Source organism: Seriola dumerili, unplaced genomic scaffold, assembly GCF_002260705.1.
Source record: "Seriola dumerili isolate Sdu_G_001 unplaced genomic scaffold, Sdu_1.0 BDQW01001299.1, whole genome shotgun sequence".
In the NCBI taxonomy this organism is placed as follows: Eukaryota; Metazoa; Chordata; class Actinopteri; order Carangiformes; family Carangidae; genus Seriola; species Seriola dumerili.
Window position 1 is genome coordinate 2,193,001 of NW_019175554.1, and position 51,342 is coordinate 2,244,342.

Below are 51,342 nucleotides of genomic sequence, written 5' to 3' on the forward strand. Positions count from 1 at the left end.
TGAGTTACCTTAAGACTACAGTTAAATCAACTTTATTCCATCCATTTGACCACGCGCCTGCCTCAGTTATTCAGAGAACGTGTAAATTACAATAACAAGTTGCAGGCATTTTCATATAACCTTTATTGTTATACAGTGTTTGTCCCAGAGGAATTTGGATGACATTTTATAAAAATCTAAAAGGAAAACATCTCTGCAGACAAACATATCTGCTCTCTAAGCAGGTTGAATTCAAGATCCAGTGCCAACCCAAATAATGAACACCCACCACATATAGCCACCTCAAATCCTCTGGTGGAGACATCTCTCTCTCTCTCTCTCTCTCTCTCTCTCTCTCTCTCTCTCTAAGGCCATGATGAGAGGCTCATATAAGCAGCTCATCAGCAGCCTGTTTGCCCATATGTGCCTCACACCCCAGGGTCCCCAGTGGGTCCTGGCTCTGTGCAGTGATACCATCTCATCTGCCAACACGGACCACTTGGAAAAAACCCCAGTCCCTCCTCTGGTTGGCCTATTCTGCCCTCGCTGGCTAGTGTTATGATCTGCACAGATAGTGTAGCCAGCCTGTCCACAGAGTCAAATGCCCAATCAAGTGCTGCCCAGTAAAAAAAATAAATAAAGGTGCATACTGAATAAAAGAGGTTAACCAATGAATGAGATGCAGAGTCATGACAACAACTGAAAATCAGCAGAGGACAAATAAGGCCAAACACGTCCTGTCCAACAGTAAACACACACTGAGTGCATTAACATGAATAAATGCAGAAAAAATGAAAATAACACAAATAATCCAAAATCTTTACAAATTCACTTTGTCTGATAATCAAATCTATAACACAGATGGACATCCTCAGCTCGGAGCAGGAGTGGTATTTTGTCAAATCACTAAGGTGTGAATCCTCGGGGCCAGTATTGATGATGACATATGCTGTGGGAAACAGACAGACAGGAAAGCAGGGTCCAGTGTCATATCTGCAGTGTGTGTCTGCAGGTCCCGCGCGGCGACGGTTCGCTTATCCCCCTGCCACTGCACATATGTTTGGGACATGGAACAGTTGGACGTGGCCGAGGGCTAAAATGGGTCAGACCGACACAGATGGAGGAAAAAACTCCCACTGGGTCACTGTCAGATGCCTAACACCCACAGAAAAAAGTGATAGAATTTGTGCATGTGTGTGTTTACGTGTGTAAGGGAGAGATGTAGTTGAATTTTGACAGATTTTAACAGTTTGCCAACTACATTTCTCTTGAAACGATTCCAAAAAAAAAGAACTACCACAACAAGTTTTGAATCCAAAATTGGGTCGTGCAGTTCTCAAGTAGCCGAGAGCAAACCATGAAGAAAGCCGGTGGATGTCAAGAATTCCTCACATTAAATTTGGCTTCCTGCTTTTCTAACCTTCTAACTCTTTTTTCTACTACTTCCCTTGACTGTACCTCACATAGAAACTCAATCAAAAAAATATAATCAATTACTTGAGCAACTGCCCATATTGTCATTTAACACTATGATTCTGATCACAATAAACACACTGTTTGCTTGTTTTTTCAAATGCTGCTGTCTAACCTGGATAGCTAACAGCTGACATTTGGGAGGGAGTGGCTTTGGGTTTTGGGTTTTTGCCCCAGGTATGTTCCATGTGAAGGCTTCTCTACAAGAAAAATCAACTGAGAGCGCAGGAGAAACCCAAACATATTTCTGTACTGATGCAGAGGGGCCAGCATTAAATGCACCTCAGTGATGAAATTGAATCATCCAGACCAGTAGATGGTATATTCCATGACAAAAGGTAAAAGAAAAAGATAGTGCCACTGAAATAATCAAGCATTAAACAAAGCAACATTACTTTATACTGTGTATCATCTTAGACTCTCCAAAACAAGAAGTGACAAATTAAATCTTGTTAAATTAAAAGATGTCATTGGAAATTCTCCTTCAGGAGGTGAGGTAAAATTCAGACAAAGCTGTCCCACTGTTTTTCAGCATTCCATGGTGTCACAGCTGAAATGTATTCAGTGCGCTTCAGGCAAATGTCCTTGGTTGTCAAAACCTCTATTAGAAACGGAATGTGAGGCAATAATTGTAGAGTTGAAAGGTCACCCATCCATTTGTTCATTATATATGAATGGGAGGGAAATTCTTTTCAGTGTAATCCTTGGCTGCCTTTTGAGTTGATCTTTCAACACCATTTCCCAACACAAAGAGATGGACCGATTCTGCCTGATGAAGAGCACTGAGCGTAGTGTGCATTGCCTTTCTGAATGTTGTGTTACTGCCACTTATTAACGTCTTTTGCTCACCGTGCTTTTGTTGATATAAGTTTTTTTTAATAAAAGAAAATCACTTTTGCAAGCCAAGAGCTTCCAGTTGTCCATGGGTTGTTTTTTCGCTGGGCCTCTTTGAAAGTACTTGCGTTTAACAGAGATACAACATGTAGATGGTCATCATAGAGCGTCCTTCATCGTTCCCCTCAAATGAACCACGCCATCACATGAGGACACACAAGTCCCTTTGCGCAGAATGAAAGCCGTGTTGTCAACCATGCATTAGTATGTGGGTGGCATGTGCCCTGTGAGGCAGTCATATGTTTACAGTGAATCTCTTGGATGAAAGTCAAGTTTGCAGCTGCAGCCTCGGAATAATTCATTGCTCCCCTTTTTACCCAGGAGGAGCCACAGGTAGTTGATGAAGTGGCAGTGCCAAGACTCCCAACTGGCGAAGACGAAGCGCAGCTGCCAGGAGTCAGCGCGGCCAGATGCCGCTGCTGATGTACCATGTGTTCCAAGCAGGGCAACAGTGTGTTTGTGTGTGAGCTGGGGTGGGAGGGGAGAGAGCAGAGTGCTTGCCAAGACATTCTCACATTGATGCCAACCTGACACATGCTTGGGCACTCCCCACGGTTTGTGTTACCATCTCAGCCTCTCTAACAGATCTGTGGGGGGTCCCCTCTTTCCCTCTTTCTCTTTTCCTCCGATGCAGTCCTTTGCCAAGATGGGAGTTGGCGCCTGCTTGCGGCCGTCCTGCCCATCAGTGGTGAGATCCTTTAAGGTGGTCTTTGCTGAATGGTGTGTTGGCAGCAGGCCATTGAAGCAGAATGCCAGCTTCTGCTTACTAGATACTCTGTCTAATCATGTTTTCGCCATAACCATAATTATTACTCCTTATGTTAGCCATGTCTTGTCCTCTCCTCTCTGACAAACAGACATATACGTGATGCTCTTCATTATCCTCCACTCTCCATCCCTGCATGTCTCTAGAAGCTGTAGATAAGTCTCTCAATTGCTTGAATTCCAGTCCCCATACATCGCATATCAAAAATATGGCCAACTTCCAGGAAACAAATCCAAAAACATGGGTCGTCTGTGCCGTATTTCGTTTCATCAGGGATGACATTCGGTCATTTTTAGGTTGAATCCTCAGAAAATGCGGCAGTGACATCTGCATCAAAAAAGACCAAAGGCTGTGCAAATGCCCTACAAATAAAGAATTCTCTGAAAATGACATATCTGCTGGAGTAGCATAGCATCCCCCTGAATAGCATTTTCCCCCACGAATGGGAACGAGTGGTCTTTGACGATACTATTCCTGAGAGTGGAGGGGAGTTCTCTGAAACAAAGGCTCCAATTTCGTTAGGAACATGCCATCCTCATTTGCAGTGTAGGGGGTTTGGGAAGGGAAGTGAAAACTTTTTGAACGTGTGCCATGTCTGTACCATTCTCTTATCTGAGGCCCGCGACTGCCAGCTGGCGGCTGAATGTGCCCACTTGCACTGTGATGATGAAGCCAGCCAAGCTAGTTGGCACACTGAGTGGTAGGACTGGCATGTGATCTAAAGCCAAACACAGCTCTGTGTGGGGTATCTGCATATATGCTGTACTCTCTCTCCCCATGTCCACGTCTCAGGTGAGTCACCTCTCCACTGGATCTGCAGTCCTTAGAGCCTCTTGATTCTGTGCATCATGGTGCACTGTTCTTTACCACAGGTGATGAATTCCTCACTCACTATTTGCGTCTTTTATGAAAACATGGGAAGGTCCTCCTTCACTGACAGAAGGGAAGTGCATTGTAGGCTATCCACAAAGCCCCACTACAAACACTGCCTCATTACCTCTGCTCTCTGGTCTTATCTAAACACAGTACATACAATCAAGTCACAGAATATTTAAACATTAGCTGTATAGCTGTATCACATGTACAAACTTGAGCTTGGAAGAACAGGTTCCAGGTACTGTGCTTTTTGCAAATGACATGCAAAAAACATGTAAATAAACTAATCTTTGGATTCACTTGATGATTTTAAAATACTGTACTTCAGTATTTGCAATTACTCCTGTAATTGCTTTTCATAATGTGAAACTGTCTATCCATATGTTTATTCTTGTACACAGGATTATATTTGTAAAAAAAAATAAGTAGATTCATCTCATTTTATTTAGTGAAATATGTTAAAGAATTAAGAACAATTTCATTAAAGTATCAGTATTTTTAAAGTCTCATTTGCCACACACGCTATATTGTTTGCGTGTAGACAGGAACCTTGTACGTGATCGTTGTTGTTTCATGTCGGAATATTCATGTCGTTGCACCGTCCGTCACTACAAGAGGTACCGGTTTTTGATTTAGGTAAGGCATTTATGAATTAATGGCAGTGTGTGTGTGTTTAACGGAATGAGGGCATTACTTGAGAAAATATAGAAATATTATTCGCTGTAGAAAGAACATTCTTGTTGTATTTTGGCTGACGTCCGCACAGTGTCGGAGTACATCAGTCTGTCACTGTCAGTTACATAAACAATGTCAAATGTCCCGGTAACCGTCGACCTGAACCGAGCTGACCCAGTCAGTGGAAATAACAAAAAGAGCAGTTCCTCAGTTATTTTTGGCGGTAACGTACATGTCAGTTCTTGTGTTGTTGTGCTTCAGACGGTTGTGGCAGTAACACAGCTACATACACTCTGCTCTATTTCTGAGGTAAACTTACTTTTATTATCAAATTTACACCTTCAAATTGCTTGTTCTGTACAACCAACAGTCCAAACACTCAACACTGCGAAGACACTTCAGTCACAGAGAGCACCGCTCTGCCTGTCTGAACACTAGCATACTGCTTCTGTGGCTCTGGAGGGAGCTTTACAAAGTCTGACAAAGTTAATCATGGTGATATAATTTCAGTTTCGGCTTGAGCCTTCGAATATTTTAACAGAAAACCTGCATTGCAAACTAAATCGTTGGACTGCTCTTCTAATTTTTCTGTTAATGAATAAAAGTGAAAGAAAAAGTCATTGCCAGTCAGCCATATTGAATATTCCAGAGGACAGTGATTATTTGTATAATTTGTATTTTACATACGGTATTTCAAACTAAGTTTGTGTGCCCCTTTCCTGGTCAACTAACAGATATTGTCTGGTATTTGCAGATGCAAGAGAGTGAGGATGAAGCCATCTTGAGGTCCAGGAGTGTATGAACAGCTGATTTTCAAACATGCTGTCAAGACTTGTTGCTGCTGCCTGCCACTCTCTAAAGTGGGCTTTGCCTCACTGGAAAGCCACTTTTCATAGAACATATTTCCCATCAGAGCCAGGGCAATGGCTACTGGGATCTGTGGTTCACAGAAGGGCTCACAGATGGACTGCAGCCCAATCATCAAGGATAAACCAGAAGCCAGTGTTTGTCAGAGCTCCAGCATTTGGAGATAAGCCTGCTATCATAGACAGCAGTGGCAGCCACAGCTACAAGCAGCTGTATTGCAGCAGCTTAGGTCTTGCAGGTAGAATCAGTACCGCTCTCAACTTGGACTTCGGGGGTCTGGAAGGAAAACGAATCTCCTTCCTGTGTGCTAATGATGCTTCCTATACGGTGGCACAGTGGGCAGCTTGGATGAGCGGTGGGACGGCAGTGCCACTCTTCCGAAAACACCCACAATCGGAATTAGAGTACATAATCTCTGACTCCCAGAGTTCACTGCTTGTGGCGGGGCATCCCTATGCCGGGACACTCGAGCCACTGGCACTGAAGCTGGGCCTGCCCTGCCTGACACTGCCTCCTACATCTAACCTGGGCACTTTAGATGGGACAGACACCCAAGAGAAGGAGGCAGCCATCACAGACTGGGCCGATCGACCAGCTATGATCATCTACACGAGTGGCACCACAGGGAGACCCAAGGGAGTTCTACATATGCACAGCAACATCCAAGCCATGGTAAGTGTTATCTTTTAAACCATAATTACATTGTAAACAAAACAAATTACTTTAAAACTCCTGGATGTCATACTCATCGGCTTCTAGTTTGATGGCGGTGGATGTTTATCTGCACCGACAAAGGTCACAACTTTGACATAGCGGAGGACGGCACAGCTGGTGCTAATGGACAAAAAGCTAATGGCTAATTAAAATAACAAGCAGTGTGGGTTGTCTGATTTTGTTTTTGTTCACCATAGTCTTCATATAATCCTGTTTTAAACCATTCACCTAATCTATAACAGCCCTGTAATATTTAATATTTATAATTTATGAAGTGTCTTCATTAGTTAATATTAATGCAAGGGGAATTTTATCCCTTTTTTCAGACTAAATATTACAAATATAAATCCATACTTTGCATTGTACTCAACAATGAGTTTATGATATTGATGTAAGAGGTAGACTGATTAATCAATTTGGCTGATATTGGTGTTGTATTGGTATATATGTCGACTGATAAGTAATGAGAAATTGCAATATAGAAATACCAAACAAGTTTTGAAGTCATTCAGAAACAGTGTCTCCAGTACATAATTTGCCCACAAGAGAGCACTGACAAGTTGATTTTTGCCCGCTCAGTATCTTCGTTACATTAAGAAAAGAATTCTAAGTGTTCCACATCAAGTTTATTTGTGTATGTTATTGTTGATGTACAAAGATGAATATTGGCTGATAAATCATTATCAGATATTTTAAACTCAAATATCCATATCAGTAGGTCTCAAAATTACTATATTGGTTGAGCTATAATAACTGATATAATATTTGTGTTGGACCTTGTAATCTACTCTCCTGCCTTTAGTTTCATTTCCTTACCTCTCCTCAGTCTGTGTCTTTACCAGCTGTTCTCTAAATAGAGGAGAAGAGAGTTGTTTGCTACTTGGATGTGACTGTGATTGGCCAAAACACATTAATCAAAATTGCACATTGTCATCGGAATATTTGGGAAGTGGGTGCTTTAAGCGCCTCCTTGTTGGTGTGTTCAGGTGCTTATAAGAAACTCAGATATCAGTGACTTCATCCATCTGCTTTTTTCATGCTAGAAGTTGCAAAGTTTAAATACTCTTTTTCATGGTGCCCATGCCTGTCTTTGTGATTTACTTGATTTACTTAAAACATGGCCTTTGAATGCAATGCTTTTTGGCAGATGATGCTTAATTATCAAATCTTGAGGTTTTCATAAATCCACCTACAAGGAAGAATTTCCAAAACTGAGACTGGTTATTAGTACAGGTCTTGAAATAAATGGAAACCAGTGTAACTGAGGTACAATGGTTAGACAGTTTATATCAGAACTTATCTGGTAAATGGCCGTTTGGTTTCACTCAATTTACCCCTTGAAATACACAGAATTATTACATAGTAAATTATTAATACACCGTATTTCATGGACTAAAATGTGCGAAACCACCAGTAAAGTATTTAACTACCTTCCAACATCTTTCTCAAACAACGGACAGCTATCTTAAATATCCAGGTCAAGGTTATTTATACTGAGAAAAATCACAAGTTTCAATGTCTGAAAGTGGCTTTTGAACTCAAGAGTCAGGCCTTTCTTGACCTTTAAGTCTTTCTACAGGATATTCCCCAATGCAGGCAGAGATTATGAAGTGACTGTCCAGAGATCCACAAAACTATCAAATAGACACATGGATTTGTTTGCATGTTTTAGAAGTGTTCATACACCCAGCCCACATCCATATCTGACTCCTTGATCAACTCATTCCTCTTTTGTTCCCGTCGAGGTTTCTAAATAATCACTCATTTATGCCATTAAAGATCTCCTCAAGATTCTCCTGTATATTTTAAGGGAAATTGACCTACATGTCCAATAGTGTGGAAAATTAAATCACTCTGAAAGACGGCAGAGCTTCATTTGTCTCTGGTTGGCCCAGGGAGGTAAGTGAGTGATTAAGTGAGTCTGTCTGTTTTCCTGGATGGCAACAACATCAGGTTGTCAGATTTCCTGGAAAGCTCCACTGCCAGGTTAACGTGAATGAATCTGTGGGACAAACCTGAAGAGAAAATAAATTTGCCAAATTTAAGCTTGGATTTAAGATGAGCTTCTGTTGCCCATCTTCCCTGTTCACTAGTTTTGATGTCTATCACAGTGTCAATATGTTTACTGGGTATTGTTTGTATCCTTTTGGGTATTGATTATTGATTATATGCTTGATAGTGCCAGACAGCAATGTAGCATTTTCTGAATATAAAAATGAAAAGCTTACATACAAGCTCCCTAACCTAATTAATGAGATACACTGTAGGCTGCGGTGAGTTTCGTGCAATATATTAGTTAAAAATGCTTGTGGTTGAAACCTTGCTGGAGAGCTGAAGAAAAAGACGATCGCCAGGAATTCAGATGACTCAGGCAGAAATATTTCACTCATCCTTGACTAGAACTGTGTTTGAACAGTATTCTCTAAAATTATGCTTTTCTCTACATCCTTATCCATAAGACCTTTGCTACCCTAGCTGCGGAGGATGAAGGTGGCTCCTTCTATACATTAATAGACATAATGGAAGCTAAACAGAAAACCACTGTATAACACAGTGAATGCCCCTATGACCTGAACCCTGGGAAAATGACTGAGGCATAGAAAAATAAGATAAACACTAGAGGTGAGAAAAACTCCTTCACTAGCTAACATCATGAACTATTTCAGAGGAGTGCTGAATGCCGTGATCACAAACTGCAGTAACATCTGTAACAAAAGACGATCCCACACTGAACTTGAGATCTGCTCTCTGCAAGTGTCTCAGAAATTCATAGCTGTCAGTTACTTTCCATTTACATTGAGAAGCACACAGTGGAAGTTTCACAGCCACAAATTATATATTTATACTACATTATCTGCATACACATGCAGTGAACAGGACACAATAACCAGCACATGTGTACAATGTAATGCAATTCAATACAGCTCTGAGGTACAAATCACCTTTTAGTCGAACTTTTCTCACACAGCCTGAACTGATGTTGACCAGTATATGCTACACAAAGACAGTGTTTACACTGTTGCATTTAAATATAATGTTTACACATTATATTTCACATGGCTTCTTCTATAACTTCAAAAACATAAAATTGGTTTAAACAGACACAATTCCCCAGTTTACTGCTTAACTATCACAACATAAGTTCACAGGGTGAGAGGATGATGACAGTACTTTCCATGACCTCCATAATCACCATATATAATTTTGACAACTAAATTAAGCTAAATGGAAAGTTAGTGAGGTTTAGGAATAAAATTAATAAAACTCAATTTACTGTCCTTGCTTGAAGAACAGAGACTTTCATATCCTTCATTCCTGTAATAACTACAGGCTTAATGAAAAATAGGCAAGCAATCCACTACTTAAAATTCAGGACTTGTAAAAAAAGACTGTATGTTGATGTGACATCATGCTGAGATACACTATTTCAGAGCATCTACAATCACAGCAGCAATCTATTATTCAAAACATAGAGATAAAGAGCAGGTTTTAGTTCTTTCTGTGCTAAATATTATCTATACTCAGTTTACATATCATGCAGGGAGACATTAATTGTTGAACAGACATACAGCTTTCAGGAGCGGTCATAGACCATAATGACTGTAATAATTTTGAGTTATTATTTTGCTGTCCAACTAAAGCCATATTTGTTACTCATAGGGATAGAGGTCTCTGGGCAAAAACAGGAAATTACTAATTGATATGTGAATACAGCAGGCTAGGAGGAAACTGCATGACGAGACCACAAAATCAAACATGACCTGAGGAGTAAGTTCGCTCCTATTCACTCCTCCACAAGACAAGGTTCAAGATCAAAGTTTATTTTATTCATCCATAAAAAATGGAAATTACAGTGGTCCCATTAGAAAGATTAAGATACATACTACCAGAACATTATAGTACAATGGTGAAGAATTCAAATGAGCCACAAGATTCGATTCTGTACTATAGATCATCACGAGATCATCATGTCTGCAACATTAGGAGCTGGTTGAGATGATTTATTTTGAAGACGATATGACACGCTGACCCCCTCCTCTCTTTCCTCCCTGCTCCTTCCACCTCTCTCCATGTCAGGTCCAGGGTCTGGTTTCAGAGTGGGCGTGGACCAGAGATGATGTCATCCTCCACACCTTGCCGCTACACCACGTGCATGGCATCGTTAACAAGCTGCTGTGCCCACTCTGGGTGGGCGCCACCTGCGTCATGCTGCCTGAGTTCCAGCCTCAGAAGGTCAGGACTGCACTTTATCTCTTGTCTTTTTCTTGTTCTCCAACTCTTTCTCTTGGTGCAGTTTCATGAACACCTATGAACAAAAGAAGCAGTTGTTCAACTGTAATCTAAGGAGGCGACTGTATGACAGTGAGGCTGAGAAGTACTTCAGATTTAGAAGTCCTGTATGGACAAAATGCTGCTGGGTTGAAAAAGACCTTCAGCTCTTTCCACATAAATCCCTCTTTCTCTATGAGTGTTTCCCTTTCCACTTTTCTTCTTCCCTCTTTTCTCTCCGCTTCGTCTCCTCTCCCTCTCTCCTTCTATCGTCTCTCCTCCTCCTCCTCCTCCTCTCTGCCTGTCAAACTAAGTGTTTGGGGCTCAGTGATGAATTGCCCTGTGTGGCTTTGTATCTGACCAATGCCGACTCACGGCAGGGGCTTAAGCAGCAGATCAATCGATGAGCTGACATTGAAGGATGATAGTGCTTGTTTGGCCCTGGGGAGGGAGGGGAAGATGGGGTGCTAAGTGTGTGTATAGAAGTGTGAATGCACGTTTTTCAATGTATGTGTGGTTTTTTTTTTGTATGTCAGGACCTCTACAGCTTAATGGCAGTGAAGGTAGATGGAAAGGAAAGGTCTTTAAAGGACATATGTATCTGTCAACACGAGCATTGCAACACTATTATAGCTATCAGTATTCAACTGTTATCCTTGACCTTGCGTACCAAACCACAAAACCCCTTCTTTCACCCTCAGAAAAAAGCCTTTATTCTCCTCCTCCTGAAGTTACAGTACATTGATGAAGTGATCGATAGTCTGTCTCTTCTTTCCCCTAAGATCTCTGAAGGGTAGCCTAGGCAGCAGAGACCGGCATTGATTTTTACTGATTTTGCCTAGAGATAGTGGAAGAAATTTTCACTGCAGTAATTGTGATCCAGTAAATCGCAGATAAGTCTATTTCAAGCGTACTGTTTCAGGCTGACAGGGGCAGATACTCCTCCTGGGGTTCATACAGCACCAGTCTGATTTTGTTTATTTAAATCCCCATTGACTATTGCGTCACAGCAAGTTATATTTAGATTAAGCATAAATAAGTAAATTATTCATTCAACAGATTAAGAAAAGTTATACTCAAATGTAATATCATAGTGCATCAGTTCATTGCGTTCTAACAGGTAAAGGCATTTTATTAAGTAGCCTGGTTGATGAAGGAGTTACTTTAAAAGTATCCTTACACACTTACATCTGCCTGTTGTATAATCCAGAGTCAAAATTGATATCTTTAAAGTGATATTTCATACACCAATGGTTTAGGTTGGACAAGACATGGGGGGGGGGGTGAAGCATTTGGCTGTGTTTTGGCTTTATGGGAGGCAATTTAAGTCTATAGTACTAGGCTGTCGGGCATCCATCACTTTTGTCCAGACAAAAATATCTCTGCAAATGTTGGATGAATTCCCATGGGATTTTGTACAGACATTCATGTTCTCCAGTGCAGGAGGCTTACTGGTTTTGGCAATTCCCCCACTTTTACTTTATTGCTACCAGCAGATCCGACTTTTCATTTATCCTGTGAAATATTTTAACATCTACTCGATTTATTGGCACAAAATTTGGTACAGACATTCAGTCTGTTCCCCAGAGGATAAATCCCACTGACTTTGGTGGACCCCTGACTTTTCCTCAACATGCAGTGAACATTTGTGGTTTTGAATGAAATACCTCAACAATTATCACTGAATTATTGAAAGGATTGCCATGAAATTTTCTTTCAGACATTCATGTTCCCCTCACAAATAATGTAATTGTAATCACCCCTGACTTTTCAAATTTCAGTTTGCTCAATACTCTGGTACGTGCCTGAATTCCTGAAAAACCAGACGCTCCCATCATTTGCCGCTATACTATGTGTTTAGCACTCATTGCGAAATGTTAAAGTTTGACCTAAAACTAAGAGGGTGAACCTCCTAAACATCATATGCATCAGCATGTTAGCTTTGTCATTGTAAGCTTGTTGGCATGCAGAGATTCACATTCAGCTCAAAGCACAGCTGTGCCAAAGTACAGCGTCACACAGCCACAGCATGGCTGTAGACTCTTATTTTGACAGTGTCACCAGTACGATACCAGACTTTCTGTACCATTACCAAAACCATTTTTTATTACCTAACCTTCAGATATATAAAAATATTCTTCTTGAACATAGTTTTTTTTTTAAACCAAAAATAAGCCAAATGCATCACCATTTAAATGTGTTTTAATACAAGCCACTGTACAAAAACTTTCTAAATAAATCTGAAATTAGCAGCATTATTATAGCTTATCGAGGGTAAACAGCTGATCAATTATGTAAAGGTCTGACCAAGCTTCAGTGCCAACTTTTGATACCTGACAGTTTTCTATACTCAGCACTACGGACCTGTGACGTTCAACATCTAATCCTTCTCAAGAAGAATTGGCAGTTGTATTGGAGTCTCATGTTGAGTGCAGGGCTGAGCAGCTCATAGAGTTGTTTAGGATGCAGGCCGTGGCTTTGGGTTCTCACCACATCCTGTCCCCTAGGTGCAGGCCAACTCTTTGACAGACATAAATTGCCTTCCTCTCCCCTCCAGACTGGACTTGATGGAAGCGCTCCACTGCACTTGATAGACACCACCCAGAATGGTCAGGGCACACTCAGTTAATAATCTTTCTCTCTGCATGGAGTTTTATTCTGTATGTGTGCAGGTGAACTGTGAACGCCTGCAATTTTTACATCAACTTGAAATGGTATTGTGAGGAATGGCATATGGATTCGATTAGACTGTTGACAAATCTTAATCATCTCAGTTTTATTTGTCTATACATTTCAGGTATGCTTGTTTGCTAGAAGCAGAGGAGGTGAGCGGAAGGGAAGTTAATAGGTAATAGATTAGAGGAGTCTACGACGAGGTGACTCAAAGGAGAAGTGGAAGGATGAGTTTAGAAATTTCTGGCACATTAAGAGAGATGTGGTGTTACTGTAGGTAAGACCGATGATGGGAGAGACTACATCTTTCTGTGTGTGTGTGTGTGTGTGTGTGTGTGTGTGTGTGTGTGTGTGTGTGTGTGTGTGTGTGTGTGTGTGTGTGTGAGAGAGAGGGTAAGAAAGAGGGCGACTGCAGAGGCAGCGAAGCAGGAAATTACGAAATGGAGAGAGAAGGTAAGTGAATGTGAGATAGGGAATGAAGGGAAGAGGTGAGAAAGAAAGATGAAGGGAGGATGCTGGGTCAGAGATGAAAGTAGAGAATGAAAAAGAAGCACTTGGGAAATGGAGGTAGAATGAAAGGAGAAGAAGTGAGGATAAGTAGACTGAGAGGGGAGGGGAGACAGCTGGGGAGGAGCGTTTGTCTCCCAGGGGGAGACGGGAGTTAGAGAAGCTGTCGTTCACCTTCACTTAATTCATGCTGTCATCCCATCCTCCCATCATCTACTGTGATGTACCCAGACTACGTGTGTGTGTGGGATGAGGTGGAGTGGGTGGGGCGGCATGTGTAAAATCGCTTTGTCCTTGAACGAGTGGGTTTATATGATATTTGAACAGTATCTTTATATGTGAATGTGGTTCACGGTGTATGTTTATGCCCATCAAGCCTGCATGTGAGTTTAAAGCAGCATGCTTGATGCAGTGGAGGACATGAGTGGCTCCTTCTGTAACAGTCAAAAAGCACATTTGTCAGAAGTAGCCTTTTAACTGGCCCACAGCAGTCTGCTATTTTCCTCCCTCTGACCTTTACAAATCCTGACTTTTTTTTTCTTGTCTTTTTGGCATTGTGTTGACAGGTTTAATATAAGGTCGCTGTCTGGACTTTACTCTGCCATTTACATCAAATACAGAAAAAAAAAAGTAACTTTTTTTCTATCACATGCTGTAATGGAATGAATCTGGATGTAATAATTTAGTTTGCATGGCCCCATCCATTAGATACACTGCTTTCCTTTTCACCTTTCCTTATCTCTGTCCTCCCTCCTCCCTCTTGTGTTATGCTTATCTCTCTCTCTCTCTCTCTCTCTCTCTCTCTCTCTCTCTCTGCTGTGTCGCAGGTGTGGGAGATGCTGTTGAGCTCCAAGGCTCCCATGGTTAATGTGTTCATGGCTGTGCCAACTATCTACTCTAAGCTGATCCAGTACTATGATCAGCACTTCACACAGCCTCATGTCAAGGACTTTGTCAGAGCGGTCTGCAAAGAAAGGATCAGGTACGGGCTGCGGGATCAATGACAGACAGCTTACTCATGGGTAGATGTATTTGTGGATGCATGTATATGTGTGTATATACAGACTATACACTATGGCCATGTGAACCTGACTGAACACGTGTCAGACAGAGCTCTTCACCACTATCAGTGAGACTGAATGAGGGACTGTCTTTTGGAAGAATGGTGTTCATCCCTCCAGCAGAGTTTCAGAGACGTAGCATCTATGTCATGGAGGACAGAAGCTGATCCACAGATTCGTGTTTACTAGGACACTTTACGTCAGAATAGCGATAAGGGGTATTTTATTGCCCCTTGATATATTTTGGGTTTCTTTTCAAACATTTTTTTATGTTGTTAGTATCATGCAATTTTCGACGCGGACCAGTGGACAAATTCCCCTACTCAATGACTGATCAATATCTGACAAAATGTGCACCATGGATGCACAAAAACGATCTTCCTAATTCTCTTTGACATGTTTTACCCCTTTTTTTTTTTTTTTTAAATTTCCAGCTATTTCATAAACTTTAAAGCCCATCATTACGGTGAACCCCTATTAATTTCCAGTCCTAACAGACTTAAAATTGACATGTTTGAAAAAGTTATTATGGCATAGTAAAAACTAGAAATGTGTTATTTGGAGCCTGGAGTGTTTCCCTCATGTCTGGTCCTCTCTCTCTCTCTCTCTCTCTCTCTCTCTCTCTCTCTCTCTCCAGGTTAATGGTTTCGGGCTCGGCTGCTCTCCCTCTTCCCACTCTGCAGCGCTGGGAGGAGATTACAGGACACACACTGCTGGAACGCTACGGCATGACCGAGATCGGCATGGCACTGTCCAACCCTCTCAAGGGCCCACGCATCCCAGGTACACAAGTTTGACTGGATGCTTATATACTTCCATACAAACAAGCATGGTTAAAGGTCATACACAGACCATCTATGTTTCAGAGTTATTTACTCTGCCTCCCTCTGGTTGAGAGCAATAATATCAATCGACCCCGGGTGTAAAAACAATAACAGCACTAACAAAGCTGAAAATACAGGCCTTGGTCTTCTTCCAAGCAAAATGTGGTGAGGTTACAAGTCAACTGTCGGATCAGCGGCAGGAAATGAAGCCAGAACAAAACGTTTTTTAAAGACAGGTTTGATAATCAGCAGTTACTCAAGCTTGAAAACTCTGTCATGACTAAACAAACCAAGAGCAGCATTTCCTCATGTGCTTTTGACTGGCGTGAACACCATCACTGTAAGACAGGTTAGAAAACTGCAGTCTATAAACAACTTTGCTGATCTGTTGGTGAAATCTTTAGGCATCTGTTAAAATGGCATCAGAGTTGGTTAAAGTCCTCTAGACATCATAGATTCGACATAATTCAGATGGCTACTTTATATTTCAAGCATCCTCTAAGACCTTATGGACATATTTCTTGATAGAAAGTGGACAAACATGGTGAAAAAATGCAATCTTTTACTTGCACTACAGCCATATTATAAATATAATGCCACTGCTGTAACAACAGCGTGTAAAATTAAACTCTCTGGGATTATTTTGCACTTTTCATCGAAGAAAGGAAACCGTTTGTATAACAATGCAGTCAGTAACTGTTATTGTTCCACTACCCTCACCAGTTTGATTCAGTGCTTCGGCTTCATGTGTTGTGTTTTGATCGTAGGCAGTTTTCTCTGGTGTGATGTCAGGTAAAACCCCACGATCCCAACTACACCTCCCTCACACATGCAGAAACAAAGGCACGGTGGGGAAATGAGGTCAGACTAGCGGTGGTTGCTTTCTTCTCCTGTCTTTTCCTGTCCTCCCTCCTTCCTCTCTTTCCCCACCTTCTCCTTCCCTTCCTGTTCCCCAGCCAACTCTTCCTCTTACAGGTAAAGCTAATTAGCTTGCAAGTGGATCGGGTAATCCTCTGTCTGCTGTTTTGCTGGGGCATTGTTTTGTTTGTTTGTCAGCTAATGTTTGGTATAAACTGAACAGGCTTTGTTTGATTCCTCTCAGGTGATTATTAAGAATGGCTTCAAGAGGTCTGTGGTTGTATTGATGTTTCCATTGCAGCGCAGAGACTTGTGGAAGATGTGTGTACGTTTGTGTGTATGCGTGTTTGTATCTAGGTGTAAGTGTATGCAGGCATGAGCTTGTGGCTGTTTGAGTCAGTGTGTTCCTGTCTTGTCTTTAAGTAGGTTAAAATGGATCAATAGCAACCGCAGGAAACACTCTCAGAGGCATAGTGGAGTGGAGTCACCCTCTCTCTCCCTCCCTCACACACACTCACTGTCGTTTCTTTCTGTCCCCCGCCAACTAGGTTGCAGAAAACTCATCGTTTTTATACACCTTATTGATGGCAATTTTATTAATAATCTAACAGGCCTGATTTTGTTGTATATCTAACAGTTGTGGGGCATTCCAGATTAACAACAGTGTGGCTTTCTAAGTCATGTTGCCGTTGTTGAGATGTAAATATATGAGATTGGTTCATCCTACTTCTTTCCATCTCATTATCACACTCTTGAAAACAGACAGTGTCACATCTTCCAGGCCTGAATCCGTCTTCATCCAGATGTCATCCTTCCAAAGCTTTATGTCATTTGAAGCTCAGAAAACATGAAATCTTTCAATAACTTCTTAGAGTAGCTATAGAGCAATCCTATCTGGACCTTTGTCATTCTGGCTCCACTCCACTCCCATCTAGCATGTAGCATTTATAACCTGCCTGCTCTCTTCAAAATGACACTCATTGTTGCTGAATCATTGATACCAGAATACTACAAGACTCCAAAGTTTCTCGAGCCCCTGATGCGAGAGAGGAAAAAAAAAGATGATAGAGGAGCCCATAGAGGAACACACAGATTCCCTGAGTTGAACCATGAATGGATTTTGCATTTGAGGGATGGGAGTCATGTCATTGATTTTGTCATTTTGTAGATGGCGGGTTTTTTTTTTTGTTGGACTTGGTGAAGAACTCAAGGAAAATTACTCAGTCTGCACTTCTTCACCACGATTAGAGGAAAAGAGGACGAGAGGCTGAGATTTACCTTTTCTGGTTTTAATTCTGGTTTTTATCACCAGCTGTGTTGTAAAGGACAATTCAGTTTTTTCATTCCAGTTGCTAATTATGTTATACGCACCGTGTTGATTTCTAAGATCTGGTGTAACAAATGGAACAAAGATGGTTAGAGAGAGAAGTTCAAAGACTCGTTTCTCAGCTCTACACAACTGGCCAATAATGGCATGAAAGTAATAGAAATGATTGGACACTGACCCCCTCCAGTCTGAATCGCAAAGGTATGGGGTTTCCGAAGCTATGCGACTGTCCGACAAGCAGTTCTGATGAAGCATCCTGGCAGCTTAACCCCGCTTAGCAAGACACTGAATGTCCTCCAGCTGTAGCTGTAGCTGATCCTCACAGACACTCTGACTCTAATGAAAGTAAGATACCAGAGCAAACCTTGCGCTTCAGGTCTCAATTAACCTTGTTTACAGTGTCAGCAGCAGTTCAGGATATCATTGTAACTTGGCAACCTTTTGTGCAACCTTATGACTCAAGCTTCTTTGTTATCCTTCTTGTCCACTGAGTAACAGTGTGACAGTGTAGTTACTTTTATGGTCAGTTGGTTTTCCCTGCTGCACTGAGTGCAAGTGATGGAGGGCGTGTGATAGACGTTGCCAATCAGGACTGAAGTGGATTAGATCAATATGAAGTGAGAGAATCGCTCTTTAATTGGGACCTGACCTGCTCTTCATTGAGAGAGCAGTGGTCTGTGAAACGGTATAATAGACTTCAGGCAGATACACACACACACACACACACACACACACACACACACACACACACACACACAGCATGTATCACCTTTGCACACTTGCTATAATTACTAACTCAGGGGGTCACACTTGCACACACACAAAGATCGGAGACTGAAGGTGTGTGTCAGTACATTTTCAATTTGTAGCACATTTCTTTAACACATTTCTTATTAATAGTTTCACTTAAACATTAGCGCAGCTCACAGTTATGAACAGCATTTTTGACACACAGCTCTTATTGTATTTCATAATTGGTCAGCTCAGTTATAACATTTTTATGTAGCTGTGCTTCAATAAAAAGCCTTGTCAAGCACTTAGCAGTAGTTAGGAGTAACAGACTGAAGCAGTTTGCTTTTATTTTCAGATTCAGCATAAAAGTGGTGCTAAAGTAGAGACAGAGAAGGATGATACTGTGAATTTTGGATTGACTTAAAGCCACGGATGCTGTAGTTCAGTGTCATTTTGAGAAATCAATACACTTGGTAGATTGTATTCTAGCCCTGGTATCTGTTTTTTAAAGTCTAAGACAAATGTTCAGAAATAGTTATCTTAATCACAGTTCACTTGATGTTGGTGGAAACAGCTGCATCAGGCATTTCCCAAGAAATCCTCATCACTGCCAAAGTAAGCTGACTTGTGGTGACTGAGACGAATGGCTTTTGGTTTACAATGTTTTACAAGCTCAGCAAACCATTTAGTGACCAGTTATGCCCTGCAGACGGAGGTTAATGCCATCTCGGAAGAGAGCACTCCCACTGTGGTTGAAATCCTGCACTAGATGTTGGTGGTGATCACTCTGTTGGTTACTGTCAATGTAAGTGTCCACCTTCTTTAAAAGGGACAAAAACCATACCATCTTTCTCTGAATAGACTGTCGTCAGTTTATACTCATGTGTTTTTCTTGTGTATTTCTGCTTGATTTGACAGGGGCTGTGGGGTCACCACTTCCCCGTGTGGAAGTTCGGATTGTCATGAATAACACAACCAACACCACAATTGTGCTGGGCGATCACAGAAACACTCGGGTAATCAACTAATGGATAGGTTATAAGCTGATGTATCTGTAGACAGCGGATGAAAAAAAGGAATATGTCAAGTTTTGTAATTGATTTTGATTTCAAAACCCTGAAATCTACTGTACAAGCCAGGATACAGATAGTGGCTACTTATTTACACATGGAAATGCAGCATTTTGCCTTCATAACTCTGCATACAGATTAGATTCAGTGTAACATTTGTTTTCTTGCAGCTGTTGGCTAGTATATCACCCAGCAATCAACTAGATGCTCATTTAAGTGTTGTTCTGGCTAATTTAAACTCTTAAACTGTATTTTAAACCGTTCACTCTGTGAATATACCACAGGTATGTCCAGGTCTGGAGGGGAAAGAGGGCGAGCTCCTGGTTCGAGGTCCGTCTGTCTTTAAGGAGTACTGGAACAAACCTCAGGAGACCAGAGAGTCTTTCATTGATGGTGGCTGGTTCAAAACAGGTACGAAAAAACCCTGCTCTCCTCCTCCCCCCATTTCTCTTAACTCACACTTCAGCACCGTACATGCACATGCACATGCACACGCACATTCACACACATTCCCTTGGAGGAAGTAAATTCTGCCACTAATTGCATCTACATGAGTGGTGCTGTCAGAGGGATTCACAGGAGGAGGAAAGATGTTGAAAGATTTTTGCGTCTGTGCCGCAGACTGCACTTTCAGGCCTTGATTTTAAACACTTAAAAAAAAAAGTCCAGTCAAGGAAGCACACACACACACATACACACATTGAGTATATGTGTACTATATGTGTGTGTGTGTGTGTGTGTGTGTGCACATTTTGGGGCAGTATGAGGGAGTGATAAATGGACTTTGTGTGTTTTTTGTGCTGCAGGGCATTTTTCCTCCTAAGTGGTTATGACTGCTCTGGGTCTTGAGGAACCAAGTATTGCTGTCCCGCTCTTCCTCTCCCTCTCTCCCTGTATTTAGTGTGTTTGTGTGTGTGTGTGTGTGTGTGTGTGTGTGTGTGTGTGTGTGTGTGTGTGTGTGTGTGTGTGTGTGTGTGTGTGTGTGTGTGTGTGTGTGTGGGGTAGCACAGAGGGAAGCTGTCATCAGAGGCTTTCTCCCCCTGCAGCCTAGCACTTCTCTCTCTGCCCACCCCCCTTCCCCCCCACCCCTTGCAAAGGAGCCCTGCTTTACTGCAAAGCCACTGGTAGACAGGTGTTAGGTTGGCGTGGGGGAGGCTCAGGGGTACATGAGGGAGGGCAGAAGCAATTGGAGCTTTGAATTGTTATGTAGACGACAGGAAATAAGAGCCAGAAGCAAAAGAGCTGCAAGTATTGAGCTTGGAGATGTGGTGGTGGAGGAGTTAGAAAGAGTCAGCTACAAAGGGTGGCATATAAGGCCCCAGAGAGAGTGGGCACCGACAAGGAAGGGCTGGGGAGCTGATGGTGGCGGTGGTAGTGGTGGAGGGGGAAGGGGGTGGGGGTGGAAAGCAGGAAGGAAGGAGGGAGTGATGGAGAGCGAAGCAGGACGAGGCAGTGGGAGAGCAGGGCAGAGTGTGTTTAATTGGCTTTGCAGGCTGGAAGGACAGAGATCCAGAGCACAGCACGCTGCTGTCACACTCCATTACAGCCACTGGCCACATAATGAGAGCCCGCGCAATCAGCTCCCCACAGACCAGTCCCTCAAGCCACATACACATACACACACACACACACACACACACAGGACTACGCTATAGGAAGCTATCAAACATGTTCCTTGCCCACCCACCTGCCTGTATTCCCTGATGCCAGGTTAAACTCACACACTCAGTTGTCAGTTTATTAGGTACACCTAGCTAAAACTAATCCAGTCTAATACAACAGTCCTGCTGTAAATCCTTCCTTGATGAAAATTATAATTTAGAGTTTTTGTTGAAACTGTTAAAGACTTGTGGATTCGACTGTGCGGTCATTTTGGAGTCTTCAAGTCGTGATGCTGATTAACTGTATTGCATTACACAAAGAGGTGTGTCTGTTGTTTAGTTTACCCTCAGTGATTTGAATGGGATGGACAAAATAATAGAAATACCTGTCAGTATGACGCAATGCAGTTCAACAGCACCACAAACTACACCCTCCAAAACAGTCACACAATCAACACCTCTTTAACACAGTTTCAACAAAAACTGAACATTGAAACCTTCATGAAGGGAGGATTTGTTCCACAACATTTTGGTTTTTGTATGGGTTAAACAAACAAGATAAAAATGTGTTGGACATGCTTTTGAGCTTTTGACAGAGCCAGGCTAGGTGTTTCCCTCTCCTTTAAATCTTTATGCTAAGCTAAGATAAGTGGCTTCTGGCTCTAGCTTCATAGGTAGCTTGGAACCAATCTTCTCATTTCAGCAAGAAAGGAAATAAACATATTTCCAAAAATGTTGAACTCTTCCTCGAAATCAATTTACTTTTATATTCCTGTCCAGTGTTGGCTTAATTTGGCAACTTCATTTGGTGAAGTGTTCTTATCCCAGTTACAACGAGAAAACGTTTGCCACAGCTTGAAGTCATGTATCCGACTGGCTTCTTCTCCATAGCAATGGTGCACGAGGTTCATGAGATCTGAGATATTTAGAGCCGTCTACCATAGAGTACCAAAGTCACAGAAAAAACTCCATGTCTCAAAAACAAAGTTGTAGTAATTTAATCTAATGGCGATAAGGTATTTTTAAATTATCCTGCGGTTTGTTGTGGAACATTTAGAACCTTTCAAACATTTCAAATGTGAATTTATAGTGACGAAAAAATACAAGTGGAACCAGCAGCTAATCCCACTTCACGAGTCTATACGCACAGTGAGACACATACAGTTCATTTCCAGATAGGCACATGCTCATGTGGACAGTAAACTCCCACACCAGTTACTCTTGTCCACACACACACAGGCCTGCCATGTACACACAAACCCTCTCAGTGTGGATGTCGAGTGGGGGGTGTTAGATGGTGACAAGTTTTTTGCACTTAACCCTCTCCTCAGCTTCCTACCTCCCCTCTCACACTCTTACCCTTTTTACCCTCACACCTGCTCCCTTTTTCACACCCCACCTTTCTCTCTAACACTGTCTCATCCTCACACTCCATCTCTCTGACTTGCTAACTCCTGGCTGATCTCTTGTCACCTTCCCACAGAGATTTTTGTGCGTCAGTCTTTCTTCATCCTCCAGGAGTTGACCTTCAGGTCAGGGAGGGAAAATGAAAGGCGCTTTTCAGGGATTTGACTAAGATGTACTTTATTTTGGACTAGCGCTGTCAAAGTGATGTGAGTTAACCTTTTCAACAAATTCTAAATGTTTAATTTAAAGACAGTAAGACACCCACAAGCTCTCACACTTCCACCAACTTGACCACAGTGAAGTGTTGAAGGGACTTCCCTCCCCTGAATAGTGCCTCCTAAGCACCATTCACATCCAGGCTGCAACCCTCCATCAGTCTTCCATTTGAAGTGTAGTGGGCAGGTTTTGTATGCAGCCTGAGAGACTCTACTCGGGGCAAGAAAGTCCACTTGCCATTTATCGAACTAGCTTCTGACTTGAGTGCAGTACCAACAATTTAGCTGAGACATGGAGAATGAGAAAACAATCCATCCCTGTAGGTTTAAAGTTATTTGGTGCCTCTTAAGACATACTGTGTCTAAGATCTACCGCATTCATAGGTACATCGCCCCCAGGTTAAATATAGTTCATTACAAAGATTGTTTTTAAAAAAAGTTCAAAATTAGTTCTTCTTTTTTTTTTTTTAATCAATCGACAGTCCTGGCTGGATGCCAAGAATGGCAAACAAGAATATATCTGTGTATAAAATGGGATTTTAATAGATTTAAAATAAACATTCCATTTGACTATTTCTGCTACACAGAAAGCTTAGTTTAATCCGCAGCTGTGGAAGTGTCAATTCATCAGTTGAAACTTGTCAAGAGAAGTCAGGTAAAGATGTTGTTCGCTATCAGTTGTAGTTATGCAGCACACAACCTTACTGATAGTTCCAGGTTATAACTTTCAGTTCAGCTTTCTGCAGGATATTCACACTGAGCTTCAACCCACAATAGTTGAGTGCTGCGATCTTTTAGACCTTTAATAAACCTTGAGTCTTCAGTGAGATAATAGTCAAGTCTCCATTCAAATGTTGCCCAAATTTTTAGCCGAATATGTGTTTTCATCCACTGCTGAAATGCAAATATTAGGAGTTGGGCACATCATACCTGTCGGGTGCCATTAAACCAGCAGAAGAAGAGGATGTATTAAGATGGTGTAATTTAAAATAGTGTCAGTCAAACCACAAATGAAAAAAAATAATGTGGAAAACATGATGTAAACATGGCATTTCGTTTGTCTCATGTATTCATGTGAGGAAGTCCAAGCGTAAAGCATGCTTCCACTCTTTTTTTAAATGCACTAATTAAAAATGTGTGTATAAAAACAGGTAGATGAAAATGCATTTACTGTTGCAGAAAGTCATGCTGGCTCCTACAGCACATTCAAAACCTAAAAACTGCTTTTTGTTACATCAGCCAGCAGAACGGCATGGAGCTGAATTAAAAACACAGGTTTAAAATCCATTGCATTTGAAAATGTATGAAAAAAATGAATACTCTGCTTACACTGTGCGGCCGACGCAGAACGGTGAGATGAAATCTATGAAGAAAATAAAGCTAATAATGGAGACTGATAGGTCAATAGGAAGAGGAGGTGAAGGAGAGATGGCCAGAGAAGAGTGGAGTGTATGCAGCAGAGAATGAGTGTGAGAGTTTGAATCAATAAGTTCACAGCTGGCCAGGGGCGACTCCTCTAGTGCTGCATTGGTGCTGCGTAGCATGACTGGCAGCAATATAGGGAAGCTGTCACCTTCTCCTCTGTGCTCTCCCTTATACTGCTCATCTTCACAAACATCTCTGAGCACATTGGCCCCCTCTCGCCTTTTTCAGCCCTCTGTCCACAGTACAGTCTTTCTGTGAAGTTGACAAGACAGCAAGGGCTTCGGTTGTTGGATTTGATGTACACATGTAAATACAGCAGGTCGGGGTCGTCATTTGACAAAGCGTGAGTGTTAAAAAGCAATATATTGAGGATGTGTGGGTGTGGCTGTGTGGGTTTGTCTGTCTGCGTCTGCTTGCGTGTGACTGAGAGAGATGTAACCCCAGCTGTAAAGGTGAGCTGCAGTGTATATTCTCCACAGACAGACAGACGGACGGACGCGTGGCTCATATCCTGCAGAGCCATCACTAGTCATTTGTGCATGGCTCTTTCGCTCCCAGCTGTGCTCTCCTCTTCCCTGCCTCCATCACTCTCTTCTGTTCCCAATGTCATATTTCACCCCAAGTCACATTGTGTCCTCCCAACTCCAATGTCAGAGCTCCCTGTGGGACTCGCCAACACCCGACCCTCGCAGCACTTTGTTCAGACCAGCCATCCCTGTAACATTTACAGCAAAGGTGGCAACACATGGTGGTCCTGCTTTTATTGACACCGGTTGAAGGCAAATCTAGTTAAACCCTCCTTCATGTGAGCCACTAAACTCCAGGAGTTTTTCAGCAAACTGTTGAAGCAACTGCAGAAAACGTTTAAAAAAAAAAAAAAGAAAAAAAAAAGACAGTTTTGTAGAAGAAAAGAAACTTTCTATTTACCCTTATTTGTTTGCTTTGATTGTTTGCCTTTCCTTGTGTTCTTCCATCATATATCCATCTGTTCAGGTCAAAAGCAAAGACACAAGAGGCAGTATGATTTCAAAAAAAATACCAAAAGCAAAACTAATCTGAGTTTTGAAATCTGGTTTGCTCAATGTTCAGGCTTCATAATTGACGGCTGTTCTCTGGAGTCGATGGTTGACTATCAGATTTGTGTGGGCCATGTAAACAGCAGTTAAGTGGTTTTCTTGATGAACATGACAGATCTGAGACAGACATCAATCCTCAAGTTCAGCTTGTTATCTGCTGGTGGAGAGGCAACCCAGCAAGGAATATAATCAGTAACATTAACATAAAGCAATTCACGCTCCTTTAATTGCATTATATTAAACAAATTAGATCACTCATCCAAGTGCAAAGTGCTTTCTTGTACGATATTAATTACTAAAAAAGGAGCTGTGACAAAAGTTAAGGATGATAAATAATGTCAGAGCTGAGATTTCACTGCTTGGCTGTCTGTTATTTATCCTCATTAACTCTTCCATCTAGGCATCAGGGCTTTAATGTGGAACATTAATATTCATATATGCTAAGTGTTTACAGTCACTGAGAAGAGGCATGGCTCGCATTTAGACCTCTGTCATCTTTGTTCCGATAAGGCTCTCCTCTCCACAGCGATGGAGGGCACTCAGCTTCAACCCGCAGTGTGAGAGTTTAGGTTGTGCTGAATGTGATGAAAGACTGTGACACCACTTGTACCTTCTCAGAGAGGAGAAGCATCTCCTCATCAGGCTCACTTTAAACACTTCATTGATGCTAGTGCAGAGGCGTGCATAAACACAACATGACGGTCAAATAGCGTTTCTCAAATGTCAACTTTTCTTAAGGAAAACACTCCTGAGTTTTGGCTGAAGATGCTCAGTTCTTGAAACTATTCAGTGGGTTCTAAAAAGCTTTGTATCACTATGCCTCGCTGTGTGCAGAGATGGCATACACAGGACTACACTGCAGTTAAGTGCATTTATTTAAGAAATGAATATACAGTTATCATCTGCAGAACTTATGCAACCTCCACCTTCTGGATTGAGCGGTGATTGTCGATAGTGAACACAGAAGCTTGCTGAAATTTTCCAAATGTCACCTTGGTGACTAAATTTATGGTTTTTGTGATGAACCTGGTTTTACAGCAGTTATACAACGAGCCTAAAGACAGATAAATTACTCGCTATGCTGAAGGCTTATGTGTTTAGGCAGATGCGTGTGTTTTGTTTCTGTTTAGAACTTGTGTTGGGAAGTGTTGCTAACTGGTCCTGTTAAACCATTAAAACATTGCGTGTGATATTACATTGTGAAGATAATCTTCACTTGATTTGCTTTTCTCAGTGTCTAGTGTAGATATGGCAACGCAGACCTGTGCTTCAGCCGTAAAAGATCAGGCTTTTTCTTTGTTTGTTTGTTTTTTTTTTTTTTTCAATGAAAAAAATGTTTCCAAACTTCAAATGCTGTGGAAAGAAAGCAGGAGTTAATGAGGATTTCACATGACAACAGAATATAAGACAAGATTCATTCATCCACAGAAATGTTTGTGCAAACCATTCTCAGTGTCAGGATAGTGTAAGGTACACATCTTATTTAGAGATATAACATTGCATAAACTTGCATATTTGATGTGCAAGTAATTAACATTTATTGATTATGTTGAATTATTATTTCACTATAATGATACTGGGCAGCGTAGACTTGTTGGTTTCAGAGCCAGACACCCTCTGGGAGGCGAGTGTGCCAATATGTGTATGTGGGGGTTTTTTAATTTTTTTTTTTTATGCATTACCCTGGACCTGGATTTTTTTTAGGTACACGCTACCCATGAATGAGTGTTTGTCTGTTGCAGTCTGAGTTTGAGTGTACAGTAAGTGAAAGCCGGAATGAGATGATAAAGTGAATGTGGGCATGTTTTCATTTTATCACTCATAGTGTGCACTTTCCAGCCGCATCTCTTGGGTTGAGTGGGGTGTACACAGAAAAACAAGTGCATGGTACTTAGATCAAGGTCAGACTCAAATCACATTCAATTACAAACACTCATACAACACTTTCTATCCGTTTCAGTGACAGTAGAAATCTGTTATGTGGCTGGAAGGTCCCAATGATTTCTTTCACTTCCACAAAAACAGTTTTTGTGCATTTTTAGTTTCCTCACTCTTTCCCCAACACCTCTAGCAGCGATGCTACTGGCAGCAGGCTGAAGTGTTTTTGTGTTTTTGGCCTTTGTCATATGTCACGCGCTGCCCTTTTCCTTTACACACTTTTTGTCCAAGAAAAGCAACATGTCCAGACTCTGCCTGTGTGCTTGTGTAAATTTAAGTAGTTGCCAAAATACAGAGGACAGTAATGACAGCAATTAATGATTTGGGAAAAACATTCAAAACACCCCATAGCTACTTTTGAATCTTGTCAAATCATAGTTCACATTTTCTGAGGTAACATGGTACCGGCACTGTGGAGCCCCCTGTGCTGCTTCCCTGCCAGCTCTGAGTGTTTGTTGAGTGGGTACTCAGCGAGAGAGGCAAACAGTTTGTTTGATGGTTTAAGCGCCAACAGCCTGGTGCACCCAGGAGGATCTTACCTGACTTGTCTGGGTTGAATTTAAGCTCCAACCTGAGTACGTCACATGTGGTTTTGTAACTAAATATTACATAGAAAAGTGAGATTTACATGCCGTTTTTGATGATAAAGTAGCTCAAGGTGCTATATTAATACTGTGAAAGTATCACAGCGCTCAGTCCACAGAGAAATGCACACAGCCTGTATTTGTAAACTGCCTTAAAACGTCAGAACTTCTATGTCTTTGTCGTCTTCTTTGTGATGTCACAACAAAGCAGTCACCACTCTCAGCCATGCCCCTAGCTCAGCCCGAACGGACCCACCACCCAACCATGCAGAGTGTTTACCTGAAATCTGCTTTGTTTTTATTCAATCACTCAGAAAACTGTCAGCCAATGAGAAGAGACTCTCTTCTCATTGGCTGACCAACCTGTTGTTATAGAGCTCCAGAGGGAAGCCTGAGAGACGAAATGTAAAACCACATTGAGACTGAGTTCAAATAAGACACTAGAAAAGTGTAAACTATGGGACCTTTTAAATATATTACATTAGCACACATTAGAATTATGTTTTTTCATTCACAACTATCATTGCAGACAATTCATATTTCTTTTTTTCCTCCACTTCATGCAACATATTTTGCTTGGTTTACTGTGGAAAATGTCAAGAGTGCCACCAATGCAGACTTCTTTAATTTAAAATAATATGACATCAGGAATGAAGACCAATCATTTTTGTTAAAGAATTTCACACTTCAGCAGAAATTCCTCTGAAAGCAATTTTTGCATTACTCTGAAAAATTGCTGTACCTTGAATTATTAAAACTGTTGATATCACACTTCTCTGCACAATGTTGTTTTTCCTGTTAACAAAATGATAATTAATGGCTTAAAAGTGTGTGTGTGTGTGTGTGTGGTAGTGTGTGTGGGTGGGTGTGTGTGTGTGTAGTCTTAGGTCTTTCCTGTGTGGTGTGCTGTGTGTGTGGTGTGATGTGTGTGCTTTCTGTGTGCTCGTGTCGTGGCGCAGCGGCGAAAACGCACGCTGATGGTGTGTGTTAGTTAGTTAGTTTTGATTTTCTGCAATGTCAATTATACTGTAACAGAATGAGGTTTTCTTGCAGAGCCAACTAATGTCATTTTCTTGTTTTCTGAAAGACATTAGGGAAGTTTTGTCTGCCCTCCATCCTCAGTTAAAGTCTTGATCTGTTTTTATTTCTTTTTTTTTCCCACACTGTGTGACTTCACTTTCTTTAATGCCTCAGAATGAGATGAAAGCCCAGTGCAATTAGGCTTCTTATCGTTTTAATTAAGAAAGCCATTCGGCCATATCTGCCTCCAACGCCATAACACATAATGGCAGAGAGTCTCTGATGCCTGAAGTAGTGTTTGTGTGCGAGTGTATGTGTGTGTGTGTGTGTGTGTATATCCAGTATGTATATGTGTTCAAGCTTGTGTATGTGTGTGTGTCCTAGTAACACAGTTCCCAACAATCTCTCTCCCGCCCTTCTTTCCTCTTTTATCAGTCTGTGTTCTACAATCACTATTCCCACTTGTGCCTCTCTCCAAACATGCTGTTCTATCCCTTGTTATTTCCTTCCCCTCAAAGAGACAAGGTCAGAGTCCTGTTTAAGGACTTCAAACTCAATTCAAGTATGTTGTCTGAGTGTTTCTTTCAAATCCTTTTTGTCAAACATTGCCTCATTAATGCCGTTTTCTTACTCCATGCTTAAACATTTGCAGCCAAATGGACGCATTTTATGGTGTTTTTATCTGTTTCAGCTTGTGCATACACGCACAGGGCACACTAACAGCTTATCAATGAGCATGCAAACTGCCCCTTTCCCCATATCTATTTGCATAAGATGAGAGCTACATGGCTGTAACCAAATTATTCCAGTACTCTTTTTTTTGTTGTTTTTACCCCTCATCCAAAAGAGGAGGAGAACTACCCTGTTAGTGGTGTTAACAGCCAACCAACGCCCCCCCCCCGCTCTCTCCCACTCTCCCTCCATCCTCCCTCTCCTCCTCTGTTACCCTGGCCTATCAGTGCGGAGCAGTGGTCTGTGAAGAAATTCCCAATATCTAAATTTACACACTGTATCAATCTTGTTTAATAGACTGGAAAGCTTATAGCCGCCGTGGCAAGCCGGCAGAGAGGGCAGCGGTGATAAATTGTCGGTGTGCAGGCGACAGCCGCCCGTGATGTATAATGAAATATTTATGATTTATCCCAGCTAATAAACTGAAATGAAGTGCGTGATGTATGGGAACAGATGGGCCCTCTATTGATGCTGAGGCAGAGAGGCAAGAGGGGAAAGAGGAGACAGGAAGATAGGTGGAGAGAAGGAAACAGGAGATGTGATGAGAGATGCTCCAGACGTAGTGAGAAAAAATGGAGGGCAAAGATGGGAGTAAAAAAAAAAAACACAGTTGTGTGTGTTGACACTGGAGTGGGAGAAGCTGAAAAATTGGACAAAAATGTAAGATGAATCAAAGGATGCGGGGTTGGAAGAGAGAACAAATGAGATTCAGTGATGGAGTAAAGGACAGGCGGAAGGTGGCAGTAAAAACAGACCACCATCAAAATATAATCCCTCTCCTATAATGCTTCATCGTGTTGATTCCAGGTAAGACAGGGCCAGTTGCTTTCTTTTATTGATTCCATATTTCAGGTGTAGACTTTATCCTGCTGCTGCGGTATCTGCAGACACACACAGCTCAACCTGGTGGAAAAGCTCATAGCAGGGCCGTGCCCAGGAAACCTCATGGTGACAGCAAGACTCCATATGAGAGATATGAGTAGTATCAATTTTCTCATCTAATTCTCAGCAGGAAAGTGATTAAGCATCAAACGATTCCTTTAATGACTACCAACCAAAAACATTGCATTTTGTATTAAAATTTCATTTTGCAGATGTATTGTCCTCCATGTCCTCATCGGTACTGTAACTTCAGCTAAAGCACCGATCCCTCACCTTTACTGACCTCTCTTTACACCACCTTTGTTCATCTTGCCAACCTTAACCACAACAGTGCCACGCACACACACCCATACACCCATTCCCTCCTCGGTCCCAGCTGTGGCTGCACCACCTGTAATAATCCAAAAGGACACCTTCCTGTTCCTTCTTCTCTTCTCTCCACTCCTTCCCTCCTATGTCCATTTTTCTCTCCCTCTGTCTCTCTCCACTCATCCATACTGACCCATTTCCTCTGCTTGTCATCCCCAGGCCCAGCTGAGCCCCTCATCCCACATACTGTACTCATCCTCCCCCACACCTGTCCCCCAGACACCTGTGTGTGTGTGTGTGTGTGTGTGTGGGTGTGGGTGAGTGGGTGGGTGTGTGTGTGGAGGATGGGGGGGGGAACTCTCATCCATCCCAAACAACCTAACTTCCTCTGTCTCAAACACACATGCAGGCTCTCTTACACACACACACACACACACACAAACAACCTATATTCAACCAAGTGCACTTACTCTACATTTCTTGTATCTGGTCATAAAGGTGATATAAGTGTATATGTTGTTCTTCTTCAGTTTAATTGATTTTAACCCAGATTTTTTTGTTTTGTTTTTCCCAGAAACCCAAAAGTTGTTGTGGTTTCTGCTGCAAGAACCCATTCATAGCCATTTACAGTAAACAAGGTTGTCTTGTGGCAAGCACAGCTCAGAGTATGCTTCACATAACAGAAAGTAATAAGTGTGTAAAGTAAGTTTCTAGTTGGAGAAAATGCTAATAAGCTGCTGGATATGCACAATCAATGGAATTTAGAAACAGTCCAGTACACTCAGTGCATCCATTTTCTAACCTCCTTATAAACAAAAAATAATGAGCCATAAAAATATGACTGGAATTTTTCCCTTCGCATTGATCACCCGCTTCTCTCTCTCCTTGTATGTCTTTTAGGAGACACTGTGGTCTATAAAGATGGTGTGTATTGGATCATGGGTCGCAGCAGTGTCGACATCATCAAGAGTGCCGGCTATAAGATCAGTGCACTCGAGGTGGAGCGTCACCTACTGGCTCATCCAGACATCATAGGTAAGAGTGCTGTACAAGCTTAGTCTGGGAGTGAGTGGGAGGACAGTGTCAAGGAATTTGAGGGCCTTCACACCAATATTAGATCAATGTTATAAAACCAGTGGCTGTTTTTATAACGTATATAATTCCCCAGTTTAAGACAATGCAATAAAACAATGACCCTAAACATACAAACAAGACAACTGAGGAGCTGTTTCTTTAATGACAAAACAGTGGGATGTTACAAAGGGGGCTATAATTGCTACATCCAATGTGCATGTAAACACCCTCTAATTAAAGATAAGAGTTAGCACTTTTAGCTCCAGTCATTGTTTTAAAACCAATGTGCTTAAGTTCAGAGCCAACACAGCAAAACAAATGGCAGTGTACTAATTCTTAAGCACTGCACTTCAGGATGAAATCATTTGAGCAGCTGAAATTTAAAAACAACATGTCTGCCTCACGTGGTTTTAACTTTGCAGATGTGGCTGTCATCGGGGCACCAGATGCCATTTGGGGTCAGAAAGTGACCGCAGTGGTGCAGCTAAGGAAGGGGCAGAGTATGACCCTGCCAGATTTGAAGACCTGGGCAAGGTACTGTGACCTTTAGCTAGATAATATTTCCTTTGTAGCTCTTACCTGTTGGTACACTCTCGTGTGTACACTTTTTTTTTCCTCTGTAGAGATTAGGCTTAGGGTTAGAAACAGATTATCCCTATCAACAAGCTGCGTTTTCTGTTCACAGATTCTAAAGTAGGAAAGATGTTTGGAAATACAGGGGTGTAAACCGTCATCCTTGACTCAAAGGTCAACAAAGAGACAACAGACACACCCTTCCTTCACTTTAGCAGAAAGATGCGGCGTAGTCCTGGAAAAACATTAAACTGGATTCACTTTTTGCCACAGCCCGCTGCAATGTCATCCAGCGATGCGCTATGTTCACCAGTTAAACTCATGCAAGTTCACATTCCTGCTAGAAGTCGAGTTGCTTTGACTTTGCAGTTTGAACTTCGTAATTGGACTGTTTACTTTGGAATTGATGAGATGGAGCACAAAATAATGGTGGCTGTGATAAGTTTTCAGGGTTTTAAAAAGTCTTTGTCCTTGTGTTATAAAGCGCTGTGCAGTGTTTTAGTGTCTAATAAGGCCTAAAACTAATGGATGCATTATTCTGAACTGGCCCTCCTGGATCATATTTTGTCTTACTAGTACCTGAAACAACAGGCCCACACCAACACATCCCCCTTGCATGTTTTTCCTTTTTTTTTTTTTAATGCAGAGCTGTTTTTGGTCTGTATGACCAGTATGGGTGAGGTCACTAACAACTGGACCACCTGCCTTCTTTAAAAGTGCTTTGCGGCAGCAGGTGGACTCCAACCCGTACCACCAGTGGAGACTGTGACCTGAATAACTTACCACCAATCCATCATCCTGAACTCACGAAAACAAAACACAAAAAGAGCACCATATCCCATTACTGCAAGGGAGAGCTGACCCCGTCTTATTACGGTGATTCAAGAAGACAATTTCCACGGCTTTTTGTCAGTCCTGTGGTAAACAAATGAAGGCTCCTAATGCGGTTTCTGCAGCTCTCCCAGCAGTTCGGCACACATGTCCCCAGTGACTGGCCCTGAAGTCTTCAGATCAATAGGAAAGGATGTGAGAGAAAGAGAGGCCAGAGATGGACTAATGAGGGGAGCTGAAGGAAAGACAGGAGATGAAAAAGAGGAAGATGTGGGGGAAGCGAACAAATGATTGTTACGGGAAGCTTTGTCTTGCGAGCTAACAGTTTTTTTTCTCCCTTCCTAAATGTCAGTGGAGTTTATTTTGTCTATCGCAGACAGTTGCTGGTGACATGCAGCCCTCCACTTTGCAGTGACTTTTGGCACAAACACCCCTCTGTCTTACTCTTTTCCCCTTCTTTTACTCTACTCCTTTTCATAAAATTTGGTTTCATTTTTATTCTTCTTTTTGTCCTCTACACTGTCCTTTCTACCTCTCACGACTATTATTTATTCAGATTTCTGAATTCTGTATGAGTGCATTTGGTGCGTGCATGTGTGTACGCGCGAGTGTGTGCGTGCGTGCGTGCGTGCGTGTGAGTGATTGTGTGTGCTGTGGGCTCCATATGGTGTGGGGGTGTTAGATCTTTACTGCTGTGGTCTGCTGGTCCAGCATGGTGTATTACTACTACTGCCTGTTACCCAGGATAACACACACACATACTCACACACACACACACACACACACACACACACACTTAAAAACTCACACAGTGTTTCCAGCCACGGGTGCTGCCAGCGGACAGGCAGTGCCAGCACACAGCCCACTGCTGAGGCCAGGATGTAGAGGAGAGAGTGGGAGATAAAATGAGACATAAACAAGTAGATGGATGCTCACTCTTCAGTGCCCTGGCTTCAGCTGTCAGTCTGAATCTCTATCACACCCTCTGCGCCCCACACTGCCTTGAACACGCACACTCATGAACACACAAACACTCTGCCCCGGAGAAACTGGTGACACGAGCAAAGCCCCATTAGAGAGATGTGTATGTATGCACAAATACTCACTCACACTTTACTCACTGAGTCAGAGAGACGGAGAGACGGAGACATCTGCTGAAAGTGGTGTTTGATGGCAGCAGCATGAGTCATTATGTTCACTCGCACCACAAGCGTGCACACAGGAACACACACGCACGCACAAACAAACAAACAAACAAACAAACAAACTAGGTTAGAAGATAATAAAAAAGCTCCAGGCTTCAAAACTTGACGTAACAACCATACACTAAAAACTGAAAAAAAATAAAACACTTTTAATTATCCCAGCCTTCTGTTTTTCCTTTTATTATTTGTTTTTTTTTATTTCATCTCACAGTGATTATATTGTTTTGTACGAAGGGAATTGTCTGTGTCTGGAAGGCGAATTGGGGGTATTAGGGAGGAGAGCTGCAGAGTGTATGAAGGACATTTCTTTCCTTATCTCGACTGCTCTGCCACAGGGCTCGCCTTTGTTTTGCAGTTGTTTTTTCTGTTTTTGTTTTCCTTTTGGTCGTTGCATATGTGCGCGCGTGCATGTTCCGTACGTTTGTGCATCCTTCAGTGTTTAGCGTGTCCCTGTGCATGCTTGTATTAGTTCAGTGTGTGTGTTTCTGCAGTAAACAGTCGTCAATTTATTAACACCAGTGTTTATTGCAGGGAACACATGGCGCCCTACACCATCCCCACAGGCCTGTTGCTGGTGGAGGAGATGCCGAGGAATCAGATGGGCAAGGTCAACAAGAAGGACCTCCTGCGACACTTCTTCCAATGACTGGACCACTTCGATATGTATAACAATACACAGGTTCCTGGTCCCTCCCTGGCTGTTCCCATCTGGTCCTTAGATCCGACAAACATCACAGACAAGTGTGCAGAGGGAATACGAACTAATGGAAAATGACTTAACCTCTGAGGTAACTTAATCACAACGACAGACATTGCTGCAAAGGTAATTCTGTTACAATGATGCTAATTATTATTGCATTCTTTATCAGTTATGTGTAAGAGGTTTGGAAATCATCACTTTGATATATCATTTTTTGAGGCAGTATGAAACAGATCCATTAAGAGGACAAAATGTGAAACTTCATATACCAAGAAAGAGTCAAAATTATCTGCAGTGACATGAAAATGGTGGTTTAAATTCAAACTGACTAACATGAATGCGACAGATGAACGATATGTAAGAAATTTTCAAGTAGTGTTAAATGATATGCGACCTAATATGACCCACTTTTATAGGGTTTGCAATTTTATCAGTGTACCAATTCCATACTGCAGTACTGTATGAATTATAACCAGATTTAGACTATGTAGTATGTTGACACTGGAAACATGACAAAAGTGATTTTTGAATGATTTGTGTATATTTATGTCTTAATGGACACCACTGACCCTCAATGTAATGTACAAAGGAAATGAAGCAGCTTCCCCCAGCTCCAAACAAATTTAAATAAATTGTGAATGAATAATTGTAACTAACTGCAAAACAGTGGAAACAGTGTATACAGTTCGTATGTTGTACAGCACTGGGACAAAACATTTGATACAGTTACTCAAAGTCATTATACTTGTTTATGAAGTGTCTGCACCCAGCAGAACTGTGGGATACACTGTTTTATCTGCGTTAATGAGATGGGAACAGCCAGTGTAGTCTGCTTTGGTTCCTGATGAATAATTCCTCATACTCTGAACAGGATGTTCAACTGTTGCACAGCGGTACTGTTATTGGTAAAGAGTGCTTTGAGTACTCTTATTGGTTTATTCAGATGTTTTACTGGTGGAAATGTGGTGTGATCACAGAATACAGAATGACAGTTTTGATGGGTGGAGTGTTGTGACCACAATCAAGAATCATAGTTAATTACACCTGCAATAAAAACAAAATAAAAGACAGTGTGTTGGTAGAAAAGGAGGCTTCGAAATGTGATCAGTGAGTAAACATGGATAATATTAGTTCCTCAGCTCTGTACACACTCTGATACGCTTGAAATGTTTATCTGAAAATAAAAAAAAAAGTTTTATAAAATTTAAATTAAAAAGTGTTTTGGAGTTATTTTAGTTTGCTACTTTTTCAGAAGTGTGTGTGCACATGCGTGTGTGCGTGCGTGCGTGCGTGCGCACAGCTGTGGTTACACAGGTGTGATGAGAGCCTGAAGGCGGATTCTTTAGCAAGGCACAACACCGCAGCTGGATGCCCCGCACTCCATCTGACTAACCCTCGCGCTCCGCTCGCTCTTCTCACCTCTCATCCTTTCTCATCTCCATTTCTCCAATACTTCACCTCTCTGTCTTCATCACAAGTCAAAACAGATTGCAGTGGCACCGGGACCAACTTCACTGTGACTCCTTTTGAATCAGCGCTGGCGTGCAGCCAGAATAGGCAGAGAGAGCATGAAGAGATGAAAGAAAAGGCACTGAGAGGAGGAAAAATATAAAGCAGGACTGTCAGAGAGATTGGAGCCTTGACAAGAGCTGGCTAGAGAAAGTTGATAGAGGAAGGGATGACAGAAATGAAGATGCAAAAAAAAAAGAGTCGTAGGGATGCAAAGGATATGGAGATAAAGAACAAGGGGAAAGAGTGAAGGACGCACCAAAATACAGTTGAGATAAACAATCGCGATGAACAACCAGAGAACTGAAGATGGAAAGAAATACAAGTGCAACCTCCAGCCGATACAACCTCCTGTCCACACACACACACACTCGTCCGCCCACAGTCACCAGAGACCTGATTAAGAGAGCAGAGCTATCGATCTGTGGGCTGGCAGGCTAGGATGGATGAGCAGGCAGGGCTGCAGGAGCACCAGAGGACAGTTTCAGTGCCCCCAAATCCCCCCGCCGCCCCACCCAACCACCCACGCCAGAGCTGAGAGCCGGCCAGAGCCACGGGCAGGCAGGAAGGCTGAGGCTGCCACGCTGAGGCTGCAGCCAGCAGCAGAGGGTCAAAATCAAAACTCAAGAGTGTTGAGCTGTTGTACAGTAATAGGTGCACTGTACTGTTGGTGTGTGTGTATGAGTGTTTAGGAGGGACATACAGGACTGGTTCCAGCGCTCGCCTGGTGCATACAAGGGGGAGGGGAAGCTGGTGGATATTCCCTGGACTCAAGCTTGATGGAGTACTTGTGCCCTTGAACTACCTCCACCTCCCCTTTCTCTCTATCTCTCTCTCGCAAACACACACACACTCCTTGGCTGTGTTTGCTGGAGCGTGGTGGAGGAAGTTGTCTGTAGATGGCTGCTTATTGGGCCCCAGGGTCCTGGAGGGTGGGTTATGGGGGACACCAGTGAGGTTGTTTATGTGTTTGAGACCCATAGAGAGTTCGGGTAGAGTGGTGAAGATCTTAAAGGCAGGCAACGTCACAAAGAGATGAAGGGAGAGTTTATATTGTCACGTTGGTGCTGGAGTCTTTTTGCTTTGTTGCAGGTTCACTTTTTATGTGAGTCTGCCTTCAAGATGATATTTGTTTTTCTAGACTAATTTAGCTTCCTGTTCAGACAATGGACACATTAGGTTATAACAGGAATCAGGTGGCATCACAAACTAACAAAGAATTGAAACAGTATTAGATTTCAAAAAGATTTTTTTTTTTTTTTTTTATTACATCGGGTACACTGATTGAATGCCAGTTCATTCAATCATTGATTTGTTTTCTCTATCCGCTTTTCAGACTCTTCTCCCAGCGTACACCTGGCTGACGGCAGACAGAAATGCTTGACGGATTGAAACTTCCTCACATGGGCGGACACAGACCTATGAGCGCTCAATTACACCGTAACAAACAGAGCAAAGGACACAAGCACAGGTATGACCCCAAAATTATAATATGATCAAATTTAAGCAAGTTATCCACATAGAATTTTTCCAAATAAAAGTTCCAAAGTGCTTCAGAATAAAAGCAATTAAAGAGCAACTTAATGAGTTCCAGTGGTTTAACCTTTCACCTTGCTTCAGTCATGTAGATGTGTACTCTAGGATGTTTCTGTACACCGTGACATCACAGTTTGGTGTGGTACAAGCACAACAACACCAATTAAAACCGATGGAATGCTAAAGGAAAAAGTAACCCCAACGTAAAATCACAACTTGTTGTTTTTACGGTATTTGTAGAGAATAAACAAGAACGTGTGAGTGAGACTCACATCTTGATACCTTTGGACTGACCCAGGCGAGCTGTTTCCCCTGTTTCTAGTCTTGGGGCTAAGCTAAGCTTCATATTTTCTACACAGATGTGAGAGTGGTGTCAATCTTCTCATCTAACTCTCTGAAAAAAAGACGAATAAGCATCTTTCCCAAAATATTGAATTATTCCCTCAAACAAAAGAGCACAAAATATAAGTTTCTCTTTTTGTTGAATGGGATGATCTAATACTAATTGGTAAAGTATTCCAAAGTTATGGTTCACAGACGATGGCCTCCCCTTATATTTCAGCCAGGCTCTGGGAACATCTATTAGACACTAATTATCTGGCCCCAGACACTTTATGTCACTACATGGAAAGAACAATTCAGAGGTGTGTATGGGGGCCCTCAGTATGTAGGGTCTGATATGTAATAATTAACATTTAATATTTAAATTTCACCATGCAGCCAAAGCAAAGAGATCAACACTGTGGTAATGTGCTACCTGCACTCGGAGGGTTTGAATTTGGTCTTGTGCATACAGTGTGTTACTTTGAAACTCATTCTCTGTCACTCTGACTCCTCAGACGTCTGAGTCAGCCCGTCACTCTGCTGTGAACATGAAAGCCGTCCATCATGAATGATTCTGGAGGAGAAAGAAGTTCATCCCTCTTCTCTTTGAACACCGACTGCATAATAAACAGGTCAGACTGAAGTAATAAGCCACAGACACACAATAGCTTCTCGGCTCAAGGCAGAGCACTTATACACTGCTGGTCTATTGAACATTGCAGACACAAACAGAAAATCAAGCTACAGTTATAACTTTCACACGTGCACACTTCTGACAATCACATAAGGCTTCGGGCCTGCGGCTACTTGATGAACATGACAGGCTTTATGCATGTAAGTGGGTAGAAGGAGGAGTGATCGGAGGATGACAGGCAAGGCTCTTCAGCCCCAGGGACACCGTAGTATACAGTACACACACACACACACACACAATCAAACGCACATCAGTGAATCCAGACCCCCACCAGCTCTGTGTGGGTGCGTAACCAATGCTTGTAGTGGCAGGTTGTTGTTTACATGGAGCTCATGTTTATTCTAAAGCTGCTTACACCTCACTGGCTCAGCCTCAGGCTTCGTTCCTGTGAAACTCCTGCTGACTCGCTCTCTGTTTCATCTTGGCCCTTTTCTCTGTTGACCTTTTTCCCTCTTTCCCTCTCTCTATCGCTCTCTTTTTTTTTCCCACTCTCTGTCCCTCATTACTATCTGTTAATTATGTTTGTCTCATTGCCTGTGATGTTCCACGACATGTTTTTTGAATGAAGGACAGAACGCGCAACTCCTGTGTCCAGTGGTGGAAAGTAATTAAGTACGAGTTACTCAGTTTACACAATTACCGTACCTAAGTACAACTTTAAAGTACTTTCACTTAACTTTAATATTTCCGTTTTATGCTACATTACACTTCAACACCACTACGTTTCAGAGGGAGATACAGGATAGTGTAGTAGTTTTTACTTATATTGGAATATTTTTATAGTGTGGTGTTGCTATTTTTATTTAAATAAACGCTTGTAATACTTCTTCCACCGCTATCTGTATCTTTGCAGTTGAACACAGCTTTAAAAAACTTTTTTGGAAAAAAAAAACAAAAAACAAAAGAAAAAATAAAACAGAATCAATACTGAATTATCATGTTCTAGCTCTCATAACTCGGCCCACTCAACAATGGAGAGAGACAAGGTCATGAGAGAATAAATAGCAGGCAGACTAGCTAATGATCTATCATTCTGGACAAGCGGCTGCACCCAAGAGCGGGCTGGCTGACAAGATCATTAATAAAAGCTGCTGGGAGACTGATCGATCGGCTTGATGGATGATCAGAGCCACAAATACTATAAAACACCTGGATGTCAAGCCTTGTCTCTTTGAAGAGAGGGAGGGAGGGAGGGAGGGGAGGGAGCCTTAAAAAAAAAAACAAAAAAAAAATCAAAAATCCAGACCCCAGTGGGGAGTCGTCAGAGGGGATCAAACCCTGACGCTCCACCTCTGTACTGTGCTGGGAAATGAAGTCGGCACTGCAGCCGCATGTGTGATTTTATGCATGTATCTGTGCATAGCTGCGCTGTAAATCTGCCAGTGTGTTTGATGCCGTCAGTGTGTGTTGTACACACACAGAAGCTCAGTGTGAGAGCATCATTGTAATTTGAGGTAGATCAGGGAGTCAGCAGGTGTCGTGCTGTACAGGCTGCTGCAGCAGTCCACCGTGGTGTAATGGGAGGTATTTATTATTGACGTGCTCCCCTCACACCATTACTGAGCGCTGTGGTGGTAATCTGTGTCTCTACTACGTATCTCAACTCCCTCCTTCTTCTCTCCTCTCTCTCCCTGCTCTATCTGTAGTATCTGCCAGTGTGTTACAATGTCTCTTTTGTCATCTACACACACACACACACACACACACACACACACACACACACACACACACACCTTACTCAGCAGTTCATCTCGATTCCTAATCTTTTCAGTGAGAGAGAGAATGAGTTCAGAGTGAGTGTAGTCTCCTTGCATGGCTGCGTGTATCAATATCTGTACATTGATCTGGCCTTGCCTCTCCTCCTCCATTCGTCCAGATATAGATTGGTTTTTCCCAGCAGGTATCTGTGCCTAGAATCTGACTGATGGGTGGAGTGCGTATGGGAGGGTGTATTGAACCAGGGTGTCCCACATGCCACTAGAGTGTGTTAGACCGCTGAGCAAAAAAGCACTGGGAGGAGGAAAGGGGGGCAAGGTTATACTTCAAACAAGTGTAACAGATACTGGCTAGAGGAGTGACACTCCTATCCATTTCTGAATTGATGCAGTGGTAAAGATAAAGGTGTAGGGCTGCAACGCTCATTTTCATTATCGATTAAACTTTTCATTACTTTTAGATTTATTGATTAATCGTTCGGCCTATGAAATGTCAGAAAGTAAAGAGAAATGCACATCAGAGTCCGAGCTGACTTTTTCTTGCTGCTTGTTTTGTCCAACCAACAGCTCAGAACCCAAACTTGTTTAATTTACTATGTTATAAAACACAGAAAACAGCAAATCCTCATATTTGAGAAGCTAGAAACAGATAAGATTTGACATTTTATCTTAAGAAATGATTTTAACAGTAAATGGTTTGACAAAGTCTTTACCAAGTTGCTTTCTTTTGTTCGACTCTCTTGACTTGATTGTCTGAGCAGGGGTTTTAACCATTATCCTTTAGTACAAGTCTTTAGTGACCTGATTCTTAAGTATCACAGATTTAGCTGCAAATAAAAAAACATTGCTTTAAACTCCTTTCAAACATAGAAGTGACGATAATAAATTCCCCAAACTAGGCTGATTGGTTACTCCAAATTGACCATAGGTATGAATGTGAGAGTGAATGGTTGTTTGTCTCTGTGTGCCCTGCGATGGACTGGCGACCTGTCCAGGGTGTACCCCACCTCTCGCCCGAAAGGTTTCTGGGATAGCCCCCCCCTCCCCCCCCGCGACCCTACTAGAGGATAAGCGGTAGAAAATGAATGAATGAAATTCCCCAAAAATATAATATGTTTTTGATGAAAATTAACTTCCTCCTTTCACTTATAGATTAAAAAAAGTTGCTTTGATATCTTTAAATGTCACCTTCTATATTCTATGTTTATTACTCATAGGCTACTGTAATAGCTCCATGACTGGCACAAACCAAACATGAAATAATCATCACAGTAGTCAAAACTCAAATAACCAAAACAATAAACACATGTACATAAATGGAAAGACATCATTCAAAAAATAAATAAATGAATCAGATTGGGCAAAATATGGTCCTGAAGTAAAGTATGCATTTAAGGGTTAAGCTTAAAGTGACCCCTAAAAATAAATACCAGACTGACTGTACTCACTATTTTGTTTCCTATTAATACAGTACTCGCTACAGTAAAGGTGTGTAATCTGGGTTTGGGCTTGGTGTGTGTAAGCGCGAGTGGAAAGGATGTTTTATGTGTGAATGCATTTTGTCTGTATGTGTCTGTGCCGTTACCATCGGGGCCTGACCATAAATCAGAGGCCCTCAGGCCGTGGGATAGCCCAGCTCGTGGCTCCATGTGTAATTACAAAGCTGACATTTAAACAGCAGCAGCCATATTTCACTTGCTCCAGCGCTGGATGCAGAGTGGTCTACAGATGGAGTAAAAGTTTTCAACTAAAAAAATAAAAAAAAGTCAGGGGAAAAAAAAAAATCAATAAGAGATAGAATGCATTCTAATGCCTTGTTAATGGACCCGCATATTAATTATTCAACGGTGGCCATTTTGTCTGCTCATTAAAGTGGCAGCTGTGAGGAGAAATGTGCAGCATTACTCTGCCCTGCTCTGCTCGGGCAGCGTTATTACTGCATTCTCCTCCTCTCACAACGCTAGACACACAACATGTCTGCGTGTGTTTGTGCTGCATGACACTGATTTGGATCTGTTGGTTTTCACATCCATAATGTATCTATTACACTCTATCTAGTACGCCGCTTCTATAAGAGATGTTATCTCTGGCGTGTATCACCGTAACAAGTCGAATGCACCATATAATGTAATCTGTAATGTAATTGAATGAATGATTTCATCCTCAGTTATATCTTATCATTACTTTGAATGATTTGTGTTCGATTACTTTTGGTTAACAAGGTTCACACAACAATAGTTGCATCTTGCGTGGCTTTTTCTCAAATGTAAAAACTTTCCTTCTTCCGTTGCTTTCTCCGCCACGTCTCTGCAACGTGGATGTATTACACTGTCATTTTATCATTTACTGTTCACATCTGAAAAGGGCGACTTCACACATGTTAACCATTTTGGAAAATGTTGGAAAATCATTTCGCACACTGATGCAGTGACAGGCTGAGGCAAAGCGAGAATAGAAAAAAGTGTAAATTACACCATAACACCCATGTTTCCTAGAAATTATGTTTATGACTAGGAGATGGAGTTCCACTGCAAAAATGTTGCTGCTGATAACTAGTCAATTTAGTAAATAATCAATCTGGAGCTTAACTTTAAAACTTTTTTAATTAAAGCAAAGAAAATGCAAATTTGTGTTAAAAAAAAAAAAACCTCTTTATGACCATTGTGTTGTATGACCTGGCCTGTGTTATCCAGTGTACTGGCAAGTACTGATTCAAAATTATCTCTGGTTTATTTGTCACTTTTTATCGAAACTTTAAAAACCATTTAACCATATTTTTGCAGCAAGCCATGTATTATTATGATACAAATAGTTGTTTTTTAATCCAGGAAGGGCCCATAGTGTTGAGGATGAGTTTGAGGGCCACTGCTGGCAGGGTGAGTCAGTGGTGAGGAAATGTATCTGAGGTGGGAGCTGTGAGACAGGGGGAAAAATTAAAATTCCTCTTTGGCCTGCTGTCAACCTGTCTGCTGACTGCTCTGAGAAGCTGCTGCGTGACGGGATTCCTAATGACACTGCAGCAGCCATTGCCACGAATTGCTTTGACTTGATTTATTTCTCCTTTTACAACCCCCCACCCCCCCCACGCCCCCGCCGCCACCCCTCCCTCACCACCTCCACACACCCTTACCCACCTCCTCCTCCTTCCTCCAAACATTGCCATTCAAGCATTCAGTCTCTCTCTCCATCTCCCTCTCCCTCTGTCTTCATAGACACACATATACCATCTCCTCTTCAGCACCATGCCAGTGGCAGGGAACATCTGTCTCTAGGTCCCCCTGCCACACAATGTTAGAGTCAGGGTAGGTCGCTCACTCGACTGGCCAGTCTGGGAAGGCCTGTGGGCAGCAGGACTGGCTCAGATATGAGGGCGTCCAGGCGGAAACTTGTCCCCAGGTCCATCCTGCTTTGCCTGCCTCATGCCATTTGTATCTCTTTGTGTGTGTGTGTGTGTGTGTGTGTGTGTGTGTGTGTGAGAGTGTGTGAGTGTGTGCGCGCACATGTATGTGTGTGAGGGAGAGAGAGACAGAGAGAGATTTTGCAAGCATAGACAGTGATTTTGTAGGTCAGAGGCCACCAAGGCATCAAAAACAACTAAAGGCTGCCTCTACGTGTCCTCTCGCTCTTTGTGTCTTTTTCTAAGTGCCTCTGATGCTCATGTCTTTCTGTTTGACTTTGTAAAATATGTGTGTGTGTGCTTTGCACAAGCCTTCAGTACATGTGTGTTTTCTCGGCCTTGCAGCAGTGCAGAACTAGCAGTGATGCATCCCTGTGCTCAGCCACTGTTTGGCCAGTTTTAATCTCCTTACATTTAGACTGTTTAAATTGTCTCAGTTCAGTTAAGTTCCTATTTACCTAACCAAAGTGGAATGCTATCAGAGGCAGCAGGCAGTAGTCTGCCAGTCACACAGCAGATAGCTCCTTCATGCAGCGACAGCCCCGATAAGGGGGGAAAGTACTCTTTAATCAAACAGTGGATGGAATAGGGGATGAGAACAGGGAGCCTGGACTGGGTTGTATCAGCTATTCCTTACTAACTTTGTGTGTAAAGTCCTTCTTAAGTTCTCAGTAATACTAGCTGGCTTCAAAGTAGCGATTTACCAAACTGGGTTGCACCTTTAAAAATGTGTCTTAGCTGTATATTGGTTGCTAGGAAAAATCTGTGGCACTGTCCAGTCAAAATCAACTATGTAGACTTAACATGAAGTCACAAACATAACTGCTAAATGACTGCTAAATAAAACAGTTTGAGAAAGGCCAAAAAGATATAATTAACTTGTTATATATTACTGAATAATATATTGAACTGCCAGTCCTTTGTAAATGTAGGTGTGACCTTGTTTACGTACATACATGGATGTTTCAAATTTAGCAGCATTTATGCCATATAGAGTATCTGAATGGAAATATCTGATTATGCTAACCTTACCAAAGCTATTTAGCTAAACTTTTTGTAATTTGAGTTTTAAAATGTTATTTTTGTGAGAAGAAATTGAAATTCTTCCCAGTTCTCATCATGTTTCATATTAGTTATTTTTTTACTCTTCACCTTTAACAGGTCATTCGTTAGCAAATTAATATCAGCTTTGTCTGTTGGTTCACTTTCCTTACGTTCTGTACCTGGCAGTTAGTCGTTGTAAATATTTTGTGACAACTAATCTCTAAGTAAGAACTGAGCTAGTTAGTTATGTGGTGAAACCCTATTTTATTTAAGTGATGTGTAAATAACCCATAAAATAGATGGGAGATTTTATGGGTCTGTAAATTCTAATTTATTTTCAAATAATCTCTCATGAAGTTTTGAAGAACCATCTAATTTGGTAGCCAACTAAATACAGGTATGATAGAGAGTGATCAGTGATCAGTGATCAGTTTTTTTATAAATAAAGCACAACCTTGAATGAGTAATAAATATTCCTTGGGGTCTAAATGGAACAATTTCTTTGATGTAAATTCATCTGGAAGTCAATAACAAACTCAACAACTAACAAAAAATAAATAAAAAACTAAACTAAAATAATTTTCCCTGGACTTTGTCTCTATTTTTCCTGTTATTAGTACCAAACTACATGGTTCTCTTCAGGAAACTTTCAAGAAATTCCTTGGAAACAGCGGACCTGTGAAATAAATTACCCTTAAATCTCTGGGTAAACACTTAGGCTAAATTTGGGCTTATGAAGAGTAGTTACAAAGCGGCACCTGGTGCACTTAAAGGGCATCCTGGTTCTTCTTTCTGTCTTCTTCTTCTTTCCTGTTCCTCGATTTCTTTCATCTTGAATTTCTTCTCATTTTTCTCCCTCAGTTCCCCAGTTTTTTTCTCCCACAATCACTCCATTTCGATATCTGTAACTGTCCCTCCTTTTCCATATCCATCCATCTTTTTCCATGCCCTTTTCAGTATGTGGGGTATTTATCATCTTTATACCTGGAGGTTTGAGGGCCATGCATTGGCCTGATAGATGGGCCAGCCACTGATGTGCAACCACCTCAGGAGACACAAACCAGACAGCTATTTAGTAGCTGAACAAGACACATTGCTTTTCTTTTATTGTTTTCAAACTGCAAGGATGTGTGTGCATGCGGGGGGTGGGGGGAGAGGGAAGTTTAAGAGGAGGAGGAACAGGAAGGAAAGAGAGAAATGAAAAAAAAACAACAACAGATGCTCCTTAGCTGTCCAGAAAAATGCAGCAACTGTGCACAAGATGGGCCATTATCCATCTACAGTGTATCACTATGTTGTTGACAAATCAATGGCTCTGACAGTGATGACTCTGTGTTACAACAAACATAAAGCACTCAGACAGTCTCCCTGCCTGCTATGGAGACTGCAGCAAGGGAGCACTTGGGGCAAGGGTACTCATAGCCAGGAGCGGTGTGTGTGTGTGAGCGTGTGCAACTGTGTGCGTTTGTGTCTGTGTGTGACAGGGGGGTTTTTCATTGAGCACATTCGTGTTTTCAGTGTTTGTGTGCAGGTGTAGTTGTGAAATTTTAATATAAATGCACCAGAGCTCCTCATGAAAGCTTCATGTCATTGATCACATTTTATGAATCATACATATTATTGCTGAGGCTAAATATTAACATTAATTAAAAATACCTTTCAGCCCGACCTAGACATTTTCTTATAGATTCTAAGCACTGAGGTTAACACAGCACTCCGATTCTTTAACTCAAATCAGTCTTTTCACAAGCAGTCTGCAGAGGCTTTAATGTGAGACTTGACCTGCTCCTTGTTAAAACTACTCTGCATTAATATCTTGCAGAATAGAAATCTTCAGACAGGGTTGTAGCAGCTCAGTAAGGAATCGCAACTGCAGGCTGTAGCTGAATGTGCTACAGAACAAAAATACATTCATGCAGACATACTGTACAGTACATGGGATTTATGGTTAACATGCAACATGCATGCTGAGACAGGGAGGCGGTGCGCTCTGGTGGGCACGTATAGAGATATCATCTTTGTGCGGAAACTGGGAGTTGGACATGGCTAAGGGGTTTGGGGGGGTGGTGGCATGTAATGAGTTAGCCAAGACTTGCAGCACGAGCCATAAGAAAGGGAGGAGGGAGTTTGATTGACAGGTAGTCTCAAAGCACCCTGTGGCAGGTGCCAGGGGCAGGTCACTGGGGCGAGAACACTGTTACCCATATAGATATAAACGCTTGACTGCTTGACTGCCATCTTTGCATATGGGGCTCTCGTTGCTCAGGACACATGAACCCAATGGTTTCTCATCCGGAGTTTTTAAAAAAAAAAAAGCAAAGATGAGAGAAATCTCTATCATTCTCCAGGACACTTCACATTGATGAACAGAGAAACTGTACATCAAGTGTGTTTTTCATCTGTAGTCCCCATTCAGGTGTTAAAGGGTGACACAAGGTGCTCCCGAAAAAAAGACACCGTAGGTCGTTTGTGCAAGCAACTTATTACAACCCAAAAAAGATAAAAATGTCAAAAAAATGCATTGCAGTTATAGTTCATAAACCCTTACAAAGTGAGCAATGACGTATGCTGTTTGCAGCTACTACCATTGTTTGGATTGGGAAAAAGAGGCAAAACTTTCGTCACGCAGCAGAGGGGATTTTTCAAAGAACCAGAAACTAGTAAACCATTTCCCTGTAGTGAAGCCCCCTCCCTTTCCCTCCCAGCACTGGGAGGTCAGAGCTCAGGATCAGCTGAAGAACAGCATCACTGCTGGGTACAAATCCTCTGAAGGGCAGTCCCTGTACTCACTACACCACCCTGCTGCCCAAATTAAAGAGGCGACAAAGTCTATGGATGTTAAGTGAACAAAAAGAAGCAGGGAGAAAAAATCATGCTAGGAGTAAAAGCCCAGTGAGTGTAATTTTTGACTCAACTAAGCGCCGCCTCTGATTTTATCCATGCACAGAGACAGAGGGAGGAGAGCAGCAAGGACAGAGAATGGGGGGAGCTGAAGGGGTTAAAAGGGAACAATGTCGGCGGCACACAGGCAATAAGACAAGTGTCGACAGCGACAGGAAAAAGACGGAGGCTGCCCATGTGCCTATGTCTCCTCCACCACCCTACCCCCCTCCGCCCACCCACTCCACTGCAGACAAGCATATGTGGGCTGACAACATGACATTGCCAGTGAAGAGAGGGAGGGACAGACAGAGAGAGAGAGAGAGAGAGAGAGAGAGAGAGAGAGAGAGAGAGAGAGAGGAGAGAGAGAGGGAGGGAGGACCAGGAGCCTCGGTAGCCCTGACATCCCCGATTCTGACAGCTGATGGAGGCAGATTAGGCTCACGCACGCACATAACTGTCACCCGCCTCCCACCCCACACCCATCCCCATCCACCCCTCTCCTCAATTCTAGCCCCCCCATCCAAAAAGCCATGCGGAGGCCTTCCTCTAACTCTTCTCCGTCCCTCAGCTGCTCCTCCTGCTTCCTTCCCTCCTTCTGGCCATGCAAAGAGCAGCCCTTTACTCCTTTCCTTGTACAGATGCAAAAACACACTAACACAATATATCAGAGAAAGTGACCATTACCGGCTCAGCGCTGAGGGGATGATGTTACACAGGTGGATTTGTATCACGCAGGGCTTTGTGAATTTGTACTGATACAATGTTTATGCTTCTGCTTAGCCAGCTATGACCCAGCTGTATTGATGGCCAAGGTCTAACAACCGAATCAAGATGCAAGTCAGCAACCACAATGTCGGGACCTGTAACTGAGAGCGAGTTCACGCAAGCCGTCTGCCTATTACAGTACACAGCAGATATCCATTACCATAATGTCTGTAAGCCCCGTGACTCAGGTGCCCTCACACAGCCCAGACACCCCCTGTGGGGTTAGCTAGAGTTATGAACACACTTAACTGATACATTAGCTATATATGTACACATAACTGAAGAAGAAATTGCAAAAGTGTCTTATCTCAGCGTGGATAATAGGGTGCATTCTTCTTGTTGGAAGTCATTCTTTATTCTTTGAAAAATAGGGGGAGAAGAAAGAGAGCAGAAGTGTGTGTGTGTGTGTGTGTGTGTGTGTGTGTGTGTGTGTGTGTGTGTGTGTGTGTGTGTGTGTGTGTGTGTGTGTGTGTTGCTTGTATACTTCTGTGTAAGAAACAAAAAGCTGACATTTTACTCTCTGACAGATAAGAGGTAGAGAGGAGGGAAAGGAGGAGAAAGCGTGTGCGTGCATGTGTGTGTTTGTGTTTGTGTTTATGTGTGTGTGTGTGTGTGTGTGTGTGTGTGTGTGTGTGTGTGTGTGTGTGTGTGTGTGTGTATATGTGTGCGTGTGTGTGTGTGTATATGTGTGCGTGTGTGTGTGTGTGTCTGTGTGTAGCGAGGCAGACATCAACCTTGGGACAGTATGTCATCGATTGAGCTGCAGGAAGAGGCCTATTATCTCCAGCCATGGTTCAAGCGGGGGAGTCAAGTGTGTCATATGTGTTGGCTCTAATTGGCAACCCACCCTGGTGGAGGCTGACTGGGGCGAAGGCAGAGCTGCAGTAACCCAACCACCCCCCACTCACACACACTCACCTCCCTTCACTGTTGCCTTCGGAAATGTTACATTGTTGCTGTTTGAGGCTTTGGAGTAACTGTTTTTCTGCACTGACAAAGAAATCACAGATTTATAAATGGGGCGAACGCAAATACGTGTTCAGAGACATTACAGCGAAGTGAATAGCCGACTTTAATCCAGAGATTATTATAGTGTGTATGTCTATGTGTGTGTTTGTTTATAGTTTATAGTTATATATGCTGCAAGGCTTTTCATGTCTGCGATTGTGTTATTTTGATTAGCAAACTGCACTTTAGTGGCTGACTTATATTGTGAGTCAGTCTCTGCTCTTTTTCTGTTCAATATTTTTCTCTCCATCCTCAGGGTCATCATTTGTTCTATTCTTCAGACAGATCTCTTATTAGACAAACCCTCAAGTGTGGTAAGTTTCCCTCTCCTCCTCTCGCCACTCAAGCTGAATGCTTACATGGTCTAACACTGCCCTCTGCTGGTGACACAGTATTTGCTGCCAAAAGTAGAAAAGAACTGCCTTCAAAACAACGAAAGACATGATTTGGGCAAGTCAGTGTACAATTGTCTATGGGTGGATGAAAAAATGCACAAAAAACCTATGTAAAACAATCACAGTCTAACTGAAACAAAAGATTTTTAAAGAAGGGTGTGCAGTATATCAACTGTAAAATGTCCTATTTAGTGGTCCGTGTCCTGTGCTGGGATAGATATAAACTATTGAATTCTTTAATTCATTGGTTTTTTATTTCCCTCCCAAGTTATTTTTATACATCATTTACTGTAAGTAATTTAATATAAATAAAGAAAGGTGAAAATCAGATCTCACCTTTCATATAATAATGTGTGATACTCTTTACGAAGAAGTTTTTTTTTTTTTTTTTTTTTTTTTTTTTTTTGCAACTTAAGCAAATGTTTTGGCAGCCAATCAGTGTCTCATTCTGATGATGGCAGTTTAACTTCTACATTATACATGCAGAAATTATATTCAAAGGGTGTTAAGGCTTTGGCCCAATAAGCCGCTTTCTGAAAGGCTTTTATACTTTGTTTGCCCTGGAATTGATTTCCTGTCGAGGAGGCAAGCAAGCAAGAATAACCCTAATAATAACCCTAACCCTAAATTAAAGTAATGAATAAATTGAGTTACATTAGTTTTCTTGTTGAAATGGTTTTCCAGTTTATGCTCTTATTGAACAAAAATTGTATGACCAGCATTAACTAATGAATTATCAACACAAGATATGGTGGAATTACTTACTTGTTCTCAGACAAAGTTCAAGAGATGCAAGCTGAGGCAACTTCAAAGTAAAACAAATGGTGCATATAAAGTATAAGTATCCATATAATAAATTATATAATTCATATAAATGTATTAACATATATAAATGAATAAATATTGATATGAAGATGGTTTGTTAAATTGATTAT

The 51,342-nt window shown here is 42.0% G+C and overlaps 1 protein-coding gene across 2 annotated transcripts; it reads left to right on the plus strand.

The window, feature by feature from the left end:
- The first annotated feature begins 4,579 nt into the window (after positions 1–4,579).
- On the plus strand, positions 4,580–35,808 carry acsf3 (acyl-CoA synthetase family member 3). 2 transcript variants are annotated; one of them, XM_022767934.1, is made up of 10 exons: positions 4,580–4,624; positions 5,418–6,202; positions 10,322–10,477; positions 14,521–14,675; positions 15,392–15,537; positions 19,414–19,511; positions 19,850–19,976; positions 31,655–31,789; positions 32,251–32,362; positions 34,969–35,808. In XM_022767934.1, the coding sequence occupies exons 2-10, from the start codon at positions 5,483–5,485 to the stop codon at positions 35,081–35,083; spliced, it is 1,764 nt and encodes a 587-aa protein (XP_022623655.1). In that variant the 5' UTR covers positions 4,580–4,624; positions 5,418–5,482; the 3' UTR covers positions 35,084–35,808. The 2 variants fall into 2 exon arrangements, with proteins under 2 accessions (XP_022623655.1, XP_022623656.1); XM_022767935.1 differs by lacking the exon at positions 4,580–4,624 and adding an exon at positions 4,644–4,972.
- Positions 35,809–51,342: the final 15,534 nt, after the last annotated feature.

Bases quoted from the DNA above. Each gene is read 5' to 3' on its own strand.
- acsf3 (XM_022767934.1), top strand. From the start codon at position 5,483: ATGCTGTCAAGACTTGTTGCTGCTGCCTGCCACTCTCTAAAGTGGGCT. The intron at 15,538-19,413 runs GTACACAAGTTT...TTGATTTGACAG, and splicing joins CAAGGGCCCACGCATCCCAG to GGGCTGTGGGGTCACCACTT. The intron at 19,512-19,849 runs GTAATCAACTAA...AATATACCACAG, and splicing joins GCGATCACAGAAACACTCGG to GTATGTCCAGGTCTGGAGGG.